At 45.7% G+C, this 65,000-nt stretch overlaps 1 protein-coding gene and 2 long non-coding RNA genes across 5 annotated transcripts in view; all 3 read right to left on the bottom strand.

Annotated features, from left to right (window-relative positions):
• LOC127924100 (uncharacterized) overlaps positions 1-851 on the bottom strand; it is a 1,050-nt gene extending 199 nt beyond the window's left edge. Inside the window, exons 1-3 of the long non-coding RNA XR_008116745.1 lie at positions 676-851; positions 490-613; positions 1-210 (exon numbers count right to left, since the gene is read on the bottom strand). The exon at positions 1-210 is cut by the window's left edge and continues 199 nt beyond it. This is a non-coding gene — a long non-coding RNA (uncharacterized LOC127924100). The remainder of the gene's footprint in view (positions 211-489; positions 614-675) is intronic.
• A 3,537-nt stretch (positions 852-4,388) lies between these two features.
• On the bottom strand, positions 4,389-6,967 carry LOC127924099 (uncharacterized). 3 transcript variants are annotated; one of them, XR_008116742.1, is made up of 4 exons: positions 5,233-6,967; positions 4,794-4,961; positions 4,682-4,737; positions 4,389-4,569 (listed from the first exon to the last, which is right to left on the bottom strand). It is a non-coding gene; the product is annotated as an uncharacterized LOC127924099 (long non-coding RNA). The 3 variants fall into 3 exon arrangements; XR_008116743.1 differs by lacking the exon at positions 4,682-4,737; XR_008116744.1 differs by lacking the exon at positions 4,682-4,737 and having other exon boundaries at positions 4,850-4,961.
• A 6,047-nt stretch (positions 6,968-13,014) lies between these two features.
• LOC118382242 (carboxypeptidase Z-like) lies at positions 13,015-63,598 on the bottom strand. Its single transcript, XM_052508479.1, has 9 exons — positions 63,360-63,598; positions 62,189-62,350; positions 56,483-56,641; positions 53,303-53,370; positions 53,159-53,226; positions 48,235-48,374; positions 46,532-46,631; positions 34,053-34,198; positions 13,015-14,525 (listed from the first exon to the last, which is right to left on the bottom strand). Exons 1-9 carry the CDS (start codon positions 63,573-63,575, stop codon positions 14,253-14,255), a joined length of 1,332 nt encoding a protein of 443 aa, XP_052364439.1. The 5' UTR covers positions 63,576-63,598; the 3' UTR covers positions 13,015-14,252.
• Between the last annotated feature and the right edge of the window lie 1,402 nt (positions 63,599-65,000).

Here is a 65,000-nt window from a genome sequence, read left to right as displayed (position 1 = left end):
GGAAAGTGTCATTCTTCAGGGAACCTCTTTAGTTGGTGGGGGTTCTTCAGGGAACCTCTTTAGTTGGTGGGGGTTCTTCAGGGAACCTCTTTAGTTGGTGGGGGTTCTTCAGGGAACCTCTTTAGTTGGTGGGGGTTCTTCAGGGAACCTCTTTAGTTGGTGGGGGTTCTTCAGGGAACCTCTTTAGTTGGTGGGGGTTCTTCAGGGAACCTCTTTAGTTGGTGGGGGTTCTTCAAGGAACCTCTTTAGTTGGTGGGGGTTCTTCAGGGAACAACTTTAGTTGGTGGGGGTTCTTCAAGGAACCTCTTTAGTTGGTGGGGGTTCTTCAAGGAACCTCTTTAGTTGGTGGGGGTTCTTCAAGGAACCTCTTTAGTTGGTGGGGGTTCTTCAGGGAACCTCTTTAGTTGGTGGGGGTTCTTCAAGGAACCTCTTTAGTTGGTGGGGGTTCTTCAAGGAACCTCTTTAGTTGGTGGGGGTTCTTCAAGGAACCTCTTTAGTTGGTGGGGGTTCTTCAGGGAACCTCTTTAGTTGGTGGGGGTTCTTCAGGGAACCTCTTTAGTTGGTGGGGGTTCTTCAAGGAACCTCTTTAGTTGGTGGGGGTTCTTCAGGGAACCTCTTTAGTTGGTGGGGGTTCTTCAAGGAACCTCTTTAGTTGGTGGGGGTTCTTCAAGGAACCTCTTTAGTTGGTGGGGGTTCTTCAGGGAACCTCTTTAGTTGGTGGGGGTTCTTCAGGGAACCTCTTTAGTTGGTGGGGGTTATTCAAGGAACCTCTTTAGTTGGTGGGGGTTCTTCAAGGAACCTCTTTAGTTGGTGGGGGTTCTTCAGGGAACCTCTTTCGTTGGTGGGGGTTCTTCAAGGAACCTCTAGTTGGTGGGGGTTCTTCAGGGAACAACTTTAGTCGGTGGGGGTTCTTCAAGGAACCTCTTTAGTTGGTGGGGTTCTTCAGGGAACCTCTAGTTGGTGGGGGTTCTTCAGGGAACAACTTTAGTTGGTGGGGGTTCTTCAAGGAACCTCTTTAGTTGGTGGGGGTTCTTCAAGGAACCTCTTTAGTTGGTGGGGGTTCTTCAAGGAACCTCTTTAGTTGGTGGGGGTTCTTCAAGGAACCTCTTTAGTTGGTGGGGGTTCTTCAAGGAACCTAACTGCCAAACTGAAAAATGTGGATTTGAATTTGAGACAACAGCATGTTTCTCCGTTTTATGATCTAAATTGATATTGTTTAATGATGCCAACCATCTTTTCATATTTGATATTGTTTAATGATGCCAACCATCTTTTCATATTTGTGCAAATGTCTGTGTTGTTTAATTAACACTTTCTCCCCTTTAAAAATGAACATGGAGCCAGTTCAATGGTGATTCTAAAACAGAACATGGAGCCAGTTCAATGGTGATTCTAAAACAGAACATGGAGCCAGTTCAATGGTGATTCTAAAGCAGAACATGGAGCCAGTTCAATGGTGATTCTAAAGCAGAACATGGAGCCAGTTCAATGGTGATTCTAAAACAGAACATGGAGCCAGTTCAATGGTGATTCTAAAGCAGAACATGGAGCCAGTTCAATGGTGATTCTAAAGCAGAACATGGAGCCAGTTCAATGGTGATTCTAAAGCAGAACATGGAGCCAGTTCAATGGTGATTCTAAAGCAGAACATGGAGCCAGTTCAATGGTGATTCTAAAACAGAACATGGAGCCAGTTCAATGGTGATTCTAAAGCAGAACATGGAGCCAGTTCAATGGTGATTCTAAAACAGAACATGGAGCCAGTTCAATGGTGATTCTAAAACAGAACATGGAGCCAGTTCAATGGTGATTCTAAAACAGAACATGGAGCCAGTTCAATGGTGATTCTAAAGCAGAACATGGAGCCAGTTCAATGGTGATTCTAAAACAGAACATGGAGCCAGTTCAATGGTGATTCTAAAACAGAACATGGAGCCAGTTCAATGGTGATTCTAAAGCAGAACATGGAGCCAGTTCAATGGTGATTCTAAAACAGAACATGGAGCCAGTTCAATGGTGATTCTAAAACAGAACATGGAGCCAGTTCAATGGTGATTCTAAAGCAGAACATGGAGCCAGTTCAATGGTGATTCTAAAGCAGAACATGGAGCCAGTTCAATGGTGATTCTAAAACAGAACATGGAGCCAGTTCAATGGTGATTCTAAAGCAGAACATGGAGCCAGTTCAATGGTGATTCTAAAACAGAACATGGAGCCAGTTCAATGGTGATTCTAAAACAGAACATGGAGCCAGTTCAATGGTGATTCTAAAGCAGAACATGGAGCCAGTTCAATGGTGATTCTAAAGCAGAACATGGAGCCAGTTCAATGGTGATTCTAAAACAGAACATGGAGCCAGTTCAATGGTGATTCTAAAACAGAACATGGAGCCAGTTCAATGGTGATTCTAAAACAGAACATGGAGCCAGTTCAATGGTGATTCTAAAGCAGAACATGGAGCCAGTTCAATGGTGATTCTAAAACAGAACATGGAGCCAGTTCAATGGTGATTCTAAAACAGAACATGGAGCCAGTTCAATGGTGATTCTAAAACAGAACATGGAGCCAGTTCAATGGTGATTCTAAAGCAGAACATGGAGCCAGTTCAATGGTGATTCTAAAGCAGAACATGGAGCCAGTTCAATGGTGATTCTAAAACAGAACATGGAGCCAGTTCAATGGTGATTCTAAAACAGAACATGGAGCCAGTTCAATGGTGATTCTAAAGCAGAACATGGAGCCAGTTCAATGGTGATTCTAAAACAGAACATGGAGCCAGTTCAATGGTGATTCTAAAACAGAACATGGAGCCAGTTCAATGGTGATTCTAAAGCAGAACATGGAGCCAGTTCAATGGTGATTCTAAAACAGAACATGGAGCCAGTTCAATGGTGATTCTAAAACAGAACATGGAGCCAGTTCAATGGTGATTCTAAAGCAGAACATGGAGCCAGTTCAATGGTGATTCTAAAACAGAACATGGAGCCAGTTCAATGGTGATTCTAAAACAGAACATGGAGCCAGTTCAATGGTGATTCTAAAGCAGAACATGGAGCCAGTTCAATGGTGATTCTAAAACAGAACATGGAGCCAGTTCAATGGTGATTCTAAAACAGAACATGGAGCCAGTTCAATGGATATGAATCAGAAGAAGAGGTAACAATATGTTGAAGGTTGTCTGCATTTGGGCCCAGATGACAGAACGGATCACTGTCTGTGTGTGTCTGCAGGTATACAGACATATGTACTGTATGAACAACTATGAACAAATGGGGTTGTTTTGTCTCATAATGTTATGCAGGTCTTTAACTCTACCTACATGTACATATTACCTCAATTACCTCAGAACCTGTGCCCCTGTAACGTGTTCTTCGTTTGTAGAAATGAGAGTCGGACCGAAATGCAGCGTATGGTTACTCATGTCAAATATATAACGAAAACACAAAATACAATGACCAAGGCGTGACAGCCCCCCTGTATATTGCCTCACTATTGTTATTTTACAGCTGCTCTTTAATTATTTGTTACTTTTATTTTACATTTTTTACTTATCTATTTTTTTTAAGCATTGTTGGTTAATAAGGGCTTGTAAGAGTTTCAATGTTGTGTTCGGCGCATGTGACAAATAAACTTTGATTTGATTTCAGATCACATGGACAGTGTCCTCTATAGTGGATTCAAATGAACGGTTTCTCTAGAACCTTCCAGGACTGCAGCTGCCATCTCCCTCCTCCCTGTCATACGACGATCCCAGAGGTCTCTTCAGTACAGACCAGGTATACCTACCCAAGGCATAAAGGTTTTCATACAAGGAATGAAAACTTTCATGTGCATATTTGTTAATTATCTGTATATCATTTTTTAAAACAGTGTTCCTCACAGACTTCACGCTCCCTACACCTCTGATCAATATAAACAGGAAACCTATTCCATCCTCGTGTAAAAAACATTGTGTCTGTGGATACAGAGAACATCAACATGCCAGAGGATAAACCCATTGGAGTTGGGGCTCTGCTTGGAGTTGGGGCTCTGCTTGGAGTTGGGCCTCTGCTTATATGAAACCAGTTCAATTGTTGGGCCTCTGCTTGGAGTTGGGCCTCTGCTTGGAGTTGGGCCTCTGCTTGGAGTTGGGCCTCTGCTTGGAGTTGGGACTCACATTTGGATTTTTGAATTCTGCTCGGCCACTAAAATTATAATAAACACTGGTCACCTAAAATGTGTTGTTGTTATTGATAATATTATTGTTACGCTGAGTATTATTGATAATATCAAAAGGTTATTTGAGGATTCATTAAAATGTGTCCCCCCCCCCAAACCAGTTTCAGTGTGATGAAACCCCTGAAGGATCCCCTCTAGGAACCTTTTAACAATGTACAGCTGTAGTTTAAGTATCTTTTAGTTCAATGTGTGTGTTCACAGTGGAAGTATAGTGGAGTAGGCCTAGGTCTAAAATACACCTGAAGGATCCCCTCTAGTGGAAGTATAGTGGAGTAGGCTTAGGTCTAAAATACACCTGAAGGATCCCCTCTAGTGGAAGTATAATGGAGTAGGCCTAGGTCTAAAATACACCTGAAGGATCCCCTCTAGTGGAAGTATAATGGAGTAGGCCTAGGTCTAAAATACACCTGAAGGATCCCCTCTAGTGGAAGTATAGTGGAGTAGTCCTAGGTCTAAAATACACCTGAAGGATCCCCTCTAGTGGAAGTATAGTGGAGTAGGCCTAGGTCTAAAATACACCTGAAGGATCCCCTCTAGTGGAAGTATAGTGGAGTAGGCTTAGGTCTAAAATACACCTGAAGGATCCCCTCTAGTGGAAGTATAGTGGAGTAGGCCTAGGTCTAAAATACACCTGAAGGATCCCCTCTAGTGGAAGTATAGTGGAGTAGGCCTAGGTCTAAAATACACCTGAAGGATCCCCTCTAGTGGAAGTATAGTGGAGTAGGCCTAGGTCTAAAATACACCTGAAGGATCCCCTCTAGTGGATGTATAGTGGAGTAGGCCTAGGTCTAAAATACAATGAAGGATCCCCCCTAGTGGATGTATATTTTAAGCTGCTGGAGTAGGCCTAGGTCTAAAATACACCTCTGATTTTTTTTTTTAAGATTGTTGGTTAATAAGGGCTTGAGGATCCCCTCTAGTGGAAGTATAGTGGAGTAGGCCTAGGTCTAAAATACACCTGAAGGATCCCCTCTAGTGGATGTATAGTGGAGTAGGCCTAGGTCGAAAATACACCTGAAGGATCCCCTCTAGTGGAAGTATAGTGGAGTAGGCCTAGGTCTAAAATACACCTGAAGGATCCCCTCTAGTGGAAGTATAGTGGAGTAGGCCTAGGTCTAAAATACACCTGAAGGATCCCCTCTAGTGGAAGTATAGTGGAGTAGGCCTAGGTCTAAAATACACCCAACGTTTCATGAGCTGAAATAAAAGATCCCTGAAATGTTCCATACGCTCAAAAAAGCTTATTTCTCTCAAACTTTGTTTTACGAACTGAAATGAAATATCCCAGAAATGTTCCATACGCTCATAAAAAGCTTATTTCACTCCTTTGCCAAGATAATCCATCCACCTGACAGGTGTGGCACTTCAAGAAGCTGATTAAACAGCGTGATCATTACACAGGTGCACCTTCCGCCGTGGACAGATAAAAGGGCCACTCTAAAATGTGCAGTTTTGTCAAAACAACACAAGGCCACAGATGTTTCAAGTTTTGAGGGAATTGACATGCTGACTGCAGGGAATGTCCACCAGAGCTGTTGCCAGAGAATTGAATGTTCATTTGTCTACCATAAGCCACCTCTAATGTCGATTTAGAGACTTTGGTGGTACGTCCAACCGGCCTCACAACCGCAGACAAATGTGTAACCATGCCAACCCAGGACCTCCACAGTTGGCTTCTTTACCTGCGGGATGGTCTGAGACGAGCCACCCGTACAGCTGATGAAACTGAGGAGTATTTCTGTCTGTAATAAAGCCCTTTTGTGGGGTTAAAACTCCTTCTGATTGGTCTGGCTCCCCTCGGGAGAGACAAAGGTCGAGAGCCGTGCGTCCTCCGAAATACAACCCAGCAGCATTGCTTCTTAACACAATGCCCACTTATCCCTTGACGCCAGTAGCACCAATGTGTCGGAGGAAACACCGTACACCTGGCAACCGTGTCAGCGTGCATGGCGCCCACAGGAGCCGCTAGTGCATGATGGGACAAGGACATCCCTGCCGGCCAAACCCTACCCCGACCCGGACGTCGCTGGGGAAATTGTGCGCCGCCTCATGAGTCTCCCGGTCAGCTGAGACAGGGCCTGGACTCATTCCCAAAATCTCTAGCGGCACAGCCTTAGACCACTGAGACAGGGCCTGGACTCAATCCCAGAATCTCTAGCGGCACAGCCTTGGACCACTGATACAGGGCCTGGACTCATTCCCAGAATCTCTAGCGGCACAGCCTTAGACCACTGAGACAGGGCCTGGACTCAATCCCAGAATCTCTAGCGGCACAGCCTTAGACCACTGAGACAGGGCCTGGACTCAATCCCAGAATCTCTAACGGCACAGCCTTAGACCACTGAGACAGGGCCTGGACTCAATCCCAGAATCTCTAGCGGCACAGCCTTGGACCACTGAGACAGGGCCTGGACTCATTCCCAGAATCTCTAGCGGCACAGCCTTGGACCACTGAGACAGGGCCTGGACTCATTCCCAGAATCTCTAGCGGCACAGCCTTAGACCACTGAGACAGGGCCTGGACTCAATCCCAGAATCTCTAGCGGCACAGCCTTGGACCACTGAGACAGGGCCTGGACTCAATCCCAGAATCTCTAGCGGCACAGCCTTGGACCACTGAGACAGGGCCTGGACTCAATCCCAGAATCTCTAGCGGCACAGCCTTAGACCACTGAGACAGGGCCTGGACTCAATCCCAGAATCTCTAGCGGCACAGCCTTAGACCACTGAGACAGGGCCTGGACTCAATCCCAGAATCTCTAGCGGCACAGCCTTAGACCACTGAGACAGGGCCTGGACTCAATCCCAGAATCTCTAGCGGCACAGCCTTAGACCACTGAGACAGGGCCTGGACTCAATCCCAGAATCTCTAGCGGCACAGCCTTAGACCACTGAGACAGGGCCTGGACTCAATCCCAGAATCTCTAGCGGCACAGCCTTGGACCACTGAGACCCGGGCCTGGACTCAATCCCAGAATCTCTATATTTGCGGCACAGCCTTATTTAACAGCCAGGAAAAGAAGAAGAAGAAGAAGAGGGCCTGGACTAAGTCTACAATCTCTACTTTATAGCTACTGAGATTATCTTGCCTCCCAGAATTTGACAGCCTTGGACCACTGAGACAGGGCCTGGACTCAATCCCAGATCTCTCCACAGCCTTGAAGCCACTGAGACAGGGCCTGGACTTCCCAGAATTCTATACATTTGACCAGGAGAAGGGCTGGGTCATATCCCAGAATCTCTAGCCCATGTCACCACAGACACCAATCCAATGATTTCTGACTTGTGTGGCAGTATGCCTAGTGAAGGGTGTACACTTCAGGAGGAAGGAGAGATCATTTGTGTGGCAGAATGCCTAGTGAAGGAGTGTACACTTCAGGAGGAAGGAGAGATCATTTGTGGGCAGTATGCCAGTGAAGGAGCCTGTACACTTCAGGAGGAAGGAGAGATCATTTGTGGGCAGTAGGCCTAGTGAAGGAGTGTACACTTCAGGAGGAAGGAGAGATCATTTGTGTGGCAGTATGCCTAGTGAAGGAGTGACACTTCAGGAGGAAGGAGAGATCATTGTGTGGCAGTATGCCTGTGAAGGGCCTGTACACCAATCCCAGGAGAATCATTTGTGGGCAGTATGCCTTGAAGGAGTGTACACTTCAGGAGGAAGGAGAGATCATTTGTGTGGCAGTATGCCTAGTGAAGGAGTGTACACTTCAGGAGGAAGGAGAGATCATTTGTGAAGCCTAGTATGCCTAGTGAAGGAGTGTACACTTCAGGAGGAAGGAGAGATCATTTGTGTGGCAGTATGCCTAGTGAAGGAGTGTACACTTCAGGAGGAAGGAGAGATCATTTGTGGGCAGTAGGCCTAGTGAAGGAGTGTACACTTCAGGAGGAAGGAGAGATCATTTGTGGGCAGTATGCCTAGTGAAGGAGTGTACACTTCAGGAGGAAGGAGAGATCATTTGTGGGCAGTATGCCTAGTGAAGGAGTGTACACTTCAGGAGGAAGGAGAGATCATTTGTGTGGCAGTATGCCTAGTGAATGAGTGTACACTTCAGGAGGAAGGAGAGATCATTTGTGTGGCAGTATGCCTAGTGAATGAGTGTACACTTCAGGAGGAAGGAGAGATCATTTGTGGGCAGTATGCCTAGTGAAGGAGTGTACACTTCAGGAGGAAGGAGAGATAACTGGGACATAACACAGACTTGAATAACATCTCTCTCTCTCTAAATCCCAAAGCATGGACAATTTCTCATCTTTCTACTCTCTTATTTTTCGTTCTCCGTCAATAGTTTAATGTCTACCACTGTGGGTGGAAGGTGGCCTGGTCTTTAATGTACGGTTGCGCCCCCTTGTGGTTAAAATAACTCATGACACCTCCCATCAAAGCAGTGTGAATGCCTGGTGGTTCATGTTGTGTACTGTGGCGCCATCAAGTGGCCAGTAGTGTTAATGACAACCGAAATCATGCAAATAGCAAGACCAATGGATTCTTCATCCCTTTATCCATTTTTTGATCCAATCTGAAATGAAAAACATCTGACGGACAAAACATGTAATAGTGATTTATGAAGAGGGTTGTGATTCTGGTAGGCTATACACTGACACAGCTGACTAACTCTTCTGATGACTTGTACACAAACATCTCTGTCAGGGCCTGGTCAACATCTCTGTCAGGGCCTGGTCAACATCTCTGTCAGGGCCTGGTCAACATCTCTGTCAGGGCCTGGTCAACATCTCTGTCAGGGCCTGGTCAACATCTCTGTCAGGGCCTGGTCAACATCTCTGTCAGGGCCTGGTCAACATCTCTGTCAGGGCCTGGTCAACATCTCTGTCAGGGCCTGGTCAACATCTCTGTCAGGGCCTGGTCAACATCTCTGTCAGGGCCTGGTAAACATCCCTGTCAGGGCCGATGGACCCTGGTCAACATCTCTGTCAGGGCCTGGTCAACATCTCTGTCAGGGCCTGGTCAACATCTCTGTCAGGGCCGATGGACCCTGGTCAACATCTCTGTCAGGGCCTGGTCAACATCTCTGTCAGGGCCGATGGACCCTGGTCAACATCTCTGTCAGGGCCTGGTCAACATCTCTGTCAGGGCCGATGGACCCTGGTCAACATCTCTGTCAGGGCCTGGTCAACATCTCTGTCAGGGCCGATGGACCCTGGTCAACATCTCTGTCAGGACCTATGGACCCTGGTCAACATTAGTGCAGGAAATAGATAGGGGCCATAGAAAGTTTGAACAAGAGAGAGGAGAGTATGGGAGAGGGGGGGGGGAGAGAGAGAGGGAGAGGGGGAGGAGGGAGAGAAGAGGAGAGGAGGAGGAGAGGAGAGAGAGGGGAGGGGAGAGAAGAGAGGAGGAGGAGAGGAGGAGGAAAGAGGAGGAGAGGAGATTTTTCGAGAGGAGAGGAGAGGAGGTGGAGGGTCTTTAGAGGAGGAGAGGAAAATAAGAGGAGGAGAGGAGAGGGGGGAGGAGAGGGGGGAGGAGAGAGGGGAGAGGAGAGGAGAGGAGAATAGGGGAGGAGAGAGGGGAGAGGAGAGAGGAGAGGAGAGAGGAGAGGAGAGAGGGGAGAGGAGGAGAGAGAGGAGAGGAGAGGAGAGGGAGAGGAGAGGAGGAGAGGGAGGAGAGGAGAATAGGGGGAGGAGAGAGGGGAGAGGAGAATAGGGGAGAGGAGAGGAGAGGAGAAGAGGGGAGGAGAGAGGGGAGAGGAGAGGAGGGGGAGATGAGAGTATCTTTAGACATGCTGAGTCTTGAAGGCAGTAACTCATCACAAGCTGCCTGTGTGTTTAGAATTTGCCCCCAATCCTTTAAAATGACAAATGTGTGTGTGTGTGTGCTAGGGTCTGTGTGTGTGTGCTAGGGTCTGTGTGTGTGTGTGCTAGGGTCTGTGTGTGTGTGTGTGTGTGTGTGTGTGTAAGTGTGTGTGTGTGTGCTGGTCTGTGTGTGTGTGTGTGTGTCCCAACCTGTCAGATCCACAAGTCCACTTGTTGTAACAGAAAGACATTGAAACAGAAGCATTGTTAGAACCCTGAGGAAGACAGAACTCAGAGGAGGAATGTTGTGACTAGAATGTCTTAATGAAACATAATAGAACACTGAGGAAGACAGAACTAGAATGTCTTAATGAAACATAAGAACACAGAGGAAGACAGAATGTCTTAATGAAACATAATAGAACACAGAGGAAGACAGAATGTCTTAATGAAACATAATAGAACACTGAGGAAGACAGAATGTCTTAATGAAACATAATAGAACACTGAGGAAGACAGAATGTCTTAATGAAACATAATAGAACACTGAGGAAGACAGAACTAGAATGTCTTAATGAAACATAAGAACACAGAGGAAGACAGAATGTCTTAATGAAACATAAGAACACAGAGGAAGACAGAATGTCTTAATGAAACACAATAGAACACTGAGGAAGACAGAACTAGAATGTCTTAATGAAACATAATAGAACACTGAGGAAGACAGAATGTCTTAATGAAACATAATAGAACACTGAGGAAGACAGAACTAGAATGTCTTAATGAAACATAATAGAACACTGAGGAAGACAGAATGTCTTAATGAAACATAATAGAACACTGAGGAAGACAGAATGTCTAAATGAAACATAATAGAACACTGAGGAAGACAGAATGTCTAAATGAAACATAATAGAACACTGAGGAAGACAGAATGTCTAAATGAAACATAATAGAACACTGAGGAAGACAGAATGTCTAAATGAAACATAATAGAACACTGAGGAAGACAGAATGTCTTAATGAAACATAATAGAACACTGAGGAAGACAGAATGTCTTAATGAAACATAATAGAACACTGAGGAAGACAGAACTAGAATGTCTTAATGAAACATAATAGAACACTGAGGAAGACGGAATGTCTTAATGAAACATAATAGAACACTGAGGAAGACAGAACTAGAATGTCTTAATGAAACATAATAGAACACTGAGGAAGACAGAATGTCTTAATGAAACATAATAGAACACTGAGGAAGACAGAACTAGAATGTCTTAATGAAACATAATAGAACACTGAGGAAGACAGAATGTCTTAATGAAACATAATAGAACACTGAGGAAGACAGAATGTCTAAATGAGACATAATAGAACACTGAGGAAGACAGAATGTCTTAATGAAACATAAGAACACAGAGGAAGACAGAACTAGAATGTCTTAATGAAACATAATAGAACACTGAGGAAGATAGAACTAGAATGTCTTAATGAAACATAATAGAACACTGAGGAAGACAGAATGTCTTAATGAAACATAATAGAACACTGAGGAAGACAGAATGTCTTAATGAAACATAATAGAACACTGAGGAAGACAGAATGTCTTAATGAAACATAATAGAACACTGAGGAAGACAGAATGTCTTAATGAAACATAATAGAACACTGAGGAAGACAGAACTAGAATGTCTTAATGAAACATAATAGAACACTGAGGAAGACAGAACTAGAATGTCTTAATGAAACATAATAGAACACTGAGGAAGACAGAACTAGAATGTCTTAATGAAACACAATAGAACACTGAGGAAGACAGAATGTCTTAATGAAACATAATAGAACACTGAGGAAGACAGAATGTCTTAATGAAACATAATAGAACACTGAGGAAGACAGAATGTCTTAATGAAACATAATAGAACACTGAGGAAGACAGAACTAGAATGTCTTAATGAAACACAATAGAACACTGAGGAAGACAGAATGTCTTAATGAAACATAATAGAACACTGAGGAAGACAGAACTAGAATGTCTTAATGAAACATAATAGAACACTGAGGAAGACAGAACTAGAATGTCTTAATGAAACATAATAGAACACTGAGGAAGACAGAATGTCTTAATGAAACATAATAGAACACTGAGGAAGACAGAATGTCTTAATGAAACATAATAGAACACTGAGGAAGACAGAATGTCTTAATGAAACATAATAGAACACTGAGGAAGACAGAATGTCTTAATGAAACATAATAGAACACTGAGGAAGACAGAACTAGAATGTCTTAATGAAACATAATAGAACACTGAGGAAGACAGAACTAGAATGTCTTAATGAAACATAATAGAACACTGAGGAAGACAGAATGTCTTAATGAAACATAATAGAACACTGAGGAAGACAGAACTAGAATGTCTTAATGAAACACAATAGAACACTGAGGAAGACAGAATGTCTTAATGAAACATAATAGAACACTGAGGAAGACAGAATGTCTCAATGAAACATAATAGAACACTGAGGAAGACAGAATGTATCAATGAAACATAATAGAACACTGAGGAAGACAGAATGTCTTAATGAAACACAATAGAACACTGAGGAAGACAGAATGTCTTAATGAAACATAATAGAACACTGAGGAAGACAGAATGTCTTAAATGAAACATAATAGAACACTGAGGAAGACAGAACTAGAATGTCTTAATGAAACACAATAGAACACTGAGGAAGACAGAATGTCTTAATGAAACATAATAGAACACTGAGGAAGACAGACTAGAATGTCTTAATGAAACATAATAGAACACTGAGGAAGACAGAACTAGAATGTCTTAATGAAACATAATAGAACACTGAGGAAGACAGAATGTCTTAATGAAACATAATAGAACACTGAGGAAGACAGAATAGAATGTCTTAATGAAACATAATAGAACACTGAGGAAGACAGAATGTCTTAATGAAACATAATAGAACACTGAGGAAGACAGAATGTCTTAATGAAACATAATAGAACACTGAGGAAGACAGAATGTGTCTTAATGAAACATAATAGAACACTGAGGAAGACAGAATGTCTTAATGAAACATAATAGAACACTGAGGAAGACAGAATGTCTTAATGAAACACAATAGAACACTGAGGAAGACAGAATGTCTTAATGAAACATAATAGAACACTGAGGAAGACAGAATGTCTTAATGAAACATAATAGAACACTGAGGAAGACAGAATGTCTTAATGAAACATAATAGAACACTGAGGAAGACAGAATGTCTTAATGAAACATAATAGAACACTGAGGAAGACAGAATGTCTTAATGAAACATAATAGAACACTGAGGAAGACAGAATGTCTTAATGAAACATAATAGAACACTGAGGAAGACAGAATGTCTTAATGAAACATAATAGAACACTGAGGAAGACAGAACTAGAATGTCTTAATGAAACATAATAGAACACTGAGGAAGACAGAATGTCTTAATGAAACACAATAGAACACTGAGGAAGACAGAATGTCTTAATGAAACATAATAGAACACCCAATATGTTAATGGGGGCCCAGAATCATTCCTGGTCAGGACACATGATCAGATTCCTGTCCATAGTGGCGGTAGGTGATCCCCTGGTGGACAGGGTACCTGGCCTCTCTACACAGGAAGACTAAACAGAACATAAGGCCTTCTGGTAACATGAGGGGAATGTGATGGGGAACAGAAACCAAACGAAGATTGAGAACCAATTCATGCCTCTACTTGTAGGAGACATTCCACATAGCACCCAATCCCTTTACAGTGCACTACTTTTGACTATATAGGGAACAGGGTGCACTAGGGAACAGGGTGCACTATATAGGGAACAGGGTGCCATTTGGGATGAAATCTACAAATAATTTGTATTTTACCTGACTAGGCAAGTCAGTTTAATAACAAATTCTTATTTTCAATGACGGCCTAGGAACAGTGGGTTAACTGCCTTGTTCAGGGGCAGAATGACAGATTTGTACCTTGTCAGCTCGGGGGTTTGAACTTGCAACCTTTCGGCTACTAGTCCAATGCTCTAACCACTAGGCTATCCTGCCTCTCCTACACTATAACCACTAGGCTACCCTGCCGCCCCACAATGCACTTGGGCTTTGGTCAAATGTAGTGCACCAAATAAGGGAATAGTGTGAGGGAATAAGGGAATAGGGAATAAGGGAATAGTGTGAGGGAATAAGGGAATAGGGAATAAGGGAATAGTGTGCCGTTTCAGTCTTTCTCCTGTCCAGTCTTCTAGTGGTTCCGTAGCAGCCAGGTGGGAGCAGAGACTCCTGCCTGAGTAAAGTAGTTCCACCACCACGGCTTCTCCTGCTCCTCTGCTCCCATCCCCGGTTCCCTGGGTTCCCTCGGTTCCCTGGGTTCCCTCGGTTCCCTGGGTTCCCTGGGTTCTCCCGGCTCGGAGCGGCCGTAGCTCTGGAAGTGGTTGTAAGGGTCGAAGCGCTCATAAGTGTCCAGGGAGGAGCTGAGGAACAGGTGGTAGTCTGGTCCTACTGGCTGAACAGGGACCTGCAGGAGAGGAGAGAAATACATATCTTTAATGAGAGGTAGGGGAGTAGGGAGGAGAGGGGAGAGGGGAGGTTACTCAGGCCCAGAAGCCAGGATATGCATATAATTGGTAGTACTGAATAGAAAATACTTTGAAGTTTCTAAAACTGTTAAAATAACAAGTGATATGGTAGCCGAAAATCAGAAGAAGAACCAACCAGAATATTTTTTTTTGAGATCCCATGCTCTTTCAATGAATAGCAATGGGTCCTATGTGATTCCAGCTCCCAAATTGCAATTCTTATGGCTTCCACTAGATGGCAACATGTTGAAGAAAGAATATGACTTTGAAAAGACAGTCAGCTTTGAAAATCAGTCTTGGGGTCATAAAGAGGACGCGCACCAGCTTATTTTGTTGTCCTATTGAATATACTTCTTTCCGTATGAAATATTATAGTTTATTTACATTTTGAGGGTACCTGAGGAATAAACAGAAACGTAGTTTGACTTGTTTGAACAAAGTTAAGATGTAGTTTTCGCGGGTTTCTATCTTGGCCAGTTGAACGAGTGGATTACTGAAATCGATGGCGCCAACTAAACTGACTTTTTTTGGGATATAAAGAAGGATTTTATCTAACAAAATGACCATTCCTGTTGTAGCTGGGACACTTGGGATTACAAACAGAGGAAGATGTTCAGAAGTAGGTGATTTATTTAATCGCTGTTTGTGATTGAAAAATATGTTGTGGGGCGTCGTCCTCAAACAAAGGCCTCAAACGAATCTGAAAATGCAGTTAGATTAACAAGAATGTCAGCTTTTAACCGATATAAGATACTTGTATGTTCATAAATGTTTAATATTACGATTATTTATTTGAATTACGCACCCTCCGATTTCACCGGATGTTGTTGACAGGAATCTCGCTCAAGGGCCCAGATATCATCATACTATACCTCAGATATCAACATACTATACCTCAGATATCAACATACTATACCTCAGATATCATGACCCTGACATCAACATACTATACCTCAGATATCATCATACTATACCTCAGATATCAACATACTATACCTCAGATATCAACATACTATACCTCAGATATCATGACCCTGACATCAACATACTATACCTCAGATATCATCATAATATACCTCAGATATCAACATACTATACCTCAGATATCAACATACTATACCTCAGATATCAACATACTATACCTCAGATATCATCATAATATACCTCAGATATCAACATACTATACCTCAGATATCAACATACTATACCTCAGATATCAACATACTATACCTCAGATATCAACATACTATACCTCAGATATCAACATACTATACCTCAGATATCAACATACTATACCTCAGATATCAACATACTATACCTCAGATATCAACATACTATACCTCAGATATCATGACCCTGACATCAACATACTATACCTCAGATATCATGACCCTGATATCAACATACTATACCTCAGATATCATCATAATATACCTCAGATATCATGACCCTGATATCAACATAATATACCTCAGATATCAACATAATATACCTCAGATATCAACATACTATACCTCAGATATCATCATAATATACCTCAGATATCATCATAATATACCTCAGATATCATGACCCTGACATCAACATACTATACCTCAGATATCATGACCCTGATATCAACATACTATACCTCAGATATCATGACACTGATATCAACATAATATACCTCAGATATCATGACCCTGATATCAACATACTATACCTCAGATATCATGACCCTGATATCAACATAATATACCTCAGATATCATGACCCTGACATCAACATACTATACCTCAGATATCATGACCCTGACATCAACATACTATACCTCAGATATCATGACCCTGACATCAACATACTATACCTCAGATATCATGACCCTGACATCAACATACTATACCTCAGATATCATGACCCTGATATCAACATACTATACCTCAGATATCATGACCCTGACATCAACATACTATACCTCAGATATCATGACCCTGACATCAACATACTATACCTCAGATATCATGACCCTGATATCAACATACTATACCTCAGATATCATGACCCTGATATCAACATACTATACCTCAGATATCATGACCCTGACATCAACATACTATACCTCAGATATCATGACCCTGATATCAACACCTCAGATATCATGACCCTGATATCAACACCTCAGATATCATGACCCTGATATCAACACCTCAGATATCATGACCCTGATATCAACACCTCAGATATCATGACCCTGATATCAACACCTCAGATATCATGACCCTGATATCAACACCTCAGATATCATGACCCTGATATCAACACCTCAGATATCATGACCCTGACATCAACACCTCAGATATCATGACCCTGATATCAACATAATATACCTCAGATATCATGACCCTGATATCAACACCTCAGATATCATGACCCTGATATCAACACCTCAGATATCATGACCCTGATATCAACATAATATACCTCAGATATCATGACCCTGATATCAACATAATATACCTCAGATATCATGACCCTGATATCAACATACTATACCTCAGATATCATGACCCTGACATCAACATAATATACCTCAGATATCATGACCCTGACATCAACATAATATACCTCTGATATCATGACCCTGACATCAACATACTATACCTCTGATATCATGACCCTGATATCAACATACTATACCTCAGATATCATGACCCTGATATCAACATACTATACCTCAGATATCATGACCCTGACATCAACATACTATACCTCAGATATCATGACCCTGACATCAACATACTATACCTCAGATATCATGACCCTGACATCAACATAATATACCTCAGATATCATGACCCTGACATCAACATACTATACCTCAGATATCATGACCCTGACATCAACATACTATACCTCAGATATCATGACCCTGATATCAACATAATATACCTCAGATATCATGACCCTGACATCAACATACTATACCTCAGATATCATGACCCTGATATCAACATACTATACCTCAGATATCATGACCCTGATATCAACATACTATACCTCAGATATCATGACCCTGACATCAACACCTCAGATATCATGACCCTGATATCAACATACTATACCTCAGATATCATGACCCTGACATAAACATACTATACCTCAGATATCATGACCCTGACATCAACACCTCAGATATCATGACCCTGACATCAACATACTATACCTCAGATATCATGACCCTGATATCAACATAATATACCTCAGATATCATGACCCTGACATCAACATACTATACCTCAGATATCATGACCCTGATATCAACATACTATACCTCAGATATCATGACCCTGATATCAACATACTATACCTCAGATATCATGACCCTGACATCAACACCTCAGATATCATGACCCTGATATCAACATAATATACCTCAGATATCATGACCCTGACATCAACATAATATACCTCAGATATCATGACCCTGACATCAACATAATATACCTCAGATATCATGACCCTGATATCAACATACTATACCTCAGATATCATGACCCTGATATCAACATACTATACCTCAGATATCATGACCCTGACATCAACATAATATACCTCAGATATCATGACCCTGACATCAACATAATATACCTCAGATATCATGACCCTGACATCAACACCTCAGATATCATGACCCTGACATCAACATACTATACCTCAGATATCATGACCCTGACATCAACATACTATACCTCAGATATCATGACCCTGACATCAACATACTATACCTCAGATATCATGACCCTGATATCAACATACTATACCTCAGATATCATGACCCTGATATCAACACCTCAGATATCATGACCCTGACATCAACATAATATACCTCAGATATCATGACCCTGATATCAACATACTATACCTCAGATATCATGACCCTGACATCAACATACTATACCTCAGATATCATGACCCTGACATCAACATACTATACCTCAGATATCATGACCCTGATATCAACATACTATACCTCAGATATCATGACCCTGATATCAACATACTATACCTCAGATATCATGACCCTGATATCAACATACTATACCTCAGATATCATGACCCTGATATCAACATACTATACCTCAGATATCATGACCCTGACATCAACATACTATACCTCAGATATCATGACCCTGATATCAACATACTATACCTCAGATATCATGACCCTGACATCAACATACTATACCTCAGATATCATGACCCTGACATCAACATACTATACCTCAGATATCATGACCCTGACATCAACATAATATACCTCAGATATCATGACCCTGACATCAACATACTATACCTCAGATATCATGACCCTGACATCAACATACTATACCTCAGATATCATGACCCTGACATCAACATACTATACCTCAGATATCATGACCCTGACATCAACATACTATACCTCAGATATCATGACCCTGACATCAACATACTATACCTCAGATATCATGACCCTGATATCAACATACTATACCTCAGATATCATGACCCTGATATCAACATACTATACCTCAGATATCATGACCCTGACATCAACATACTATACCTCAGATATCATGACCCTGATATCAACATACTATACCTCAGATATCATGACCCTGATATCAACATACTATACCTCAGATATCATGACCCTGACATCAACATACTATACCTCAGATATCATGACCCTGACATCAACATACTATACCTCAGATATCATGACCCTGACATCAACATACTATACCTCAGATATCATGACCCTGACATCAACATACTATACCTCAGATATCATGACCCTGATATCAACATACTATACCTCAGATATCATGACCCTGACATCAACATACTATACCTCAGATATCATGACCCTGATATCAACATACTATACCTCAGATATCATGACCCTGATATCAACATACTATACCTCAGATATCATGACCCTGATATCAACATACTATACCTCAGATATCATGACCCTGATATCAACATACTATACCTCAGATATCATGACCCTGATATCAACATACCCTCAGATATCATGACCCTGATATCAACATACTATACCTCAGATATCATGACCCTGATATCATACATACCTCAGATATCATGACCCTGATATCAACATACCTACCTCAGATATCATGACCCTGACATCAACATACCTACAGATATCATGACCCTGATATCAACATAATATACCTCAGATATCATGACCCTGATATCATACATACAGATATCATGACCCTGATATCAACACCTCAGATATCATGACCCTGATATCAACACCTCAGATATCATGACCCTGATATCAACATAATATACCTCAGATATCATGACCCTGACATCAACATAATATACCTCAGATATCATGACCCTGATATCAACATACTATACCTCAGATATCATGACCCTGACATCAACATAATATACCTCAGATATCATGACCCTGACATCAACATAATATACCTCAGATATCATGACCCTGACATCAACACCTCAGATATCATGACCCTGACATCAACATACTATACCTCAGATATCATGACCCTGACATCAACATACTATACCTCAGATATCATGACCCTGACATCAACATACTATACCACAGATATCATGACCCTGACATCAACATACTATACCTCAGATATCATGACCCTGATATCAACATACTATACCTCAGATATCATGACCCTGATATCAACACCTCAGATATCATGACCCTGACATCAACATAATATACCTCAGATATCAACATACTACCCTGATATCAACATACTATACCTCAGATATCATGACCCTGACATCAACATACTATACCTATGACCCTGACATCAACATACTATACCTCAGATATCATGACCCTGATATCAACATACTATACCTCAGATATCATGACCCTGATATCAACATACTATACCTCAGATATCATGACCCTGATATCAACATACTATACCTCAGATATCATGACCCTGATATCAACATACTATACCTCAGATATCATGACCCTGATATCAACATACTATACCTCAGATATCATGACCCTGATATCAACATACTATACTATACCTGACATCAACATACTATACCTCAGATATCATGACCCTGACATCAACATACTATACCTCAGATATCATGACCCTGACATCAACATAATATACCTCAGATATCATGACCCTGATATCAACATACTATACCTCAGATATCATGACCCTGATATCAACATACTATACCTCAGATATCATGACCCTGATATCAACATACTATACCTCAGATATCATGACCCTGATATCAACATACTATACCTCAGATATCATGACCCTGACATCAACATACTATACCTCAGATATCATGACCCTGATATCAACATACTATACCTCAGATATCATGACCCTGACATCAACATACTATACCTCAGATATCATGACCCTGATATCAACACCTCAGATATCATGACCCTGACATCAACATACTATACCTCAGATATCATGACCCTGATATCAACATACTATACCTCAGATATCATGACCCTGACATCAACATACTATACCTCAGATATCATGACCCTGACATCAACATACTATACCTCAGATATCATGACCCTGATAACATACTATACCTCAGATATCATGACCCTGATATCAACATACTATACCTCAGATATCATGACCCTGATATCAACATACTATACCTCAGATATCATGACCCTGATATCAACATACATACCTCAGATATCATGACCCTGATATCAACATACTATACCTCAGATATCATGACCCTGATATCAACATACTATACCTCAGATATCATGACCCTGATATCAACATACTACCTCAGATATCATGACCCTGATATCAACATAATATACCTCAGATATCATGACCCTGATATCAACATACTATACCTCAGATATCATGACCCTGACATCAACACCTCCTCAGATATCATGACCCTGATATCAACATAATATACCTCAGATATCATGACCCTGATATCAACATACTATACCTCAGATATCATGACCCTGATATCAACATACTATACCTCAGATATCATGACCCTGATATCAACATACCCTCAGATATCATGACCCTGACATCAACATACTATACCTCAGATATCATGACCCTGATATCAACATACTATACCTCAGATATCATGACCCTGACATCAACATACTATACCTCAGATATCATGACCCTGACATCAACATAATATACCTCAGATATCATGACCCTGATATCAACATACTATACCTATCATGACCCTGATATCAACATACCCTCAGATATCATGACCCTGATCAACATACTATACCTCAGATATCATGACCCTGATATCAACATACTATACCTCAGATATCATGACCCTGATATCAACATACTATACCTCAGATATCATGACCCTGATATCAACATACTATACCTCAGATATCATGACCCTGATATCAACATACTATACCTCAGATATCATGACCCTGACATCAACATACTATACCTCAGATATCATGACCCTGACATCAACATACTATACCTCAGATATCATGACCCTGACATCAACATAATATACCTCAGATATCATGACCCTGACATCAACATACTATACCTCAGATATCATGACCCTGACATCAACATACTATACCTCAGATATCATGACCCTGATATCAACATAATATACCTCAGATATCATGACCCTGACATCAACATACTATACCTCAGATATCATGACCCTGATATCAACATACTATACCTCAGATATCATGACCTGATATCAACATACTATACCTCAGATATCATGACCCTGACATCAACATACTATACCTCAGATATCATGACCCTGACATCAACATACTATACCTCAGATATCATGACCCTGACATCAACATACTATACCTCAGATATCATGACCCTGACATCAACATACTATACCTCAGATATCATGACCCTGATATCAACATACTATACCTCAGATATCATGACCCTGATATCAACATAATATACCTCAGATATCATGACCCTGACATCAACATACTATACCTCAGATATCATGACCCTGATATCAACATACTATACCTCAGATATCATGACCCTGATATCAACATACTATACCTCAGATATCATGACCCTGACATCAACATACTATACCTCAGATATCATGACCCTGATATCAACATACTATACCTCAGATATCATGACCCTGACATCAACATACTATACCTCAGATATCATGACCCTGACATCAACATACTATACCTCAGATATCATGACCCTGACATCAACATAATATACCTCAGATATCATGACCCTGACATCAACATACTATACCTCAGATATCATGACCCTGACATCAACATAATATACCTCAGATATCATGACCCTGATATCAACATACTATACCTCAGATATCATGACCCTGATATCAACATACTATACCTCAGATATCATGACCCTGACATCAACATAATATACCTCAGATATCATGACCCTGACATCAACATAATATACCTCAGATATCATGACCCTGACATCAACACCTCAGATATCATGACCCTGACATCAACATACTATACCTCAGATATCATGACCCTGACATCAACATACTATACCTCAGATATCATGACCCTGATATCAACACCTCAGATATCATGACCCTGACATCAACATAATATACCTCAGATATCATGACCCTGATATCAACATACTATACCTCAGATATCATGACCCTGACATCAACATACTATACCTCAGATATCATGACCCTGACATCAACATACTATACCTCAGATATCATGACCCTGATATCAACATACTATACCTCAGATATCATGACCCTGATATCAACATACTATACCTCAGATATCATGACCCTGATATCAACATACTATACCTCAGATATCATGACCCTGATATCAACATACTATACCTCAGATATCATGACCCTGACATCAACATACTATACCTCAGATATCATGACCCTGATATCAACATACTATACCTCAGATATCATGACCCTGACATCAACATACTATACCTCAGATATCATGACCCTGACATCAACATACTATACCTCAGATATCATGACCCTGACATCAACATACTATACCTCAGATATCATGACCCTGACATCAACATACTATACCTCAGATATCATGACCCTGACATCAACATACTATACCTCAGATATCATGACCCTGACATCAACATACTATACCTCAGATATCATGACCCTGACATCAACATACTATACCTCAGATATCATGACCCTGATATCAACATACTATACCTCAGATATCATGACCCTGATATCAACATACTATACCTCAGATATCATGACCCTGACATCAACATACTATACCTCAGATATCATGACCCTGATATCAACATACTATACCTCAGATATCATGACCCTGATATCAACATACTATACCTCAGATATCATGACCCTGATATCAACATACTATACCTCAGATATCATGACCCTGATATCAACATACTATACCTCAGATATCATGACCCTGACATCAACATATATACCTGATATCATGACCCTGATATCAACATACTATACCTCAGATATCATGACCCTGATAACATACCCTCAGATATCATGACCCTGACATCAACATACTATACCTCAGATATCATGACCCTGACATCAACATACTATACCTCAGATATCATGACCCTGACATCAACATACTATACCTCAGATATCATGACCCTGACATCAACATACTATACCTCAGATATCATGACCCTGACATCAACATACTATACCTCAGATATCATGACCCAACATAATATGATATCAACATACTATACCTCAGATATCATGACCCTGATATCAACATACTATACCTCAGATATCATGACCCTGACATCAACATAATATACCTCAGATATCATGACCCTGATATCAACATAATATACCTCAGATATCATGACCCTGACATCAACATAATATACCTCAGATATCATGACCCTGATATCAACATACTATACCTCAGATATCATGACCCTGATATCAACATAATATACCTCAGATATCATGACCCTGACATCAACATACTATACCTCAGATATCATGACCCTGATATCAACATAATATACCTCAGATATCATGACCCTGACATCAACATACTATACCTCAGATATCATGACCCTGACATCAACATAATATACCTCAGATATCATGACCCTGACATCAACATAATATACCTCAGATATCATGACCCTGATATCAACATAATATACCTCAGATATCATGACCCTGATATCAACATACTATACCTCAGATATCATGACCCTGACATCAACATACTATACCTCAGATATCATGACCCTGACATCAACATACTATACCTCAGATATCATGACCCTGACATCAACATACTATACCTCAGATATCATGACCCTGATATCAACATACTATACCTCAGATATCATGACCCTGACATCAACATACTATACCTCAGATATCATGACCCTGACATCAACATACTATACCTCAGATATCATGACCCTGACATCAACATAATATACCTCAGATATCATGACCCTGACATCAACATAATATACCTCAGATATCATGACCCTGACATCAACATACTATACCTCAGATATCATGACCCTGACATCAACACCTCAGATATCATGACCCTGACATCAACATAATATACCTCAGATATCATGACCCTGATATCAACACCTCAGATATCATGACCCTGATATCAACATAATATACCTCAGATATCATGACCCTGACATCAACACCTCAGATATCATGACCCTGACATCAACATACTATACCTCAGATATCATGACCCTGACATCAACACCTCAGATATCATGACCCTGACATCAACATAATATACCTCAGATATCATGACCCTGACATCAACATACTATACCTCAGATATCATGACCCTGACATCAACATACTATACCTCAGATATCATGACCCTGACATCAACATACTATACCTCAGATATCATGACCCTGACATCAACATACTATACCTCAGATATCATGACCCTGACATCAACATACTATACCTCAGATATCATGACCCTGACATCAACATACTATACCTCAGATATCATGACCCTGACATCAACATACTATACCTCAGATATCATGACCCTGACATCAACATAATATACCTCAGATATCATGACCCTGATATCAACATACTATACCTCAGATATCATGACCCTGACATCAACATACTATACCTCAGATATCATGACCCTGACATCAACATACTATACCTCAGATATCATGACCCTGATATCAACATACTATACCTCAGATATCATGACCCTGACATCAACATACTATACCTCAGATATCATGACCCTGATATCAACATACTATACCTCAGATATCATGACCCTGACATCAACATACTATACCTCAGATATCATGACCCTGACATCAACATAATATACCTCAGATATCATGACCCTGACATCAACATACTATACCTCAGATATCATGACCCTGACATCAACATAATATACCTCAGATATCATGACCCTGACATCAACACCTCAGATATCATGACCCTGACATCAACATACTATACCTCAGATATCATGACCCTGACATCAACATACTATACCTCAGATATCATGACCCTGACATCAACATACTATACCTCAGATATCATGACCCTGACATCAACATAATATACCTCAGATATCATGACCCTGACATCAACATAATATACCTCAGATATCATGACCCTGATATCAACATACTATACCTCAGATATCATGACCCTGACATCAACATACTATACCTCAGATATCATGACCCTGATATCAACATACTATACCTCAGATATCATGACCCTGACATCAACATACTATACCTCAGATATCATGACCCTGATATCAACATACTATACCTCAGATATCATGACCCTGACATCAACATAATATACCTCAGATATCATGACCCTGACATCAACATACTATACCTCAGATATCATGACCCTGACATCAACATAATATACCTCAGATATCATGACCCTGACATCAACATAATATACCTCAGATATCATGACCCTGACAACATCAACATACCCTGATATCAACATACTCCTCAGATATCATGACCCTGACATCAACATACTATACCTCAGATATCATGACCCTGACATCAACATACTATACCTCAGATATCATGACCCTGACATCAACATACTATACCTCAGATATCATGACCCTGACATCAACATACTATACCTCAGATATCATGACCCTGACATCAACATAATATACCTCAGATATCATGACCCTGATATCAACATACTATACCTCAGATATCATGACCCTGACATCAACATACTATACCTCAGATATCATGACCTGACATCAACATACTATACCTCAGATATCATGACCCTGATATCAACATACTATACCTCAGATATCATGACCCTGATATCAACATACTATACCTCAGATATCATGACCCTGACATCAACATACTATACCTCAGATATCATGACCCTGACATCAACATAATATACCTCAGATATCATGACCCTGACATCAACATACTATACCTCAGATATCATGACCCTGACATCAACATACTATACCTCAGATATCATGACCCTGACATCAACATACTATACCTCAGATATCATGACCCTGACATCAACATACTATACCTCAGATATCATGACCCTGATATCAACATACTATACCTCAGATATCATGACCCTGACATCAACATAATATACCTCAGATATCATGACCCTGATATCAACATACTATACCTCAGATATCATGACCCTGACATCAACATAATATACCTCAGATATCATGACCCTGACATCAACATACTATACCTCAGATATCATGACCCTGATATCAACATACTATACCTCAGATATCATGACCCTGACATCAACATACTATACCTCAGATATCATGACCCTGATATCAACATACTATACCTCAGATATCATGACCCTGATATCAACATACTATACCTCAGATATCATGACCATACTATACCTGACATCAACATATCAACATATACCTCAGATATCATGACCCTGATATCAACATACTATACCTCAGATATCATGACCCTGATATCAACATACTATACCTCAGATATCATGACCCTGACATCAACATACTATACCTCAGATATCATGACCCTGACATCAACATAATATACCTCAGATATCATGACCCTGATATCAACATACTATACCTCAGATATCATGACCCTGACATCAACATAATATACCTCAGATATCATGACCCTGATATCAACATACTATACCTCAGATATCATGACCCTGATATCAACATAATATACCTCAGATATCATGACCCTGACATCAACATAATATACCTCAGATATCATGACCCTGATATCAACATACTATACCTCAGATATCATGACCCTGATATCAACATAATATACCTCAGATATCATGACCCTGACATCAACATACTATACCTCAGATATCATGACCCTGACATCAACATACTATACCTCAGATATCATGACCCTGATATCAACATAATATACCTCAGATATCATGACCCTGATATCAACATACTATACCTCAGATATCATGACCCTGATATCAACATACTATACCTCAGATATCATGACCCTGACATCAACATACTATACCTCAGATATCATGACCCTGACATCAACATACTATACCTCAGATATCATGACCCTGACATCAACATACTATACCTCAGATATCATGACCCTGATATCAACATACTATACCTCAGATATCATGACCCTGACATCAACATACTATACCTCAGATATCATGACCCTGATATCAACATAATATACCTCAGATATCATGACCCTGATATCAACATACTATACCTCAGATATCATGACCCTGACATCAACATACTATACCTCAGATATCATGACCCTGATATCAACATACTATACCTCAGATATCATGACCCTGATATCAACATAATATACCTCAGATATCATGACCCTGACATCAACATAATATACCTCAGATATCATGACCCTGATATCAACATACTATACCTCAGATATCATGACCCTGATATCAACATACTATACCTCAGATATCATGACCCAACATACTGACATCAACAACATACTATACCTCAGATATCATGACCCTGATATCAACATAATATACCTCAGATATCATGACCCTGATATCAACATACTATACCTCAGATATCATGACCCTGATATCAACATACTATACCTCAGATATCATGACCCTGATATCAACATAATATACCTCAGATATCATGACCCTGATATCAACATACTATACCTCAGATATCATGACCCTGACATCAACATACTATACTCAGATATCATGACCCTGACATCAACATAATATACCTCAGATATCATGACCCTGATATCAACATACTATACCTCAGATATCATGACCCTGACATCAACATACTATACCTCAGATATCATGACCCTGACATCAACATACTATACCTCAGATATCATGACCCTGATATCAACATACTATACCTCAGATATCATGACCCTGATATCAACATACTATACCTCAGATATCATGACCCTGATCAACATAGATACCTCATATCATGACCCTGACATCAACATACTATACCTCAGATATCATGACCCTGACATCAACATACTATACCTCAGATATCATGACCCTGATATCAACATACTATACCTCAGATATCATGACCCTGACATCAACATACTATACCTCAGATATCATGACCCTGACATCAACATACTATACCTCAGATATCATGACCCTGATATCAACATACTATACCTCAGATATCATGACCCTGACATCAACATACTATACCTCAGATATCATGACCCTGACATCAACATACTATACCTCAGATATCATGACCCTGATATCAACATACTATACCTCAGATATCATGACCCTGATATCAACATACTATACCTCAGATATCATGACCTCAGATATCAACATACTCATACCTCAGATATCATGACCCTGATATCAACATACTATACCTCAGATATCATGACCTGATATCAACATACTATACCTCAGATATCATGACCCTGATATCAACATACTATACCTCAGATATCATGACCCTGATATCAACATACTATACCTCAGATATCATGACCCTGACATCAACATACTATACCTCAGATATCATGACCCTGATATCAACATACTATACCTCAGATATCATGACCCTGATATCAACATACTATACCTCAGATATCATGACCCTGACATCAACACCTCAGATATCATGACCCTGACATCAACATACTATACCTCAGATATCATGACCCTGACATCAACATACTATACCTCAGATATCATGACCCTGACATCAACATAATATACCTCAGATATCATGACCCTGACATCAACATAATATACCTCAGATATCATGACCCTGACATCAACATACTATACCTCAGATATCATGACCCTGACATCAACATACTATACCTCAGATATCATGACCCTGACATCAACATACTATACCTCAGATATCATGACCCTGACATCAACATACTATACCTCAGATATCATGACCCTGACATCAACATACTATACCTCAGATATCATGACCCTGACATCAACATAATATACCTCAGATATCATGACCCTGACATCAACATACTATACCTCAGATATCATGACCCTGACATCAACATACTATACCTCAGATATCATGACCCTGACATCAACATACTATACCTCAGATATCATGACCCTGACATCAACATAATATACCTCAGATATCATGACCCTGACATCAACATACTATACCTCAGATATCATGACCCTGACATCAACATACTATACCTCAGATATCATGACCCTGACATCAACATACTATACCTCAGATATCATGACCCTGATATCAACATACTATACCTCAGATATCATGACCCTGACATCAACATACTATACCTCAGATATCATGACCCTGACATCAACATACTATACCTCAGATATCATGACCCTGACATCAACATACTATACCTCAGATATCATGACCCTGATATCAACATAATATACCTCAGATATCATGACCCTGACATCAACATACTATACCTCAGATATCATGACCCTGACATCAACATAATATACCTCAGATATCATGACCCTGACATCAACATACTATACCTCAGATATCATGACCCTGACATCAACATACTATACCTCAGATATCATGACCCTGACATCAACATACTATACCTCAGATATCATGACCCTGACATCAACATACTATACCTCAGATATCATGACCCTGACATCAACATAATATACCTCAGATATCATGACCCTGACATCAACATAATATACCTCAGATATCATGACCCTGATATCAACATACTATACCTCAGATATCATGACCCTGACATCAACATACTATACCTCAGATATCATGACCCTGACATCAACACCTCAGATATCATGACCCTGACATCAACATACTATACCTCAGATATCATGACCCTGATATCAACACCTCAGATATCATGACCCTGACATCAACATACTATACCTCAGATATCATGACCCTGACATCAACACCTCAGATATCATGACCCTGACATCAACATAATATACCTCAGATATCATGACCCTGACATCAACATACTATACCTCAGATATCATGACCCTGACATCAACATACTATACCTCAGATATCATGACCCTGACATCAACATACTATACCTCAGATATCATGACCCTGACATCAACATAATATACCTCAGATATCATGACCCTGACATCAACATACTATACCTCAGATATCATGACCCTGACATCAACATACTATACCTCAGATATCATGACCCTGACATCAACATAATATACCTCAGATATCATGACCCTGATATCAACATACTATACCTCAGATATCATGACCCTGACATCAACATACTATACCTCAGATATCATGACCCTGACATCAACATACTATACCTCAGATATCATGACCCTGACATCAACATACTATACCTCAGATATCATGACCCTGACATCAACATACTATACCTCAGATATCATGACCCTGACATCAACATACTATACCTCAGATATCATGACCCTGATATCAACATAATATACCTCAGATATCATGACCCTGACATCAACATACTATACCTCAGATATCATGACCCTGATATCAACATACTATACCTCAGATATCATGACCCTGATATCAACATACTATACCTCAGATATCATGACCCTGACATCAACATAATATACCTCAGATATCATGACCCTGACATCAACATACTATACCTCAGATATCATGACCCTGACATCAACATACTATACCTCAGATATCATGACCCTGACATCAACATACTATACCTCAGATATCATGACCCTGATATCAACATACTATACCTCAGATATCATGACCCTGACATCAACATACTATACCTCAGATATCATGACCCTGACATCAACATAATATACCTCAGATATCATGACCCTGACATCAACATAATATACCTCAGATATCATGACCCTGACATCAACATAATATACCTCAGATATCATGACCCTGATATCAACATACTATACCTCAGATATCATGACCCTGACATCAACATACTATACCTCAGATATCATGACCCTGATATCAACATACTATACCTCAGATATCATGACCCTGACATCAACATACTATACCTCAGATATCATGACCCTGATATCAACATACTATACCTCAGATATCATGACCCTGACATCAACATACTATACCTCAGATATCATGACCCTGATATCAACATACTATACCTCAGATATCATGACCCTGACATCAACATACTATACCTCAGATATCATGACCCTGACATCAACATACTATACCTCAGATATCATGACCCTGATATCAACATACTATACCTCAGATATCATGACCCTGACATCAACATACTATACCTCAGATATCATGACCCTGATATCAACATAATATACCTCAGATATCATGACCCTGATATCAACATACTATACCTCAGATATCATGACCCTGACATCAACATACTCCTACTATACCTCTGATATCATGACCCTGATATCAACATAATATACCTCAGATATCATGACCCTGATATCAACATAATATACCTCAGATATCATGACCCTGATATCAACATACTATACCTCAGATATCATGACCCTGACATCAACATAGATATCATATACCTCAGATATCATGACCCTGATATCAACATACTATACCTCAGATATCATGACCCTGATATCAACATACTATACCTCAGATATCATGACCCTGACATCAACATAATATACCTCAGATATCATGACCCTGATATCAACATAATATACCTCAGATATCATGACCCTGATATCAACATACTATACCTCAGATATCATGACCCTGACATCAACACTATACCTCAGATATCATGACCCTGATATCAACATCAACATAATATACCTCAGATATCATGACCCTGATATCAACATACTATACCTCAGATATCATGACCCTGACATCAACACCTCAGATATCATGACCCTGACATCAACATAATATACCTCAGATATCATGACCCTGATATCAACATACTATACCTCAGATATCATGACCCTGACATCAACATACTATACCTCAGATATCATGACCCTGACATCAACATACTATACCTCAGATATCATGACCCTGATATCAACATAATATACCTCAGATATCATGACCCTGACATCAACATACTATACCTCAGATATCATGACATCAACACCTCAGATATCATGACCCTAACATCAACACCTCAGATATCATGACCCTGACATCAACATACTATACCTCAGATATCATGACCCTGATATCAACATACTATACCTCAGATATCATGACCCTGACATCAACATACTATACCTCAGATATCATGACCCTGACATCAACATACTATACCTCAGATATCATGACCCTGACATCAACATACTATACCTCAGATATCATGACCCTGATATCAACATACTATACCTCAGATATCATGACCCTGATATCAACATACTATACCTCAGATATCATGACCCTGACATCAACATACTATACCTCAGATATCATGACCCTGACATCAACATACTATACCTCAGATATCATGACCCTGATATCAACACCTCAGATATCATGACCCTGATATCAACACCTCAGATATCATGACCCTGACATCAACATACTATACCTCAGATATCATGACCCTGACATCAACATACTATACCTATCAGATATCATGACCCTGACATCAACATACTATACCTCAGATATCATGACCCTATCATGACCCTGACATCAACACCTCAGATATCATGACCCTGACATCAACACCTCAGATATCATGACCCTGACATCAACATAATATACATATAAATATATATATAAATAACTTCGCAAGTACCTTTTTGAGCACGAAGTCGACCCGCCCAGCTTTTTCCATGTGAGCAGGCAGGTAAATTCTCTTGCTGACTTTGGAGTAACCTTTAGCTGATGCTGTTATGATGTGTGTTCCTGAGTTCATTAACCTCCAGTAATCACCTTCCTCCGCTATAGAGGGAGGGAGGAGGGAGACAGGGAGACAGGGAGGGAGGGAGGGGACAGGGAAGGAGACAGGGAGGGAGGGAGGGAGACAGGGAGGGAGGGGACAGGGAAGGAGACAGGGAGGGAGGGATGGATGGAGGGAGACAGGGAGGAGACAGGGAGGGAGGGGACAGGGAAGGAGACAGGGAGGGAGGGAGACAGGGAATAACAAAGTACTTTTGAGTTTTTGAGGACAGGGAAGGAGACAGGGAGGGAGGGGACAGGGAAGGAGACAGGGATGGAGGGATGGAGACAGGGATGGAGGGAGGGAGACAGGGGGAGGGAGGGAGGGAGGAGACAGGGAGGAGGGAGGGACAGGGAAGGAGACAGGGAGGGAGGGAGTGGACAGGGAAGGAGACAGGGAGGGAGGGAGGGACAGGGAAGGAGACAGGGAGGGAGGGAGGGACAGGGAAGGAGACAGGGAGGGAGGGAGGGAAGGAGACAGGGAGGGAGGGAGGGGACAGGGAAGGAGACAGGGAGGGAGGGGGGACAGGGAAGGAGACAGGGAGGGAGGGGACAGGGAAGGAGACAGGGAGGGAGGGAGGGAAGGAGACAGGGAGGGAGGGAGGGGACAGGGAAGGAGACAGGGAGGGAGGGAGTGGACAGGGAAGGAGACAGGGAGGGAGGGAGGGACAGGGAAGGAGACAGGGAGGGAGGGGTGGACAGGGAAGGAGACAGGGAGGAGGGAGTGGACAGGGAAGGAGACAGGGAGGGAGGGAGAGAGAGATATCAAATACAAATCTTAGAATCAGCTATTATAGACTGCCAGAACCCACTGGATTCTCAGGGAATTACCCACTGGTTTCTCCAATTACATTAAACACTACCTGAACCCACTGGGATTCTCTAATTACATTAAACGCTACCTGAACCCACTGGATTCTCTAATTACATTAAACACTACCTTGGAATTACATTAAACGAACTACAGGATTCTCTAATTACATTGAACACTACCTGAACCCACTGGATTCTCTAATTACATTAAACGCTACCTGAACCCACTGGATTCTCTAACTACATTGAATGAACTACAGGACAAATTCCAAACCGTCCAACCCAAACGGGCCTGTGGTGTTGATGGTATCCTCAATTAAACAATGAAATATACACACAGCAAATTCCAATTGGCTATACTTAAACTCTTTAACATCATCCATAGCTCTGGCATCTTCCCCAGTATTTTGAACCTGGGGCGGCAGGGTAGCCTAGTGGTTAGAGCTTTGTACTAGTAACCGAAAGGTTTCATGTTCAAATCCCCGAGCTGACAAGGTTCTGCCCCTGAACAGGCAGTTAACCCACTGTTCCTAGGTAGGCCGTCATTGAAAATAACAATTGGTTCTTAACTGACTTGCCTGGTTAAATAAAGGTTAAATAAAAAAACAAGGACTGATCACCCCAATCCACAAAAGTGGAGATAAATTTGACCCGAATAACTACCGTGGAATATACAGCAACCTTGGGAAAATCCTCTGCATTATCATTAACAGCAGACTCATACATTTCCTCAGTGAAAACAATGTAATGAGCAAATGTCAAATTACCGAACATTGTATACAGACATAATGTGACATTTGAAATGTTTTAATTATTTTGGAACTTCTGTGAGTGTAATGTTTACTGTTTATTTCACTTGCTTTGGCAATGTTAACACGTTTCCCATGAAAATAAAGACCCTTGAATTGAATTGAATTGAGAGAGAGAGACAGAAAGAGAGAGGAAGATAGGAGGGGGAATGGGATGAAGAGGGGGAGGGAGGGGAAAAGAGACGTGGAAGGAAGGAGACAGGGAAGGAGGGAGACAGGGAAGGAGGGAGACAGGGAAGGAGGGAGACAGGGAAGGAGGGAGACAGGGAAGGAGGGAGACAGGGAAGGAGGGAGACAGGGAAGGAGGGAGACAGGGAAGGAGGGAGACAGGAAGGAGGGAGACAGAGAAGGAGGGAGACAGAGAAGGAGGGAGACAGGGAAGGAGGGAGACAGGGAAGGAGGGAGACAGGGAAGGAGGGAGACAGGGAAGGAGGGAGACAGGGAAGGAGGGAGACAGAGGAAGGAGGGAGACAGAGAAGGAGGGAGACAGGGAAGGAGGGAGACAGGGAAGGAGGGAGACAGGGAAGGAGGGAGACAGAGAAGGAGGGAGACAGAGAAGGAGGGAGACAGAGAAGGAGGGAGACAGAGAAGGAGGGAGACAGAGAAGGAGGGAGACAGAGAAGGAGGGAGACAGAGAAGGAGGGAGACAGAGAAGGAGGGAGACAGAGAAGGAGGGAGACAGGGAAGGAGGGAGACAGGGAAGGAGGGAGACAGGGAAGGAGGGAGACAGGGAAGGAGGGAGACAGGGAAGGAGGGAGACAGGGAAGGAGGGAGACAGGGAAGGAGGGAGACAGAGAAGGAGGGAGACAGAGGAAGGAGGGAGACAGAGAAGGAGGGAGACAGGGAAGGAGGGAGACAGAGAAGGAGGGAGACAGGGAAGGAGGGAGACAGGGAAGGAGGGAGACAGGGAAGGAGGGAGACAGGAAGGAGGGAGACAGGGAAGGAGGTAGACAGGGAAGGAGGTAGACAGGGAAGGAGGGAGACAGGGAAGGAGGGAGACAGGGAAGGAGGGAGACAGGGAAGGAGGGAGACAGAAGGAGGGAGACAGGGAAGGAGGGAGACAGGGAAGGAGTTAGACAGGGAAGGAGTTAGACAGGGAAGGAGGGAGACAGGGAAGGAGGGAGACAGGGAAGGAGGGAGACAGGGAAGGAGGGAGACAGGGAAGGAGGGAGACAGGGAAGGAGTTAGACAGAGAAGGAGGGAGACAGGGAAGGAGGGAGACAGGGAAGGAGGGAGACAGGGAAGGAGGGAGACAGAGAAGGAGGGAGACAGGGAAGGAGGGAGACAGAGAAGGAGTTAGACAGGGAAGGAGTTAGACAGAGAAGGAGGGAGACAGAGAAGGAGGGAGACAGGGAAGGAGGGAGACAGGAAGGAGGGAGACAGAAGGAGGGAGACAGGGAAGGAGGGAGACAGGGAAGGAGGGAGACAGGGAAGGAGTTAGACAGGGAAGGGAAGGAAGGAGGGAGACAGGGAAGGAGGGAGACAGGGAAGGAGGGAGACAGGGAAGGAGGGAAGGGAAGGAGGAGGGAGACAGGAAGGAGGGAGACAGGGAAGGGGGAGACAGAGGAGGGAGACAGGGAAGGAGGGAGACAGAGAAGGAGGGAGACAGGGAAGGAGGGAGACAGGGAAGGAGGGAGACAGAGAAGGAGGGAGACAGAGAAGGAGGGAGACAGGGAAGGAGGGAGACAGAGAAGGAGGGAGACAGGGAAGGAGGAGACAGGGAAGGAGGAGACAGAGAAGGAGGAGACAGAAGGAAGGAAGGAGACAGGGAGACAGGAGGGGGAGACAGGGAAGGAGGAGACAGAGAAGGAGGGAGACAGGAAGGAGGGAGACAGGGAAGGAGGGAGACAGAAAGGAGGGAGACAGAGAAGGAGGGAGACAGGGAAGGAGGGAGACAGAAGGAAGGAGGGAGACAGAGAAGGAGGGGAGACAGGGAAGGAGGGAGACAGGGAAGGAGGGAGACAGGGAAGGAGGGAGACAGAAAGGAGGGAGACAGAGAAGGAGGGAGACAGAGAAGGAGGAGACAGAAGGAGGGAGACAGAAGGAGGGAGACAGAGAAGGAGGGAGACAGAGAGGAGACAGAAGGAGGGGAGGGAGACAGAAAGGAGGGAGACAGAAGGAGGGAGACAGAAGGAGGGAGACAGAGAAGGAGGGAGACAGAGAAGGAGGGAGACAGAGGAAGGAGGGAGACAGAGAAGGAGGAGACAGAAGGAGGGAGACAGAGGAGGGAGACAGAAGGAGGGAGACAGAAGGAGGGAGACAGAAGGAGGGAGACAGAGAAGGAGGGAGACAGAAGGAGGGAGACAGGAAGGAGGGAGACAGAAAGGAGGGAGACAGAGAAGGAGGGAGACAGAGAAGGAGGGAGACAGAGAAGGAGGGAGACAGAAGGAGGGAGACAGAGAAGGAGGGAGACAGAGAGGAGGGAACAGGAGGGAGACAGAGAAGGAGGGAGACAGAAAGGAGGGAGACAGGGAAGGAGGGAGACAGAGAAGGAGGGAGACAGAGAAGGAGGGAGACAGAAGGAGGGAGACAGAGAAGGAGGGAGACAGGGAGGAAGGAGGGAGAGACAGAAGGAGGGAGACAGAGAAGGAGGGAGACAGGGAAGGAGGGACAGACAGGAGGGAACAGAAGGAGGAGACAGAGAAGGAGGGAGACAGAGAAGGAGGGAGACAGAAAGGAGGGAGACAGAGAAGGAGGAGGAGAAGGAGGGAGACAGGAAGGAGGGAGACAGAGAAGGAAGGAGACAGGAGAGGAGACAGAAGGAGGGAGACAGAGAGGGAGGGAGACAGAGACAGAGAAGGGAGGGAGACAGAAGGAGGGGAGACAGAGAAGGAGGGAGACAGAGAAGGAGGGAGACAGAGAAGGAGGGAGACAGAGAAGGAGGGAGACAGGGAAGGAGGGACAGAGACAGGGAAGGAGGGAGACAGAAAGGAGGGAGACAGAAAGGAGGGAGACAGGGAAGGAGGGAGACAGGGAAGGAGGGAGACAGGAAGGAGGGAGACAGGGAAGGAGGGAGACAGGGAAGGAGGAGACAGAAGAAGACAGAGAAGGAGGAGACAGGGAAGGAGGGAGAGGGAGAGACAGGAAGGAGGGAGACAGGGAAGGAGGAGACAGAGAAGGAGGGAGACAGGGAAGGAGGGAGACAGAGAAGGAGGGAGACAGAGAAGGAGGGGAGAGAGAAGAGACAGGAAGGAGGGAGACAGAGAAGGAGGGAGACAGAGAAGGAGGGAGACAGGGAAGAGGGAGAGAAGGAGAGGGGGAGAGACAGGGAAGGAGGAGACAGAGGAAGGAGGGAGACAGGGAAGGAGGGAGACAGGGAAGGAGGAGACAGGGAAGGAGGGAGACAGGGAAGGAGGGAGACAGAGGAAGGAGGGAGACAGAGAAGGAGGAGACAGAGAAGGAGGGAGACAGGAAGGAGGGAGACAGAAGGAGGGGAGACAGAGAAGGAGGAGACAGGGGAAGACAGGAGAAGAAGGAGGGAGACAGAGAAGGAGGGAGACAGAAGGAGGGAGACAGGAAGGAGGGAGACAGAGAAGGAGGGAGACAGGGAAGGAGGGAGACAGGGAAGGAGGGAGACAGAGAAGGAGGGAGACAGGAAGGAGGGAGACAGGAAGGAGGGAGACAGGGAAGGAGGGAGACAGGGAAGGAGGGAGACAGGGAAGGAGGGAGACAGGGAAGGAGGGAGACAGGGAAGGAGGAGACAGAAGGAGGGAGACAGGAAGGAGGGAGACAGAGAAGGAGGGGAGACAGAAAGGAGGGAGACAGAGGAAGGAGGGAGACAGAGAAGGAGGAGACAGAGAAGGAGGGAGACAGAGAAGGAGGGAGACAGAAGGAGGGAGACAGAGAAGGAGGGAGACAGGGAGACAGGAAGGAGGGAGACAGAGAAGGAGGGAGAGGGAAGGAGGGAGACAGAGAAGGAGGGAGACAGGGAAGGAGGGAGACAGAGAAGGAGGGAGACAGAGACAGGAAGGAGGGAGACAGAGAAGGAGGGAGACAGAGAAGGAGGGAGACAGAGGAGGGAGACAGAAGGAGGGAGACAGGGAGGGAGACAGAGAAGGAGGGAGACAGAGAGAGGGAGACAGAGAAGGAGGAGACAGAGAAGGAGGGAGACAGAGAAGGAGGGAGACAGGGAAGGAGGGAGACAGAGAGGAGGGAGACAGAAGGAGGGAGACAGGAGGGAGACAGAAGGAGGGAGACAGAAGGAGGGAGACAGAGAAGGAGGGAGACAGGGAAGGAGGGAGACAGAGAAGGAGGGAGACAGAGAAGGAGGGAGACAGAGAAGGAGGAGACAGAAAGGAGGGAGACAGAGAAGGAGGGAGACAGAGAAGGAGGGAGAAGAGAAGGAGGGAGACAGGAAGGAGGGAGACAGAGGGAGACAGAAAGGAGGGAGACAGAGAAGGAGGGAGACAGAAGGAGGGAGACAGAGAAGGAGGGAGACAGAAGGAGGGAGACAGAAAGGAGGGAGACAGAGAAGGAGGGAGACAGAGAAGGAGGGAGACAGAGAAGGAGGAGACAGAGGGAGACAGGGAAGGAGGGAGACAGAGAAGGAGGGAGACAGAGAAGGAGGGAGACAGAAGGAGGGAGACAGAAGGAGGGAGACAGAAGGGAGGGAGACAGAAGGAGGGAGACAGAAGGAAGACAGAGAAGGAGGAGACAGAGAAGGAGGGAGACAGAGAAGGAGGAAGAGGACAGAAGGGAGGGAGACAGAAGGAGGGAGACAGAGGAAGGAGGAGACAGGAAGAAGGAGGGAGACAGGGAAGGAGGGAGACAGAGAAGGAGGGAGACAGAAGGAGGGAGACAGAGAAGGAGGAGACAGAGAAGGAGGGAGACAGGGAAGGAGGGAGACAGAGAAGGAGGAGACAGAGAAGGAGGGAGGAGAAGGAGGGAGACAGAGAAGGAGGGAGACAGAAGGAGGGAGACAGAGAAGGAGACAGAGAAGGAGGAGAAGGAGGAGGAGACAGAGAAGGAGGGAGACAGAGAAGGAGGAGGGAGACAGAGAAGGAGGGAGACAGAGAAGGAGGGAGACAGAGAAGGAGGGAGACAGAGAAGGAGGGAGACAGAGAAGGAGGGAGACAGAGAAGGAAGGGAGACAGAGAAGGAGGGAGACAGAAGGACAGGGAGACAGAGAAGGAGGGAGACAGAAGGAGAGGGACAGAAGAGGGAGACAGAGAAGGAGGGAGACAGAGAAGGAGGGAGAGAAGGAGGAGACAGAGAAGGAGGGAGACAGAGAAGGAGGGAGACAGAGAAGGAGGGAGACAGAGAGGAGGGAGACAGAGAAGGAAGACAGAGAAGGAGGGAGACAGAGAAGGAGGGAGACAGAGAAGGAGGGAGACAGAAGGAAGGAGGGAGACAGAAGAAGGAGGAGGGAGACAGAAGGAGGGAGACAGAGAGGAGGGAGACAGAGAAGGAGGGAGACAGGAGAAGGAGGGAGACAGAGAAGGAGGAGACAGAGAAGGAGGGAGACAGAGAAGGAGGAGACAGAGAAGGAGGAGACAGAAGGAGGGAGACAGAGAAGGAGGGACAGAGAAGGAGGAGACAGAAGGAAGGAGACAGAGAAGGAGGGAGACAGAGAAGGAGAAGACAGAGGGGAGGAGACAGAGAAGGAGGGAGACAGAGAAGGAGGGAGACAGAAGGAGGGAGACAGAAGGAGGGAGACAGAGAAGGAGGGAGACAGAAGGAGGGAGACAGAAGGAGGGAGACAGAGAAGGAGGGAGACAGAAGGAGACAGAAGGGAGACAGAAGGAGGGAGGAGGGAGGGAGACAGAGAAGGAGGGAGACAGAGAAGGAGGGAGACAGAGAAGGAGGGAGACAGAGAGGAGGAGACAGGGAAGGAGGGAGACAGAGAAGGAGGGAGACAGAAGGAGGGAGACAGAGAAGGAGGGAGACAGAGAAGGAGGGAGACAGGAAGGAGGAGACAGAGAAGGAGGGAGACAGAGAAGGAGGGAGACAGAGGAAGGAGGGAGACAGAGAAGGAGGGAGACAGAGAAGGAGGGGAGGAGGGAGACAGAGAAGGAGGGAGACAGAGAAGGAGGGAGACAGAGAAGGAGGGAGACAGAGAAGGAAGGGAGACAGAGAAGGAGGGAGACAGAGAAGGAGGAGACAGGGAGACAGAGGGAGGGAGACAGGGAGACAGGAGGAGGGAGACAGGGAAGGAGGGAGACAGAAGGAGGGAGACAGAGGGAGGAGACAGAGAAGGAGGGAGACAGAAGGAGGGAGACAGAAGGAGGGAGACAGAAAGGAGGGAGACAGAGAAGGAGGGAGACAGAGAAGGAGGGAGACAGAAAGGAGGGAGACAGGGGAAGGAAGGGAGACAGAGAAGGAGGGAGACAGAGGAGGGAGACAGAAGGAGGGGGACAGAAGGAGGGAGACAGGAAGGAGGGAGACAGAGAAGGAGGGAGACAGAGAAGGAGGAGACAGAAGGAGGGAGACAGAGGAAGGAGGGAGACAGAGAAGGAGGGAGACAGAAGGGAGGAGGGAGACAGAGAAGGAGGAGACAGAGAAGGAGGGAGACAGAGAAGGAGGGAGAGAAGAGAGGGAGACAGGAAGGAGGGAGACAGAGAAGGAGGGAGACAGAGGAAGGAGGGAGACAGAGAAGGAGGGAGACAGAAAGGAAGGAGGGAGACAGAAAGGAGGGAGACAGAAGGAGGGAGACAGAGAAGGAGGGAGACAGAGAAGGAGGGAGACAGAAGGAGGGAGACAGAGAAGGAGGGAGACAGAGAAGGAGGGAGACAGAAAGGAGGAGACAGAGAAGGAGGGAGACAGAGAAGGAGGAGAAGGAGGGAAGAAGGAGGGAGACAGAGGGAGGAGGAGACAGAGAAGGAGGGAGACAGAGAAGGAGGAGACAGAGAAGGAGGAGACAGAAGGAGGGAGACAGAAGGGGAGGGAGACAGAGAAGGAGGGAGACAGAGAAGGAGGGAGACAGAAGGAGGGAGACAGAAGGAGGGAGACAGAAGAAGGAGGAGACAGAAGGAGGAGACAGAGAAGGAGGGAGACAGAGAAGGAGGGAGACAGAAGGAGGGAGACAGAAGGAGGGAGACAGAAGGAGGGAGACAGAAGGAGGGAGACAGAAAGGAGGGAGACAGAGAAGGAGGGAGACAGGGAAGGAGGGAGAGAGAAGGAGAGACAGAAGGAGGAGGGAGACAGAGAAGGAGGGAGACAGAGAAGGAGGGAGACAGGGAAGGAGGGAGACAGAGAAGGAGGGAGACAGAGAAGGAGGGAGACAGAAGGAGGGACAGAGAAGGAGGAGGAGAAGGAGGGAGACAGAGAAGGAGGAGACAGACAGGAGAAGACAGAGAAGAGGGAGAGGAGAGGGAGAGGAAGGAGGGAGACAGAGAAGGAGGGAGACAGAAGGAGGGAGACAGAAGGAGGGAGACAGAGAAGGAGGGAGACAGAGAAGGAGGAGACAGAGAAGGAGGGAGACAGGGAGGGAGACAGAAGGAGGGAGACAGAGAAGGAGGGAGACAGAGAAGGAGGAGACAGAAGGAGGGAGACAGAAAGGAGGGAGACAGAGAAGGAGGGAGACAGAAGGAGGGGAGACAGAGAAGGAGGGAGACAGGGAAGGAGGGAGACAGAGAAGGAGGGAGACAGAGAAGGAGGGAGAGAAGGAGGGAGACAGAGAAGGAGGGAGACAGAGAAGGAGGGAAGGAGGAGAGAGGAGACAGAAGGAGGGAGACAGAGGAGGGGAGACAGAAAGGAGGGAGACAGAGAAGGAGGGAGACAGAAGGAGGGAGACAGAAGGAGGGAGACAGAGAAGGAGGGAGACAGAGAAGGAGGGAGACAGAGAAGGAGGGAGACAGAGAAGGAGGGAGACAGAGAAGGAGGGAGACAGAGAAGGAGGAGACAGAGAAGGAGGAGACAGAGAAGGAGGGAGACAGAGAAGGAGGGAGACAGGAAGAGGGAGACAGAGAAGGAGGAAGGAGGGAGACAGAAGGAGGGAGACAGAGAAGGAGGGAGACAGGGAAGGAGGGAGACAGAGGGAGGGAGACAGAAGGAGGGAGACAGAGAAGGAGGGAGACAGAGAAGGAGGAGACAGAGAAGGAGGGAGACAGAAGGAGGGAGACAGAGAAGGAGTTAGACAGAGAAGGAGGGAGACAGAGAAGGAGGGAGACAGAGAAGGAGGGAGACAGAGAAGGAGGGAGACAGGGAAGGAGTTAGACAGAGAAGGAGGGAGACAGAGAAGGAGGGAGACAGAGAAGGAGGGAGACAGAGAAGGAGGGAGACAGAGAAGGAGGTAGACAGAGAAGGAGGGAGACAGAGAAGGAGTGAGACAGAGAAGGAGGGAGACAGAGAAGGAGGGAGACAGAGAAGGAGGGAGACAGAGAAGGAGGGAGACAGAGAAGGAGGGAGACAGAGAAGGAGGGAGACAGAGAAGGAGGGAGACAGAGAAGGAGGGAGACAGAAGGAGGGAGGAAGGAGGAGACAGAAGGAGGGAGACAGGAAGGAGGGAGACAGGGAAGGAGGGAGACAGAAAGGAGGGAGACAGAAAGGAGGGAGACAGAGAAGGAGGAGGGAGAGACAGAGAAGGAGGGAGACAGAGAAGGAGGGAGACAGAGAAGGAGGGAGACAGAGAAGGAGGGAGACAGAGAAGGAGGGGAGACAGAGAAGGAGGGAGACAGAGAAGGAGGGAGACAGAAGGAGGGAGACAGAGAAGGAGGGAGACAGGAAGGAGGGAGACAGAGAAGGAGGGAGACAGAAGGAGAGACAGGAGGGAGACAGAGAAGGAGGGAGACAGAAGGAGGGAGACAGAGAAGGAGGAGACAGAAGGAGGGAGACAGAGAAGGAGGGAGACAGAAGAAGGGAGACAGAGAAGGAGGGAGACAGAGAAGGAGGGAGACAGAGAAGGAGGGAGACAGAGAAAGGAGGGGAGACAGAGAAGGAGGGAGACAGAGAAGGAGGGAGACAGAGAAGGAGGGAGACAGAGAAGGAGGGAGACAGAAAGGAGGGAGACAGAAGGAGGAGGAGAGACAGAGAGACAGGAGGGAGACAGGAAGGAGGGAGACAGAAGGAGGGAGACAGAGAAGGAGGGAGACAGAGAAGGAGGGAGACAGAGAAGGAGACAGAGAAGGAGGGAGACAGAAAGGAGGGAGACAGAGAAGGAGGGAGACAGAGAAGGAGGAGACAGAGAAGGAGGGAGACAGAGGAAGGAGGTAGACAGAGAAGGAGGGAGACAGAGAAGGAGTTAGACAGAGAAGGAGGGAGACAGAGAAGGAGGTAGACAGAGAAGGAGGGAGACAGAGAAGGAGGGAGACAGAGAAGGAGGGAGACAGAGAAGGAGGGAGACAGAGAAGGAGGGAGACAGAGAAGGAGGGAGACAGAGAAGGAGGGAGACAGAGAAGGAGGGAGACAGAGAAGGAGGGAGACAGAGAAGGAGGGAGACAGAGAAGGAGGAGACAGAAGGAGGAGAAAAGGAGGGAGACAGAGAAGGAGGGAGACAGAAGAGGGGGAGACAGAAGGAGGGAGACAGAAGGAAGGAGGAGGGAGACAGAAAGGAGGAGACAGAGAAGGAGGGAGACAGAGAAGGAGGAGACAGAAGGAGGGAGACAGAAAGGAGGGAGACAGAGAAGGAGGGAGACAGAAGGAGGGAGACAGAGAAGGAGGGAGACAGAAAGGAGGGAGACAGAGAAGGAGGAGACAGAGAAGGAGGGAGACAGAGAAGGAGGGAGACAGAGAAGGAGGGAGACAGAAGGAGGGAGACAGAGAAGGAGGGAGACAGAGAAGGAGGGAGACAGAGAAGGAGGGAGACAGAAGGAAGGAGGAGAGACAGAGAAGGAGGGAGACAGAGAAGGAGGAGACAGAGAAGGAGGGAGACAGAGAAGGAGGGAGACAGGAAGGAGGGAGACAGAGAAGGAGGGGGAGACAGAAAGGAGGGAGACAGAAGGAAGGAGGGAGACAGAGAAGGAGGAGACAGAGGAAGGAGGGAGACAGAGAAGGAGGGAGACAGAGAAGGAGGGAGACAGAGAAGGAGGGAGACAGAGAAGGAGGGAGACAGGGAAAGGAGGGAGACAGAAAGGAGGAGGAGACAGAGAAGGAGGGAGACAGAGAAGGAGGAGACAGAGAAGGAGGAGGGAGACAGAGAAGGAGGGAGACAGAGGAGGAGACAGAGGAGGGAGACAGAAAGGAGGGAGACAGAGAAGGAGGGAGACAGAAGGAGGGAGACAGAAGGAGGGAGACAGAGAAGGAGGAGACAGAAAGGAGGAGACAGAAGGAGGGAGACAGAAAGGAGGGAGACAGAGAAGGAGGGGAGACAGAGAAGGAGGAGACAGAGAAGGAGGGAGACAGAAGGAGGAGGAGACAGAAGGAGGGAGACAGAGAAGGAGGGAGACAGAGAGGAGGAGACAGAGAAGGAGGGAGACAGAAGGAGGAGGGAGACAGAAGGAGGGAGACAGAGAAGGAGGAGACAGAAGGAGGGAGACAGAGAAGGAGGGAGACAGGGAGAAGGAGGGAGACAGAAGGAGGGAGACAGAAGGAGGGAGACAGAAGGAGGAGACAGAGAAGGAGGGAGACAGAGAAGGAGGGAGACAGAGAGGAGGGAGACAGAGAGGAGGGAGACAGAGAAGGAGGGAGACAGAAGGAGGGAGACAGAAGGAGGGAGACAGAAGGAGGAGACAGAAGGAGGGAGACAGAGAGGAGGGAGACAGAAGGAGGGAGACAGAAGCAGCCATCTGGGCTGCAGACATTATCCGGAACTATGGCTATCAGTTATTACGGTGGTTACCTGTGGTGACATCTTTACGAATTCCCCTGACAGATACGGACGCTCCCTTTATTCCATAGCCCTCTTCATCCTTCACCACTCCCTTAATACCTCTGTGGACCTGGAGAAGAGAAGGAACGACAGGGAATATCAGGGAATATCAGGCTTATTTTAACAAAATTCCCTGGTTTTCCAGGAATCTCAGTTGCTGGAATCCTGGAGAGATAGATGGCTTATTCCCCCCTCATTCCAGGGGGGGGGAGTTTCTGGAATTTGCAAACCTATCAGTGAATGGCAGGGAATGCTAAGGTCAGTGGAGGCTGGTAGGCGGGAGAAATATATAGTAGGAGGGCAGCTTAAAACTTCTTCGGGATCGGTGTCCCATCCACGGGACGGTTGAGCTAATGTAGGCTAATGTGATTAGCATGAGGTTGAGCTAATGTAGGCTAATGCGATTAGCATGAGGTTGAGCAATGTAGGCTAACGCCATCAGAAGGAGGTTGAGCAATGAAGGCTAACGCGAGCGAGGTTGAGCTAATGTAGGCTAACGCCATTAGCATGAGGTTGAGCTAAGGAGGCTAAAGCGATTAGACATGAGGTTGAGCTAATGTAGGCAGACGATCGATTAGCATGAGGTTGAGCTAATGTAGGCTAACGCGATCAACATGAGGTTGAGCTAATGTAGGCTAATGTGATTAACAGAGAAGGAGGGAGACAGGTTGAGCTAATGTAGGCTAACGCGATTAGATGAGGGAGAGCTAATGTAGGCTAATGCGATTAGCATGAGGTTGAGCTAATGTAGGCTAACATTAGCATGAGGTTGAGCTAATGTAGGCTAACGCGATTAGCATGAGGTCGAGCTAATGTAGGCTAACGTGATTAGCATGAGGTTGAGCTAATGTAGGCTAATGCGATTAGCATGAGGTTGAGCTAATGTAGGCTAATGCGATTAGCATGAGGTTGAGCTAATGTAGGCTAATGTGATTAACATGAGGTTGAGCTAATGTAGGCTAATGCGATTAGCATGTGGTTAAATAAGAACATTTCCCAGGACATAGACATATCTGATATTGGCAGGAAGCTTACATTCTTGTTAATCTAACTGTCCAATCTACAGTAGCTATTACAGTTTTGAACATGAAAAGTTATTAATAAACAAGTTAGGCACATTTGGGCAGTCTTGATACAAAATTTTGAACAGAAATGCAATGGTTCATTGGATCAGTCTAAAACTTTGCACATACACTGCTGTCATCTAGTGGCCAAAATCGAAATTGCAGCTGGGCTGGAATAATACATTATGGCCTTTCTCTTGCATTTCAAAGATGATGGTACAAAAAAAAATACAAAATAACTGTTTTTTTTCTCTTTGCATTATCTTTTACCAGATCTACTTATATTCTCCAACATTCCTTTCACATTTACACAATCTTCAAAGTGTTTCCTTTCAAATGGTGTCAAGAATATGAATATCCTTCCTTCAGGGCCTGAGCTACAGGCAGTTAGAGTTGGGTATGTCATTTTAGGCGAACATTTTGGGGGAAAAAAAGGGGGTGGAGCCTTAAGAGGTTTTAACAGAACGGCTGTATTGGAATGAATGGAACGGTGTCAGACACATCAAACACATGTTTTCCACGTGTTCAATATACAGCTCCATGTATTCCATGTATAACTACGGCACAAAATGGCTGCCTGGTCGCTGGGCTATAGAGAGGCAGACCCACCGACTCCATGAAACTGAGCAAGGCCTCCTTGTTCCTGAGCCACTCTGGGTAGAGCTCCTCTTCAGAAGGGAACTTGTCACAGCCCAGCTCCACCGTAATCTCCAGGCAGTTAGTGTGGAGGTAGTTAAAGTCTGACATGCCTACGGTACCGGAGAAATAGAGAGTTAGGACACATCGTAAATATATACACTAGACACACAAGTACTGAGAATTAACAGAGACAGGAATAAGAGGGGGAGCTTAAGGAGAGGAGGAGAGAAAAGAGGAGGAAGTGAGGAGGAAGAGAGGAGGAGTGGAAAAGGAAGAAGAGAGAGAGGAGGAGAGGAGGAGGAAGGAGGAAGGAGGAGGAGGAGGAGGAGGAGAGAGGAGAGGAGGAGAAGGAAGAGAGGGAAGGAGGAGAGGAGGAGGAGAGGAAAGAGGGAGGAGGAGGAGAGGAGGAGGAGGAGAGAGGAGGAGATTTAGGAAGGAGGGAGATAGAGAAGGAGAGAGAGGAGGAGGAAGAGGAAAAGGGAGATAGAGAGGAGAGGAGAAGAGAGAGGGAGAAGAGGAAACAGGGAGGAGGATGAAGAAAAGGAGGAGGAGAGAAAGGAGGGAGACAGGAAGATAGGAGACAGAGAGAGAGAAAGAGAAGGGAGATAGGAGGAGGAGAAGGAGGAGGAGAGAGAAAAGAGGAGGAGGAGAGGAGGAAAGGAAGAGAGGAGGAGGATGAAGAAAAGAGGAGGAGAGAGAAAGAGGGAAGATAGGAGGAGAGGGAGAGGGTTAAGGGAAGAGAGGAGGAGAGGAGGAGAGGAAAAGAGAAGAGGAGGAGAGGAGGAGAGAGAAGGAGAGGAAGAGAGAGTAAGAATGACACGAGGACGAGAGGAGAGACAGAATGACACAAGGAGGAGAGACAGAATGACACGAGGAGGAGAGACAGAATGACACGAGGAGAAGAGACAGAATGACACGAGGAGGAGAGACAGAATGACACGAGGAGGAGAGACAGAATGACACGAGGAGGAGAGACAGAATGACACGAGGAGGAGAGACAGAATGACACGAGGAGGAGAGACAGAATGACACGAGGAGGAGAGACAGAATGACACGAGGAGGAGAGACAGAATGACACGAGGAGGAGAGACAGAATGACACGAGGAGAAGAGACAGAATGACACGAGGAGGAGAGACAGAATGACACGAGGAGGAGAGACAGAATGACACGAGGAGGAGAGACAGAATGACACGAGGAGGAGAGACAGAATGACACGAGGAGGAGAGACAGAATGACACGAGGAGGAGAGACAGAATGACACGAGGAGGAGAGACAGAATGACACGAGGAGGAGAGACAGAATGACACGAGGAGGAGAGACAGAATGACACGAGGAGAAGATTTGGAAGGTTCCGTACCCCCTGGGAAGCTGTACCACAGAGGAGGAGAGGAGGAGAGGAGGAGATATAGAAGGTTCCGTACCCCCTGGGAAGCTGTACCACAGAGGAGGAGATATAGAAGGTTCCGTACCCCCTGGGAAGCTGTACCACAGAGGAGGAGATATAGAAGGTTCCGTACCCCCTGGGAAGCTGTACCACAGAGGAGGAGATATAGAAGGTTCCGTACCCCCTGGGAAGCTGTACCACAGAGGAGGAGATATAGAAGGTTCCGTACCCCCTGGGAAGCTGTACCACAGAGGAGGAGATATAGAAGGTTCCGTACCCCCTGGGAAGCTGTACCACAGAGGAGGAGAGGAGGAGATATAGAAGGTTCCGTACCCCCTGGCAAGCTGTACCACAGAGGAGGAGGAGAGGAGGAGATATAGAAGGTTCCGTACCCCCTGGGAAGCTGTACCACAGAGGAGGAGGAGAGGAGGAGATATAGAAGGTTCCGTACCCCCTGGGAAGCTGTACCACAGAGGAGGAGAGGAGGAGAGGAGGAGATATAGAAGGTTCCGTACCCCCTGGGAAGCTGTACCACAGAGGAGGAGATATAGAAGGTTCCGTACCCCCTGGGAAGCTGTACCACAGAGGAGGAGATATAGAAGGTTTCGTACCCCCTGGGAAGCTGTACCACAGAGGAGGAGATATAGAAGGTTCCGTACCCCCTGGGAAGCTGTACCACAGAGGAGGAGATATAGAAGGTTCCGTACCCCCTGTGAAGCTGTACCACAGAGGAGGAGAGGAGGAGATATAGAAGGTTCCGTACCCCCTGGGAAGCTGTACCACAGAGGAGGAGATATAGAAGGTTCCGTACCCCCTGGGAAGCTGTACCACAGAGGAGGAGATATAGAAGGTTCCGTACCCCTGGGAAGCTGTACCACAGAGGAGGAGATATAGAAGGTTCCGATACCCCCTGGGAAGCTGTACCACAGAGGAGGAGATATAGAAGGTTCCGTACCCCTGGGAAGCTGTACCACAGAGGAGGAGATATAGAAGGTTCCGTACCCCTGGGAAGCTGTACCACAGAGGAGGAGAGGAGGAGATATAGAAGGTTCCGTACCCCTGGGAAGCTGTACCACAGAGGAGGAGGAGATATAGAAGGTTCCGTACCCCATGGGAAGCTGTACCACAGAGGAGGAGATATAGAAGGTTCCGTACCCCTGGGAAGCTGTACCACAGAGGAGGAGAGGAGGAGATATAGAAGGTTCCGTACCCCTGGGAAGCTGTACCACAGAGGAGGAGGAGATATAGAAGGTTCCGTACCCCATGGGAAGCTGTACCACAGAGGAGGAGATATAGAAGGTTCCATACCCCCTGGGAAGCTGTACCACAGAGGAGGAGAGGAGGAGATATAGAAGGTTCCGTACCCCTGGGAAGCTGTACCACAGAGGAGGAGGAGATATAGAAGGTTCCGACCCCATGGGAAGCTGTACCACAGAGGAGGAGATATAGAAGGTTCCGTACCCCTGGGAAGCTGTACCACAGAGGAGGAGAGGAGGAGATATAGAAGGTTCCGTACCCCCTGGGAAGCTGTACCACAGAGGAGGAGGAGATATAGAAGGTTCCGTACCCCATGGGAAGCTGTACCACAGAGGAGGAGATATAGAAGGTTCCGTACCCCCTGGGAAGCTGTACCACAGAGGAGGAGAGGAGGAGATATAGAAGGTTCCGTACCCCCTGGGAAGCTGTACCACAGAGGAGGAGATATAGAAGGTTCCGTACCCCCTGGGAAGCTGTACCACAGAGGAGGAGATATAGAAGGTTCCGTACCCCTGGGAAGCTGTACCACAGAGGAGGAGAGGAGGAGATATAGAAGGTTCCGTACCCCCTGGGAAGCTGTACCACAGAGGAGGAGATATAGAAGGTTCCGTACCCCCTGGGAAGCTGTACCACAGAGGAGGAGAGGAGGAGATATAGAAGGTTCCGTACCCCTGGGAAGCTGTACCACAGAGGAGGAGAGATAGAAGGTTCCGTACCCCATGGGAAGCTGTACCACAGAGGAGGAGATATAGAAGGTTCCGTACCCCTGGGAAGCTGTACCACAGAGGAGGAGAGGAGGAGATATAGAAGGTTCCGTACCCTGGGAAGCTGTACCACAGAGGAGGAGGAGATATAGAAGGTTCCGTACCCCATGGGAAGCTGTACCACAGAGGAGGAGATATAGAAGGTTCCGTACCCCTGGGAAGCTGTACCACAGAGGAGGAGAGGAGGAGATATAGAAGGTTCCGTACCCCTGGGAAGCTGTACCACAGAGGAGGAGGAGATATAGAAGGTTCCGTACCCCATGGGAAGCTGTACCACAGAGGAGGAGATATAGAAGGTTCCGTACCCTGGGAAGCTGTACCACAGAGGAGGAGAGGAGGAGATATAGAAGGTTCCGTACCCCTGGGAAGCTGTACCACAGAGGAGGAGGAGATATAGAAGGTTCCGTACCCCATGGGAAGCTGTACCACAGAGGAGGAGATATAGAAGGTTCCGTACCCCCTGGGAAGCTGTACCACAGAGGAGGAGAGGAGGAGATATAGAAGGTTCCGTACCCCCTGGGAAGCTGTACCACAGAGGAGGAGAGGAGGAGATATAGAAGGTTCCGTACCCCCTGGGAAGCTGTACCACAGAGGAGGAGATATAGAAGGTTCCGTACCCCCTGGGAAGCTGTACCACAGAGGAGGAGATATAGAAGGTTCCGTACCCCCTGGGAAGCTGTACCACAGAGGAGGAGGAGATATAGAAGGTTCCGTACCCCATGGGAAGCTGTACCACAGAGGAGGAGATATAGAAGGTTCCGTACCCCTGGGAAGCTGTACCACAGAGGAGGAGGGAGGAGATATAGAAGGTTCCGTACCCCTGGGAAGCTGTACCACAGAGGAGGAGATATAGAAGGTTCCGTACCCCATGGGAAGCTGTACCACAGAGGAGGAGATATAGAAGGTTCCGTACCCCCTGGGAAGCTGTACCACAGAGGAGGAGAGGAGATATAGAAGGTTCCAGTACCCCCTGGGAAGCTGTACCACAGAGGAGGAGGAGATATAGAAGGTTCCGTACCCCATGGGAAGCTGTACCACAGAGGAGGAGATATAGAAGGTTCCGTACCCCCTGGGAAGCTGTACCACAGAGGAGGAGGAGATATAGAAGGTTCCGTACCCCCTGGGAAGCTGTACCACAGAGGAGGAGGAGATATAGAAGGTTCCGTACCCCATGGGAAGCTGTACCACAGAGGAGGAGATATAGAAGGTTCCGTACCCCCTGGGAAGCTGTACCACAGAGGAGGAGAGGAGGAGATATAGAAGGTTCCGTACCCCCTGGGAAGCTGTACCACAGAGGAGGAGAGGAGGAGATATAGAAGGTTCCGTACCCCCTGGGAAGCTGTACCACAGAGGAGGAGATATAGAAGGTTCCGTACCCCCTGGGAAGCTGTACCACAGAGGAGGAGAGGAGGAGATATAGAAGGTTCCGTACCCCCTGGGAAGCTGTACCACAGAGGAGGAGAGGAGGAGATATAGAAGGTTCCGTACCCCCTGGGAAGCTGTACCACAGAGCCCCGTTGATGATGCCTCCGCCCCGGATGAAGGACGCTCCACACCTACAATATACAACATATAGGTCATGTAACAGGGGGTAATATAATCCTTCATAATTATAGCCAGGAATATAATCACCTGTCTGTGTTGTTGTCGGCCATGCTGGCGTGAGAGTCTGCGTATGTCCGGGCCAGCTGCTTAAATGCCTGCAGAGAGGAACACAGTCACACTCTACAACATGCCATTTTCTGGCCTGGGAACAGAAGAGGTTTTCACCACTGACATAAACTAGGTGTAGAACAGGGTACTTGTTGGTCAGGTTTAGGACAGGGTACCCGTTGGTCGGGTTAAGGACAGGTACATGTTGGTCAGGTGTAGAACAGGGTACCTGTTGGTCAGGTTTAGGATAGGGTACCTGTTGGTCAGGTTTAGGACAGGTACATGTTGGTCATGTTTAGGACAGGTACCCGCTGGTCAGGTTTAGGACAGGTTACCTGTTGGTCGGGTTTAGGACAGGTGCATGTTGGTCAGGTTTAGGACAGGTACATGTTGGTCAGGTTTAGGACAGGGAACATGTTGGTCAGGTTTAGGACAGGTAGGTGTTGGTCAGGTGTATAACAGGGTACCTGTTGGTCAGGTTTAGGACAGGTACATGTTGGTCAAATTTAGGACAGATGATGGTTGGTCAGGTGGAGAACAGGGTACCTGCTGGTCAGGTTTAGGACAGGTGCCTGTTCATCAGGTGTAGGACAGGACAGGGTACCTGTTGGTCAGGTGTAGGACAGGACAGGGTACCTGTTGGTCAGGTGTAGGACAGGATAGGGTACCTGTTGGTCAGGTGTAGGACAGGTACCTGCTGGTCAGGTTTAGGACAGGTACCTGTTGGTCAGGTGTAGGACAGGACAGGGTACCTGTTGGTCAGGTGTAGGACAGGATAGGGTACCTGTTGGTCAGGTGTAGGACAGAACAGGGTACATGTTCATCAGGTGTAGGACAGGACAGGGTACCTGTTGGTCAGGTGTAGGACAGAACAGGGTACCTGTTGGTCAGGTGTAGGACAGGACAGGGTACCTGTTCATCAGGTGTAGGACAGGACAGGGTACCTGTTGGTCAGGTGTAGGACAGAACAGGGTACCTGTTGGTCAGGTGTAGGACAGGATAGGGTACCTGTTGGTCAGGTGTAGGACAGGTACCTGCTGGTCAGGTTTAGGACAGGTACCTGTTGGTCAGGTGTAGGACAGGACAGGGTACCTGTTGGTCAGGTGTAGGACAGGATAGGGTACCTGTTGGTCAGGTGTAGGACAGAACAGGGTACATGTTCATCAGGTGTAGGACAGGACAGGGTACCTGTTGGTCAGGTGTAGGACAGATTCACTGTTGGTCAGGTGTAGGACAGGACATGGTACCTGTTCATCAGGTGGAGGACAGAACAGGGTACCTGTTTGTCAGGTGTAGGACAGGACAGGATACCTATTCATCAGGTGTAGGACAGGGTACCTGTTGGTCACGTGTAGGACAGAACAGGGTACCTGTTGGTCAGGTGTAAGACATGGTACCTGTTGGTCAGGTGTTAGACAGGGTACCTGTTCGTCAGGTGGAGGACAGGACAAGGTACCTGTTGGTCAGGTGTTGGACAGGGTACCTGTTGGTCAGGTGTTGGACAGGGTACCTGTTGGTCAGGTGTAGGACAGGACAGGGTACCTGTTGGTCAGGTGTAGGACAGGGTACCTGTTGGTCAGGTGTAGGACAGAACAGGATACCTGTTGGTCAGGTGTAGGACGGAACAGGCTACCTGTTCATCAGGTGGAGGACAGGACAGGACAGGTACCTGTTGGTCAGGTGGAGGACAGGACAGTGTACATGTTGGTCTGGTGGAGGACAGAACAGGGTACCTGTTGGTCAGGTGTAGGACAGGACAGGTTACATGTTCATCAGGTGTTTACAGGACAGGGTACCTGTTCATCAGGTGTATTACAGGACAGGGTACCTGTTGGTCAAGTGTAGGACAGGACAGGGTACCTGTTGGTCAGGTGTAGGACAGGACAGGGTACCTGTTGGTCAGGTGTATTACAGGACAGGGTACCTGTTCATCAGGTGTAGGACAGGACAGGATACCTGTTGGTCAGGTGTATTACAGGTTACCTGTTGGTCAGGTGTAGGACAGGACAGGGTACCTGTTCATCAGGTGTATTACAGGACAGGGTACCTGTTCATCAGGTGTAGGACAGGACAGGGTACATGTTCATCAGGTGTAGGACAGGACAGGGTACCTGTTGGTCAGGTGTAGGACAGATTCACTGTTGGTCAGGTGTAGGACAGGACATGGTACCTGTTCATCAGGTGGAGGACAGAACAGGGTACCTGTTTGTCAGGTGTAGGACAGGACAGGATACCTATTCATCAGGTGTAGGACAGTGTACCTGTTGGTCACGTGTAGGACAGAACAGGGTACCTGTTGGTCAGGTGTAAGACAGGGTACCTGTTGGTCAGGTGGAGGACAGGACAAGGTACCTGTTGGTCAGGTGGAGGACAGAACAGGGTACCTGTTGGTCAGGTGTAAGACAGGGTACCTGTTGGTCACGTGTAGGACAGAACAGGGTACCTGTTGGTCAGGTGTAAGACAAGGTACCTGTTGGTCAGGTGGAGGACAGGACAGGGTACCTGTTGGTCAGGTGTAGGACAGGGTACCTGTTGGTCAGGTGTAGGACAGGGTACCTGTTGGTCAGGTGTAGGACAGGACAGGGTACCTGTTGGTCAGGTGTAGGACAGGACAGGGTACCTGTTGGTCAGGTGTAGGACAGAACAGGGTACCTGTTGGTCAGGTGTAGGACAGGGTACCTGTTGGTCAGGTGTAGGACAGAACAGGGTACCTGTTGGTCAGGTGTAGGACAGAACAGGCTACCTGTTGGTCAGGTGTAGGACAGGACAGGGTACCTGTTGGTCAGGTGGAGGACAGAACAGGGTACCTGTTGGTCAGGTGTAGGACAGGACAGGGTACCTGTTCATCAGGTGTATTACAGGACAGGGTACCTGTTCATCAGGTGTATTACAGGACAGGGTACCTGTTCATCAGGTGTATTACAGGACAGGGTACCTGTTCATCAGGTGTATTACAGGACAGGGTACCTGTTGGTCAGGTGTAGGACAGGACAGGGTACCTGTTGGTCAGGTGTAGGACAGGACAGGGTACCTGTTCATCAGGTGTATTACAGGACAGGGTACCTGTTCATCAGGTGTAGGACAGGACAGGGTACCTGTTCATCAGGTGTATGACAGGACAGGGTACCTGTTCATCAGGTGTATTACAGGACAGGGTACCTGTTCATCAGGTGTAGGGGAGAACATCCTCTCTTCATGGAGGTGTCTAGAGAAGTCAAAGGGATAAGAGATCACCAGCTCCCCGCCATGGAGGCTCGCAGACTGGACAAACGGCACAGACCTTATCCACTTCATCACTGCATAGGTCTCTGAAGCTACCTAGGAGAGGAGAGGAGAGGAGAGGAGAGGAGAGGAGAGGAGAGGAGAGGAGAGGAGAGGAGAGGAGAGGAGAGGATAATTACACATTTCCCTTACAAAACTGGTTTTGTCTAAAACTCTAGACACACATAGAACATATCTTACCAAAACAGTAGCGATGTCCTGTACCTTACCAAAACAGTAGGAATGTCCTGTACCTTACCAAAACAGTAGGAATGTCCTGTACCTTACCAAAACAGTAGGATTGTCCTGAACCTTACCAAAACAGTAGGAATGTCCTATATCTTACCAAAACAGTAGGAATGTCCCGTACCTTACCAAAACAGTAGGAATGTCCTGTATCTCACCAAAACAGTAGCAATGTCCTGTACCTTACCAAAACAGTAGGAATGTCCTGAACCATACCAAAACAGTAGCAATGTCCTGAACCTTACCAAAACAGTAGGAATGTCCTATACCTTACCAAAACAGTAGGAATGTCCTGAACCTTACCAAAACAGTAGGATTGTCCTGTACCTTACCAAAACAGTAGGAATGTCCTGTATCTTACCAAAACAGTAGGAATGTCCTGTACCTTACCAAAACAGTAGGAATGTCCTGTACCTTACCAAAACAGTAGGAATGTCCTGTACCTTACCAAAACAGTAGGAATGTCCTGTATCTTACCAAAACAGTAGGAATGTCCTGTATCTTACCAAAACAGTAGGAATGTCCTATATCTTACCAAAACAGTAGGAATGTCCTATATCTCACCAAAACAGTAGGAATGTCCTGTATCTTACAAAACAGTAGGAATGTCCTGAACCTTACCAAAACAGTAGGAATGTCCTGTACCTTACCAAAACAGTAGGAATGTCCTGTATCTCACCAAAACAGTAGGAATGTCCTGTACCTTACCAAAACAGTAGGAATGTCCTGTACCTTACCAAAACAGTAGGAATGTCCTGTACCTTACCAAAACAGTAGGAATGTCCTGTACCTTACCAAAACAGTAGGAATGTCCTGTACCTTACCAAAACAGTAGCGATGTCCTGTACCTTACCAAAACAGTAGGAATGTCCTATATCTTACCAAAACAGTAGGAATGTCCTCTACCTTACCAAAACAGTAGGAATGTCCTGTACCTTACCAAAACAGTAGGAATGTCCTGTACCTTACCAAAACAGTAGGAATGTCCTGTACCTTACCAAAACAGTAGGAATGTCCTGTACCCGTCAGTTGAGGATGCCTGGTCATTCTTTAAAAGTAACTTCCTCACCATTTTAGATAAGCATGCTCCGTTCAAAAATGCAGAACCAAGAACAGATACAGCCCTTGGTTCACTCCAGACCTGACTGCCCTCGACCAGCACAAAAACATCCTGTGGCGGACTGCAATAGCATCGAATAGCCCCGTGATATGCAACTGTTCAGGGAAGTCAGGAACCAATACACGCAGTCAGTCAGGAAAGCTAAGGCCAGCTTCTTCAGGCAGAAGTTTGCATCCTGTAACTCCAACTCCAAAAAGTTCTGGGACACTGTGAAGTCCATGGAGAACAAGAGCACCTCCTCCCAGCTGCCCACTGCACTGAGGCTAGGAAACACGGTCTCCACCGATAAATCCATGATTATCGAAAACTTCAATAAGCACTTCTCAACGGCTGGCCATGCCTTCCGCCTGGCTACTCCAACCTCGGCCAACAGCTCCGCCCCCCCCGTAGTTCCTCACCCAAGCCTCTCCAGGTTCTCCTTTACCCAAATCCAGATAGCAGATGTTCTGAAAGAGCTGCAAAACCTGGACCCGTACAAATCAGCTGGGCTTGATAATCTGGACCCGCTATTTCTGAAACTATCTGCCGCCATTGTCGCAACCCCTATTACCAGCCTGTTCAACCTCTCTTTCATATCGTCTGAGATCCCCAAGGATTGAAAGCTGCCGCAGTCATCCCCCTCTTCAAAGGGGGAGACACCCTGGACCCAAACTGCTATAGACCTATATCCATCCTGCCCTGCCTATCTAAGGTCTTTGAAAGCCAAGTCAACAAACAGGTCACTGACCATCTCGAATCCCACCGTACCTTCTCCGCTGTGCAATCTGGTTTCCGAGCCGGTCACGGGTGCACCTCAGCCACACTCAAGGTACTAAATGATATCATAACCGCCATCGATAAAAGACAGTACTGTGCAGCCGTCTTCATCGACCTCGCCAAGGCTTTCGACTCTGTCAATCACCAAATTCTTATCGGCAGACTCAACAGCCTCGGTTTTTCGGAAGACTGCCTTGCCTGGTTCACCAATTACTTTGCAGACAGAGTTCAGTGTGTCAAATCGGAGGGCATGCTGTCCGGTCCTCTGGCAGTCTCTATGGGGGTGCCACAGGGTTCAATTCTCGGGCCGACTCTTTTCTCTGTATATATCAATGATGTTGCTCTTGCTGCGGGCGATTCCCTGATCCACCTCTACGCAGACGACACCATTCTATATACTTTCGGCCCGTCATTGGACACTGTGCTATCCAACCTCCAAACGAGCTTCAATGCCATACAGCACTCCTTCCGTGGCCTCCAACTGCTCCTAAACGCGAGTAAAACCAAATGCATGCTTTTCAACCGATCGCTGCCTGCACCCGCATGCCCGACTAGCATCACCACCCTGGATGGTTCCAACCTTGAATATGTGGACATCTATAAGTACCTAGGTGTCTGGCTAGACTGCAAACTCTCCTTCCAGACTCACATCAAACATCTCCAATCAAAAATCAAATCCAGAGTCGGCTTTCTATTCCGCAACAAAGCCTCCTTCACTCACGCTGCCAAGCTTACCCTAGTAAAACTGACTATCCTACCGATCCTCGACTTCGGCGATGTCATCTACAAAATGGCTTCCAACACTCTACTCAGCAAACTGGATGCAGTCTATCACAGTGCCATCCGTTTTGTCACTAAAGCACCTTATACCACCCACCACTGCGACTTGTATGCTCTAGTCGGCTGGCCCTCACTACATATTCGTCGCCAGACCCACTGGCTCCAGGTCATCTACAAGTCCATGCTAGGTAAAGCTCCGCCTTATCTCAGTTCACTGGTCACGATGGCAACACCCATCCGTAGCACGCGCTCCAGCAGGTGTATCTCACTGATCATCCCTAAAGCCAACACCTCATTTGGCCGCCTTTCGTTCCAGTACTCTGCTGCCTGTGACTGGAACGAATTGCAAAAATCGCTGAAGTTGGAGACTTTTATCTCCCTCACCAACTTCAAACATCAGCTATCCGAGCAGCTAACCGATCGCTGCAGCTGTACATAGTCTATTGGTAAATAGCTCACCCTTTTCACCTACCTCATTCCCATACTGTTTTTATACTGTTTTTATTTATTTACTTTTCTGCTCTTTTGCACACCAACATCTCTACCTGTACATGCCCATCTGATCATTTATCACCAGTGTTAATCTGCAAAATTGTATTATTCGCCTACCTCCTCATGCCTTTTGCACACATTGTATATAGACTGCCCATTTTTTTCTACTGTGTTATTGACTTGCTAAATTGTTTACTCCATGTGTAACTCTGTGTTGTCTGTTCACACTGCTATGCTTTATCTTGGCCAGGTCGCAGTTGCAAATGAGAACTTGTTCTCAACTAGCCTACCTGGTTAAATAAAGGTGAAATAAATAAATAAAATACCTTACCAAAACAGTAGGAATGTCCTGTACTTTACCAAAACAGTAGGAATGTCCTGTACCTTACCAAAACAGTAGGAATGTCCTATACCTTACCAAAACAGTAGGAATGTCCTGTACCTTACCAAAACAGTAGGAATGTCCTATACCTTACCAAAACAGCAGGAATGTCCTGAACCTTACCAAAACAGTATGAATGTCCTGTATCTCACCAAAACAGTAGGAATGTCCTGTACCTTACCAAAACAGTAGGAATGTCCTGTATCTCACCAAAACAGTAGGAATGTCCTGTACCTTACCAAAACAGTAGGAATGTCCTGTACCTTACCAAAACAGTAGGATTGTCCTGAACCTTACCAAAACAGTAGGAATGTCCTATATATTACCAAAACAGTAGGAATGTCCCGTACCTTACCAAAACAGTAGGAATGTCCCGTATCTCACCAAAACAGTAGCAATGTCCTGTACCTTACCAAAACAGTAGGAATGTCCTGAACCATACCAAAACAGTAGCAATGTCCTGAACCTTACCAAAACAGTAGGAATGTCCTATACCTTACCAAAACAGTAGGAATGTCCTGAACCTTACCAAAACAGTAGGATTGTCCTGTATCTTACCAAAACAGTAGGAATGTCCTGTACCTTACCAAAACAGTAGGAATGTCCTGTACCTTACCAAAACAGTAGGAATGTCCTGTATCTTACCAAAACAGTAGGAATGTCCTGTATCTTACCAAAACAGTAGGAATGTCCTGTATCTTACCAAAACAGTAGGAATGTCCTATATCTTACCAAAACAGTAGGAATGTCCTATATCTCACCAAAACAGTAGGAATGTCCTGTATCTTACCAAAACAGTAGGAATGTCCTGAACCTTACCAAAACAGTAGGAATGTCCTGTACCTTACCAAAACAGTAGGAATGTCCTGTATCTCACCAAAACAGTAGGAATGTCCTGTACCTTACCAAAACAGTAGGAATGTCCTGTACCTTACCAAAACAGTAGGAATGTCCTGTACCTTACCAAAACAGTAGGAATGTCCTGTACCTTACCAAAACAGTAGGAATGTCCTGTACCTTACCAAAACAGTAGGAATGTCCTGTACCTTACCAAAACAGTAGCGATGTCCTGTACCTTACCAAAACAGTAGGAATGTCCTATATCTTACCAAAACAGTAGGAATGTCCTCTACCTTACCAAAACAGTAGGAATGTCCTGTACCTTACCAAAACAGTAGGAATGTCCTGTACCTTACCAAAACAGTAGGAATGTCCTGTACCTTACCAAAACAGTAGGAATGTCCTGTACTTTACCAAAACAGTAGGAATGTCCTGTACCTTACCAAAACAGTAGGAATGTCCTGTACCTTACCAAAACAGTAGGAATGTCCTATACCTTACCAAAACAGTAGGAATGTCCTGAACCTTACCAAAACAGTAGCGATGTCCTGTACCTTACCAAAACAGTAGGAATGTCCTGTACCTTACCAAAGCAGTAGGAATGTCCTGTACCTTACCAAAACAGTAGGAATGTCCTGTACCTTACCAAAACAGTAGGAATGTCCTGTACCTTACCAAAGCAGTAGGAATGTCCTGTACCTTACCAAAACAGTAGGAATGTCCTGTACCTTACCAAAACAGTAGGAATGTCCTGTACCTTACCAAAGCAGTAGGAATGTCCTGTACCTTACCAAAGCAGTAGGAATGTCCTGTACTTTCCCACACCAACAGAAGAATAAGTTCCCATACCATTGGAGAGGTACCTACACCTGAGGGACTTGCTATAGAGAAGCTAGTTACATCACTCATGTGTACACACCTCTCTGATGGCCTCACTGGCGCCATCCCACTACCGACACCAGTGTAGCGAGATGTTGATATTACATACCTTACCAAACCAGTAAGAGTCTGGGATGGGGATGTGGTCTGTGCGGAACCGTTTGATCCTGCGATTCCGGTAGAGGATGGACGTAAGGTCAGGAAAGTTCCGGTTCAAGTCTAGGTTCTGAGCGTTGGTGCGACCCACCGTCCAACCGTTGAGCTCGTGACCCTACACAAACACACACAGAGGGTAAAGGTCGTGACCCTACACATGGGTCAACACCCCACGACCCTGCAGGAGCATGACGGGGAGGAGTGAGGAGTGAAGCATCATGGGTAATGGAAATCATGGGAAGTCATGTCGGTTAGAAGAATGTGATTGGATAGGATGAATATAAGAGGTCAGGAGTGTTTTGTTGACCATGTGACCCAGAAGAGGGCCCAGAGATTTTCCCAGTCAAGTCACATGATGGTTCCCTATACAGGGAGTAACTTAGGGACAGACTATGTAATCCGTCTGGGGAGAACAAGCTGTCCAGTAAACATTTTATTTCATTAAAACCTTGATTTTACGAGGCAAGTCAGTGAAGAACAAATTCTTATTTAAAATGACGGCCTACACCGTCCGAACCCGGACGACGCTGGGCCAATTGTGCGCCGCCCTATGGGATTCCCCATCACAGCCGGGTAGTGATACAGCCTGGATATCGAACCAGGGTGTCTGTAGAGACAGGACATGCTGTTTGTGTGAAGAGGATAGCCCAGAAATCACTCGGTTGTTTGAAAACATGATGATAAAGACAATAGAGCTTCCCACTGCCAGCTGTTGGGAAAAACAACGACTAGACGCTCTATCCATTAAAAATATATTTGTTAAATTTGATATTTTAAGAAAAACGTTTTGAGATTTCTAGCAGTGTTACTTCTTCGACCTTAAACACAGTTACAAAAAAAATGGCACTGCATTTCCATGACAACAGTCTAACCGACTGCTCTTGTTGATTGGTTAAGGACATTATCACTCTGTCTCTCTGGTAGTGGGAGGGGCTGAAACCAATAGGAAAGCTCAGGTAGATGATAGGCAGTTGGAAAAGGGGCAAGGCTTAGAAAGAGAGTGCCCCAACACATGCTGTCACAGACTCTATATAATGGAGAAGATAGGAGGCGTGGCCTCTTTCTATCTCTACGCGGCGGTTGGTTGGTCCCGGCTTCGACGTTTTTTTTTATTTATGATTTACTTCCTGGTTGTGGTGTGGTTGTTGTTCCGGGTCGTTCCTATCCTCTACCTCGGCGGCCGCCAGCTCGTAACCGTCGGGGTTCATGGATGCCAGGATGTGGATGCGCGTGGTGTTTACGAGCGTCTGGATACGCTGGTTGCCAAGGAGATACTCGGAACACAGGTACTGGGCCAGGTAGAGCAGCAACTGACGACCCAGGACCTCGTTGCCATGCATGTTGCCAACCAGCTTGATCTCCGGTTCCACTGAGGAGGGGGAGGTGGGGGAGATGGGGAAGGTGGGGGAGGTGGGGAAGGTGGGGGAGGTGGGGGAGATGGGGAGGTGGGGAGGTGGGGAGGTGGAGGAGATGGGGGAGATGGGGAAGGTGGGGGAGGTGGGGAAGGTGGGGAGGTGGGGGAGATGGGGAGGTGGGGAAGGTGGGGAAGGTGGGGGAGGTGGGGGGGAGGTGGGGGAGGTGGGGGGAGGGAGAGGGAGAGACGGGGGAGGAAGGGGAGGGAGAGGGAGAGACGGGGGAGGAAGGGAGGGAGAGGGAGAGACGGGGAGGAAGGAGGGAGAGGGAGAGACGGGGGAGGAAGGGAGGGGGTGAGAGACACAGGAAAGGAATTGCTGAAGACAAAACCTGTGTAAAAGTTCATCTTAGACCGGTAAGAGGATGGGCGTAAGGTCAGGAAAGTTCGGTTCAAGTCTCTAGGTTCTGAGCGTTGGTGCGACCCACCGTCCAACAACGTTGAGCTCGTGACCCTACAAGCACACACAGAGGGTAAAGGTCGTGACCCTACACATGGGTCAACACCCCGCGATCCCTGCAGGAGCATGGCGGGGAGGAGTGAGGGTGAAGCATCATGGGTAATGGAAATCATGGGGAAGTCATATGGTTAGAAGAATGTGATTGGATAGGATGAATGTAAGAAGTCAGGAGTGTTTTGTTACCATGTGACCCAGAAGAGGGCCCAGAGATTTTCCCAGTCAAGTCATGATGGTTCCCTATACAGGGGAGTAACTCAGAGATTTTCCCAGTCAAGTCACATGATGGTTCCCTATACGGGGATTGGCTAGGGACAGACTATGTAATCCGTCTGGGAGAACAAGCTGTCCAGTAAACAGTTTTATTTCATTAAAACCTTTATTTTACGAGGCAAGTCAGTGAAGAACAAATTCTTATTTAAAATGGCGGCCTACACCGTCCGAACCCGGACGACGCTGGGACCAATTATGTAACGCCGCCCTATGGGATTCCCCATCACAGCCGGGTAGTGATACAGCCTGGATATCGAACCAGGGTGTCTGTAGAGACAGGACATGCTGTTTGTGTGAAGAAGATGGCCCAGAAATCCCTCGGTAGTTTGAAAACATGATGATAAAGACAATAGAGCTTCCCACTGCCAGCTGTTGGGAAAAACAACGACTAGGCCGCTCTATCCATTAAAAATATATTTGTTAAATTTGATATTTTAAGAAAAACGTTTTGAGATTTCTAGCAGTGTTACTTCTTCGACCTTAAACACAGTTACAAAAAAAATGGCACTGCGTTTCCATGACAACAGTCTAACCGACTGCTCTTGTTGATTGGTTAAGGACATTATCACTCTGTCTCTCCTGGTAGTGGGAGGGCTGAAACCAATAGGAGAGCTCAGGTAGATG

This window comes from Oncorhynchus keta, unplaced genomic scaffold (genome assembly GCF_023373465.1).
Source record: "Oncorhynchus keta strain PuntledgeMale-10-30-2019 unplaced genomic scaffold, Oket_V2 Un_contig_3659_pilon_pilon, whole genome shotgun sequence".
NCBI classification, from domain to species: Eukaryota; Metazoa; Chordata; class Actinopteri; order Salmoniformes; family Salmonidae; genus Oncorhynchus; species Oncorhynchus keta.
This window is presented reverse-complemented; position numbering and strand designations above follow the sequence as displayed.

Excerpts from the sequence above, each read along its gene's own strand:
- LOC118382242 (XM_052508479.1), bottom strand. The coding sequence starts at position 63,575 with ATGCATGGCAACGAGGTCCTGGGTCGTCAGTTGCTGCTCTACCTGGCC. Across the intron at positions 62,351-63,359 it reads AACCACACCACAACCAGGAA|GGTCACGAGCTCAACGGTTG; the intron begins GTAAATCATAAA and ends GTGTTTGTGTAG. Across the intron at positions 53,371-56,482 it reads CCCCTACACCTGATGAACAG|GCATTTAAGCAGCTGGCCCG; the intron begins GTACCCTGTCCT and ends TCCTCTCTGCAG.